At 41.0% G+C, this 72089-nt stretch overlaps 3 protein-coding genes across 8 annotated transcripts in view; all 3 read right to left on the bottom strand.

Annotated features, from left to right (window-relative positions):
• dip2bb (disco-interacting protein 2 homolog Bb) overlaps positions 1 to 6815 on the bottom strand; it is a 154952-nt gene extending 148137 nt beyond the window's left edge. For all 4 annotated transcript variants that reach the window (XM_061923553.1, XM_061923551.1, XM_061923552.1 and 1 more), the window contains exon 1: positions 6541 to 6815. In XM_061923553.1, coding sequence (XP_061779537.1) covers positions 6541 to 6625 — 85 coding nt within the window. In that variant the 5' untranslated portion in view covers positions 6626 to 6815. The remainder of the gene's footprint in view (positions 1 to 6540) is intronic.
• Positions 6816 to 23290: 16475 nt separating this feature from the next.
• atf7b (activating transcription factor 7b) lies at positions 23291 to 47043 on the bottom strand. 3 transcript variants are annotated; one of them, XM_061923555.1, is made up of 12 exons: positions 46953 to 47043; positions 43111 to 43172; positions 42870 to 42966; positions 42663 to 42790; positions 42394 to 42540; positions 42139 to 42290; positions 35453 to 35549; positions 35216 to 35335; positions 34982 to 35131; positions 31547 to 31735; positions 23821 to 23926; positions 23291 to 23684 (listed from the first exon to the last, which is right to left on the bottom strand). In XM_061923555.1, the coding sequence occupies exons 2-12, from the start codon at positions 43156 to 43158 to the stop codon at positions 23461 to 23463; spliced, it is 1458 nt and encodes a 485-aa protein (XP_061779539.1). In that variant the 5' UTR covers positions 43159 to 43172; positions 46953 to 47043; the 3' UTR covers positions 23291 to 23460. The 3 variants fall into 3 exon arrangements, with proteins under 3 accessions (XP_061779539.1, XP_061779538.1, XP_061779540.1); XM_061923554.1 differs by having other exon boundaries at positions 46920 to 47022; XM_061923556.1 differs by having other exon boundaries at positions 23548 to 23711; positions 46920 to 47022.
• Positions 47044 to 48838: 1795 nt separating this feature from the next.
• Positions 48839 to 72089, bottom strand: part of larp4ab (La ribonucleoprotein 4Ab) — a 29407-nt gene continuing 6156 nt past the window's right edge. Inside the window, exons 2-15 of the mRNA XM_061923557.2 lie at positions 65505 to 65643; positions 65173 to 65407; positions 64937 to 65073; positions 64628 to 64731; positions 64411 to 64521; positions 60963 to 61016; positions 60250 to 60465; positions 60067 to 60161; positions 57976 to 58191; positions 55744 to 55798; positions 55475 to 55639; positions 55277 to 55395; positions 53351 to 53510; positions 48839 to 51728 (exon numbers count right to left, since the gene is read on the bottom strand). Of these exons, the coding sequence (XP_061779541.1) occupies positions 51366 to 51728; positions 53351 to 53510; positions 55277 to 55395; positions 55475 to 55639; positions 55744 to 55798; positions 57976 to 58191; positions 60067 to 60161; positions 60250 to 60465; positions 60963 to 61016; positions 64411 to 64521; positions 64628 to 64731; positions 64937 to 65073; positions 65173 to 65407; positions 65505 to 65643 (2169 nt within the window). The 3' untranslated portion in view covers positions 48839 to 51365. The remainder of the gene's footprint in view (positions 51729 to 53350; positions 53511 to 55276; positions 55396 to 55474; positions 55640 to 55743; positions 55799 to 57975; positions 58192 to 60066; positions 60162 to 60249; positions 60466 to 60962; positions 61017 to 64410; positions 64522 to 64627; positions 64732 to 64936; positions 65074 to 65172; positions 65408 to 65504; positions 65644 to 72089) is intronic.

The following is a 72089-nucleotide window of genomic DNA, read 5'->3' on the forward strand; positions in this document are numbered from 1 at the left end:
GGTACGCCACAAAATATTTTCAGCTCTGTGGAAGTGTGTTCGCCTATCTTCACGTATTGCTTCCTGTTGGTTAAGTAGCTTCTTACCCAGTTCAAGACCAACCCTTAGATTCCATACCTTTCTAATTTGTTTATTAAGATGCTGTGATTAATTGTGTCAAATGCTTAAGTTAGATCCATAAACACTGGTGCGAAAAATGAAAAAACGCCACAAGTTGTGGAAATTCCAAACGGCTCATTTGACGGATCTACTGTATGAAGCGAGGCAAGATTGTTTTATAAATATCTCCGCAATGCCTCCACAGCTTGCTTTCAAATTTTCATAACTTATGCAGATCCCAAACACACAACAGCAGGTACTAGAGATGTCCGATAATATCGGACTGCCGATATTATAGACCGATAAATGTGATATCGGAAATTATCGATATCGGTTTCAAAAAGTAAAATGTATGACTTTTTAAAACGCCGCTGTACGGAGTGGTACACGGACGTAGGGAGAAGTACAGAGCACCGATAAACCTTCAAGGCACTGCCTTTGCGTGCCGTCCCAATCACATAATATCTACGGCTTTTCACACACACAAGTGAATGCAATGCATACTTGGTCAACAGCCATACAGGTCACACTGAGGGTGGCCGTATAAACAACTTTAACACTGTTACAAATATGCGCCACACTGTGAACCCACACCAAACAAGAATGACAAAACACATTTCGGGAGAACATTCGCACCGTAACACAACAGAACAAATACCCAGAACCCCTTGCAGCACTAACTCTTCCGGGACGCTACAATATACACCCCCTGCTACCCCCCCACCTCACTTTCAAATGCTCTCTCAAGGAGAGCATGTCCCAAAAACCAAACTGCTGTTTTGAGGCATGTTAAAAAAAAATAATGCACTTTGTGACTTCACGGTGGCAGAGGGGTTAGTGCATCTGCCTCACAATATGAAGGTCCTGAGTAGTCTTGGGTTCAATCCCGGGCTCGGGATCTTTCTGTGTGGAGTTTGCATGTCCTCCCCGTGACTGCGTGGGTTCCCTCCGGGTACTCCGGCTTCCTCCCACTTCCAAAGACATGCACCTGGGGATAAGTTGATTGGCAACACTAAATTGGCCCTAGTGTGTGGATGTGAGTGTGAATGTTGTCTGTCTATCTGTGTTGGCCCTGCGATGAGGTGGCGACTTGTCCAGGGTGTACCCCGCCTTCCGCCCGATTGTAGCTGAGATAGGCTCCAGCGCCCCCCGCGACCCCAAAGGGAATAAGCGGTAGAAAATGGATGGGATGGATGGATGACTTCAATAATAAATATGGCAGTGCCATGTTGGCATTTTTTTTTCCATAACTTGAGTTCGTTATTTTGGAAAACCTTGTTACATTGTTTAATGCATCCAGCGGGGCATCACAACAAAATTAGGCATGATAATGTGTTAAATAATTCCACGACTGTATAGCTCGGTATCGGTTGATATCGGAAATGGTAATTAAGAGTCGGACAATATCGGAATATCGGCAAAAAAGCCATTATCCGACATCTCTAGCAGGTACCAATAGGTAAGCAAAGTTGGTTTTGCATAATAGGGTCATTTTATATCAACGTCTCTGCAGTCCAGACAAGCGAATGCTGTCAGGATAAAGTGCTTCACTGCTCTACTTTCACATTTTACTAAACGAGTATGTATCTGGATGCTGTTTATTATGTGCCTATTACCGTATTTTCCGCACCATTAGCCGCACCTAAAAACCACAAATTTACTCAAAAGCTGACAGTGCGGCTTTTAACCCGGTGCGCTTTATATATGGATAAATATTAAGATTCATTTTCATAAAGTTTCGATCTCGCAAACTACGGTAAACAGCCGCCATCTTTTTTCCCGGTAGAACAGGAAGCGCTTCTTCTTCTACGCAAGCAACCGCCAAGGTAAGCACCCGCCCCCATAGAACAGGAAGCGCTTCTTCTTGTACTGTAAGCAACCACCCGCCCCCGGAAGAAGAAGAAGCGCGCGGATTTTCGTTTCATTTCCTTTGTGTGTTTACATCTGTAAAGACCACAAAATGGCTCCTACTAAGCGACACGCGTATAACGCAGAATTTAAACTTAAGGCAATAAGTCATGCCGAAGAACACGGAAATAGAGCAGCAGCAAGAGAATATAACATAAATGAATCAATGGTGCGTAGGTGGAGGAAGCAAGAAGATGACCTGCGCCAGGTAAAGAAGACAAAACAGAGTTTCCGAGGGAACAAAGCAAGATGGCAACTGTTGGAGGACAAACTGGAACAGTGGGTTGTTGAGCAGAGAGCAGCAAGCAGAAGTGTCAGCACCATCACTATTCCAATGAAGGCAACAACGCTAGCAAGCGAACTTCACCTGGATGATTTTAAAGGTGGTGCTTCTTGGTGTTTCCGGTTCATGAAAAGACGCAATCGCTCCATCCGCACACGGACCACTATTTCACAGCAACTGCTGGACAACAGCGACACTGACTCCGATGACTTCGACGAGACGGAACCGGCCATTTTGGATCCCACATTTGCCCAACTTTTCAATTCGGACACCGAAGACGAAGAATTCGAAGGATTTACGAATGAAGAATAACTTCAGAAGGTGAGCGCTATGTTTATTTTGTGTGTTGTGACATTAACGTTCGAGCAACATTATGTTGCTATTGCTCTACACCATTTTGAATTTTACTATGTTTGTGATTGCACATTTGCGTACATTTTGGGACAGAGTTGTTAGAACGCTGGTTTTTAATATATTATTAAAGTTTGACTGACCTATCTGACTGTTTTTTTTGACATTCCCTTTAGCGCAGCGTAGGCGCGGCTTATAGTCCGGGGCGGCTTATAGGTGGACAAAGTTTTGAAATATGCCGTTCATTGAAGGTGCGGCTAATAACCCGGGGCGGCTTATATAAGCCGCGCCTACGCTGCGCTAAAGGGAATGTCAAAAAAACAGTCAGATAGTTCAGTCAAACTTTAATAATATATTGAAAACCAGCGTTCTAACAACTCTGTCCCAAAATGTACGCAAATGTGCAATCACAAACATAGTAAAATTCAAAATAGTGCAGAGCAATAGCAACATAATGTTGCTCGAACGTTAATGTCACAACACACAAAATAAACATAGCGCTCACTTTCTGAAGTTATTCTTCATTCGTAAATCCTTCGAATTCTTCGTCTTCGGTGTCCGAATTGAAAAGTTGCGCAAGCGTGGGATCCAAAATGGCCGGTTCCGTCTCGTCGAAGTCATCGGAGTCAGTGTCGCTGTTGTTGTCCAGTAGTTCTGTGAATCCTGCCTTCCGGAAAGCTCGGACCACAGTTGTGACCGAAATATCTGCCCAGGCATTTACGATCCACTGGCAAATGTTGGCGTATGTCGTCCGGCGCTGTCTGCCCGTTTTAGTGAAGGTGTGTTCGCCTTCGGTCATCCATTGTTCCCACGCCGTTCGCAGTCGTGATTTGAATGCCCTGTTGACACCAATATCCAGCGGTTGGAGTTCTTTGGTTAATCCACCCGGAATGACGGCGAGTGTTGTATTTGTGTGCTTCACTTGTTTTTTGTCACCATCTGTGATGTGGGCGCGCATAGAGTCGTATATCAACATGGACGGAGCTGCGTGAAAAAAGCCACCCGGCCTCTTCGCGTAAACTTCCCTTAACCACTCGCTCATCTTTTCTTCACCCATCCATCCCTTCGAGTTAGCTTTTATGATGACGCCGGCTGGAAAGGTCTCTTTTGGCAAGGTCTTCCTTTTGAATATCACCATGGGAGGAAGTTTCTGGCCATTAGCATGGCAAGCTAGAACCACAGTGAAGGACGACTTCTCATTCCCTGTGGTGCGAATATTCACCGTACGTGCTCCCGTTATATCAACAGTGCGGTTCACAGGAATATCAAAAGTCAGTGGAACCTCGTCCATGTTGATAATGTGCTCTGGCCGGATCTTTTTTTCAGCTATCTTGTTTTTACAATATGCACGGAAAGTAGCCAGCTTTTCTTGAAAGTCGTTAGGCAGTTGCTGTGAAATAGTAGTCCGTGTGCGGATGGAGAGATTGCGTCTTTTCATGAACCGGAAACACCAAGAAGCACCACCTTTAAAATCATCCAGGTGAAGTTCGCTTGCTAGCGTTGTTGCCTTCATTGGAATAGTGATGGTGCTGACACTTCTGCTTGCTGCTCTCTGCTCAACAACCCACTGTTCCAGTTTGTCCTCCAACAGTTGCCATCGTGCTTTGTTCCCTCGGAAACTCTGTTTTGTCTTCTTTACCTGGCGCAGGTCATCTTCTTGCTTCCTCCACCTACGCACCATTGATTCATTTATGTTACCGTATTTTCCGCACTATAAGGCGCACCTAAAAACCACAAATTTTCTCAAAAGCTGACAGTGCGCCTTATAACCCGGTGCGCTTTATTACGATTCATTTTCATAAATTTTCGATCTCGCTACTTCGGTAAACAGCCGCCATCTTTTTTCCCGGTAGAACAGGAAGCGCTTCTTCTTCTACGCAAGCAACCGCCAAGGAAAGCACCCGCCCCCATAGAACAGGAAGCGCTTCTTCTTCTACTGTAAGCAACCACCCGCCCCCGGAAGAAGAAGAAAAAACGCGCGGATATCACCGTACGTTTCATTTCCTGTTTACATCTGTAAAGACCACAAAATGGCTCCTACTAAGCGACAAGGATCCGGTTCATAAAAAGACGCAATCTCTCCATCCGCACACGGATTACTACCGTATTTCACAGCAACTGATATTCCTGTGAACCACACTGTGGAACGGGAGCACGTACGGTGAATATTCGCACCACAGGGAATGAGAAGTCATCCTTCACTGTGGTTCTAGCTTGCCATGCTAACTTCCACCCATGGTGATATTCAAAAGGAAGACCTTGCCAAAAGAGACCTTTCCAGCCGGCGTCATCATAAAAGCTAACTCGAAGGGATGGATGGATGAAGAAAAGATGAGCGAGTGGTTAAGGGAAGTTTACACGAAGAGGCCGGGTGGCTTTTTTCACACAGCTCCGAAGGCGAACACACCTTCACTAAGACGGGCAGACAGCGCCGGACGACATACGCCAACATTTGCCAGTGGATCGTAAATGCCTGGGCAGATATTTCGGTCACAACTGTGGTCCGAGCTTTCCGGAAGGCAGGATTCACAGAACTACTGGACAACAACAGCGACACTGACTCCGATGACTTCGACGAGACGGAACCGGCCATTTTGGATCCCACGCTTGCGCAACTTTTCGATTCGGACACCGAAGACGAAGAATTCGAAGGATTTACGAATGAAGAATAACTTCAGAAGGTGAGCGCTATGTTTATTTTGTGTGTTGTGACATTAACGTTCGAGCAACATTATGTTGCTATTGCTCTACACCATTTTGAATTTTACTATGTTTGTGATTGCACATTTGCGTACATTTTGGGACAGAGTTGTTAGAACGCTGGTTTTCAATATATTATTAAAGTTTGACTGAACTATCTGACTGTTTTTTTGACATTCCCTTTAGCGCAGCGTAGGCGCGGCTTATAGTCCGGGGCGGCTTATTGGTGGACAAAGTTATGAAATATGTAATTCATTGAAGGTGCGGCTAATAATCCGGTGCGCCTTATAGTGCGGAAAATACGGTATATTCTCTTGCTGCTGCTCTATTTCCGTGTTCTTCGGCATGACTTATTGCCTTAAGTTTAAATTCTGCGTTATACGCGTGTCGCTTAGTAGGAGCCCTTTTGTAGTCTGGTCTTTACAGATGTAAACACACAAAGGAAATGAAACGAAATATCCGCGCGCTTCTTTTTCTTCCGGGGGCGGGTGGTTGCTTACAGTAGAAGAAGAAGCGCTTCCTGTTCTATGGGGGCGGGTGCTTACCTTGGCGGTTGCTTGCGTAGAAGAAGAAGCGCTTCCTGTTCTACCGGGAAAAAAGATGGCGGCTGTTTACCGAAGTTGCGAGATCGAAACTTTATGAAAATGAATCGTAATATTAATCCATATATAAAGCGCACCGGGTTATAAGGCGCACTGTCAGCTTTTGAGAAAATTTGTGGTTTTTAGGTGCGCCTTATAGTGCGGAAAATACGGGTAAGTGAGAGTGAGCCACAATTCTTCCTGCTGCATATGAGCAAGTAGGCCCCACTGTGAGGGCTCTCCATGCCAAACATGACATTACTCATCCAGCCTCAGGCACCTGAGAGCTGCACAGCACCAATCAGACTGCTGCACTGTGATTCACTCACTTGCATAACAGCCACCACCATATTCCATTTTCTTTCTTTTTTTTTTTTGTACTGTAGCACTCCCACAACAAGTAAGCCTCCTGTCTCTCAGGCAATGGAGGTGCATGCAGCAGCAGCATCATGAGTGAAGATGCAGGACTTGACCCATTTTCCTCTGACAGCTCAAACTAAGAACACATTCATCGAAAAAGGCTTTAAAATTAGGTCAGTGGGTCCAAAAAAAACAAAAACAACACGACACCTGCACCGTTTTGGCGTCCGTCCAGCACCTTAAAAGAAAAAGTCGTACCTTCGGACAGCTCCAAGTCCAACTCCGCCAGCTGGTCCCTGACCTCTTTAGGCAGAGCCGACAAATCGACGCCTCGGTCGGCCATGGCGGGGAGCGCGGGCAGCCTGCTGCTGGGTGTTCGCGATATCTCTGCCGACGCAGGCGACGGTCCCGCATGAAGGTGGCGAGAAGGAGTCAAGAGGCGGCGGCTGCGGCGTTTACTCCATCCCGGAGTCTCCCAGCAGCAGCAGCAGCAGACGCCGCCATGACTGACTGACTGACTGACTGACTCCACTGGGAGCACAACCGCCAAGCGGGCGTCACGTGACCAGTAGAAAGTAGCGGCGCAGCGTTGACGCGCCCTCTGGTGGTGACTTTGTGTGTCGGCAGGAAGAACAACCCCGCGAGTTTACACCGAAGCTGGGCGATATTGCAAATTCCATCCATCCAGTGCCGGCCCAAGCCTCCATGGGGCCCTAAGCAAAATTTGATTTTGGGGCCCTCTATTTCTGCCAATAATATTGATTGATCATTCACACACCTACTATAAACTCATTGCGGCTCTGGCAGTGTTGTTTACATGATCCTATTGTCAGCCTGGCATGTCTTTACAAATGACATGTCATTTATAAAGATATGGGGGTGGCCCACACCACTGGATCGGTTCGCAGCTGAGTGTGAAGCGACTGGGATGAGAATCAGCACCTCCAAGTCCGAGTCCATGGTTCTCGCCCGGAAAAGGGTGGAGTGCCATCTCCGGGTTGGGGAGGAGGTCTTGCCCCAAGTGGAGGAGTTCAAGTACCTCGGAGTCTTGTTCACGAGTGAGGGAAGAGTGGATGGTGAGATCGACAGGCGGATCGGTGCGGCGTCTTCAGTAATGCGGACGCTGTATCGATCCGTTGTGGTGAAGAAGGAGCTGAGCCGGAAGGCAAAGCTCTCAATTTACCGGTCGATCTACGTTCCCATCCTCACCTATGGTCATGAGCTTTGGGTTATGACCGAAAGGACAAGATCACGGGTACAAGCGGCCGAAATGAGTTTCCTCCGCCGGGTGGCGGGGCTCTCCCTTAGAGATAGGGTGAGAAGCTCTGTCATCCGGGGGGAGCTCAAAGTAAAGCCGCTGCTCCTCCGCATCGAGAGGAGCCAGATGAGGTGGTTCGGGCATCTGGTCAGGATGCCACCCGAGCGCCTCCCTAAGGAGGTGTTTAGGGCATGTCCGACCGGTAGGAGGCCACGAGGAAGACCCAGGACACGTTGGGAAGACTATGTCTCCCGGCTGGCCTGGGAACGCCTCGGGATCCCCCGGGAGGAGCTGGACGAAGTGGCTGGGGAGAGGGAAGTCTGGGCTTCCCTGCTTAGGCTGCTGCCCCCGCGACCCGACCTCGGATAAGCGGAAGAAGATGGATGGATGGATGGATGGATGTGGGTGGCCCAGTTAAGAACATAAATAATACCAATGAATGAACGAATGATGTCCAGAGTGCCACATATGGTTCCTAATCTTAAAATGTAGAAAACATTCAGCTACAAGAGTGGCCTGGGGTTGAACAGTCCAAGTGATAAAGCTTTGTATTTACAGTAAAAGTGTCATCTTGTCTCATCAGTCTTGTACATATTAGTCTTTAATTACTAGTTTATATTTTTAGTTAATTGTTCATATTTAATGTTTACTTTGTACAAAGAGAGCGCAGTCTACTGAAGTTAAATTCCATGTGTGTTAAACATAACTGGACAATAAAGCTGATTCTGATTCACTTTATTATTTTTGGTAACAAAAACCTGAAACAGCAATGTGCAAAAATGTTGACCTAAAATTGTGTTTTTGTACAATAATATATCTTTGATCATTTAGAAATCATCAGTCAGACTCGTACATGCAAAAAATAAAAAATAATAATTTTTTGTTAATTGCTTTTGGGGCCCCCTGGTGGCCGCGGGGCCCTAAGCAAGCGCATAGTACGCATATGCCTTGGGCCGGCTCTGCATCCATCCCATCCATTTTCTACCGCTTATTCCCTTTGGGGTCGCGGGGGGGCGCTGGAGCCTATCTCAGCTACAATCGGGCGGAAGGCGGGGTACACCCTGGACAAGTCGCCCCCTCATCGCAGGGCCAACACAGATAGACAGACAACATTCACACTCACATCCACACACGAGGGCCAATTTAGTGTTGCCAATCAACTTGATATTGCAAATTGTGGTATCAAATCGAAACCAAGTTTAAAAAGACAGCCCTCGCAAAAATGACTAATGATCTACTGCTAACGATGGATTCTGATGCGTCATCTATGTTGCTGCTTCTTGATCTTAGCGCTGCTTTCGATACCGTCGATCATAATATTTTATTAGAGCGTATCAAAACACGTATTGGTATGTCAGACTTAGCTTTGTCGTGGTTTAACTCTTATCTTACTGACAGGATGCAATGCGTCTCCCATAATAATGTGACCTCGGACTATGTTAAGGTAACGTGCGGAGTTCCTCAGGGTTCGGTTCTTGGCCCTGCACTCTTTAGCATTTACATGCTGCCGCTAGGCGACATCATACGCAAATACGGTGTTAGCTTTCATTGCTATGCTGATGACACCCAACTCTACATGCCCCTAAAGCTGACCAACACGCCGGATTGTAGTCAGCTGGAGGCGTGTCTTAATGAAATTAAACAATGGATGTCCGCTAACTTCTTGCAACTCAACGCCAAGAAAACGGAAATGCTGATTATCGGTCCTGCTAAACACCGACATTTATTTAATAATACCACCTTAACATTTGACAACCAAACAATTACACAAGGCGAATCAGTAAAGAATCTGGGTATTATCTTCCACCCAACTCTCTCGTTTGAATCACACATTAAGAGTGTTACTAAAACGGCCTTCTTTCATCTCCGTAATATCGCTAAAATTCGTTCTATTTTATCCACTAGCGACGCTGAGATCATTATTCATGCGTTCGTTACGTCTCGTCTCGATTACTGTAACATATTATTTTCGGGTCTCCCTATGTCTAGCATTAAAAGACTACAATTGGTACAAAATGCGGCTGCTAGACTTTTGACAAGAACAAGAAAGTTTGATCATATTACGCCTATACTGGCTCACCTGCACTGGCTTCCTGTGCACTTAAGATGTGACTTTAAGGTTTACTTACGTAACGATACATATAAAATACTACACGGTCTAGCTCCGTCCTATCTTGTCGATTGCATTGTACCATATGTCCCGGCAAGAAATCTGCGTTCAAAGAACTCCGGCTTATTAGTGATTCCCAGAGCCCAAAAAAAGTCTGCGGGCTATAGAGCGTTTTCTATTGGGGCTCCAGTACTATGGAATGCCCTCCCGGTAACAATTAGAGATGCTACCTCAGTAGAAGCATTTAAGTCCCATCTTAAAACTCATTTGTATACTCTAGCCTTTAAATAGCCCCCCTGTTAGACCAGTTGATCTGCCGTTTCTTTTCTTTTCTCCTCTGCTCCCCTTTTCCTTGAAGGGGGGGGGGGGCACAGGTCCGGTGGCCATGGATGAAGTGCTGGCTGTCCAGAGTCGGGACCCGGGGTGGACCGCTCGCCTGTGCATCGGCTGGGAACATCTCTGCGCTGCTGACCCGTCTCCGCTCGGGATGGTGTCCTGCTGGCCCCACTATGGACTGGACTCTTACTATTATGTTGGATCCACTATGGACTGGACTCTCACAATATTATGTCAGACCCACTCGACATCCATTGCTTTCGGTCTCCCCTAGAGGGGGGGGGTTACCCACATATGCGGTCCTCTCCAAGGTTTCTCATAGTCATTCACATCGACGTCCCACTGGGGTGAGTTTTTCCTTGCCCGTATGTGGGCTTTGTACCGAGGATGTCGTTGTGGCTTGTGCAGCCCTTTGAGACACTTGTGATTTAGGGCTATATAAATAAAGATTGATTGATTGATTGAAAAAAAAAAAAAAAATGATTTAATCGATTGAAACTATTATACAAACATCGGGTCTGGTTCAAATATAGAGATGAGGGTCTTAAATTTGACCTGACTCTGTCTCAAAGTGTTATGTGCCAAATGTTTCCTTAACATTATTGCTCTGTTGTCTATTACCATTGTTGGTATGTTCATTCTTCCTAAATTGTTGATACACATTATTGTTAAATTATCTCATTGTCATCCCGTTGGGTTGAGTTTAGAGATGTCCGATATTATCGGCTGATAAATGCTTTAAAATGTAATATCGGAAATTATAGGTATCGATTTTTTTATTATTGGTATCGTGTTTTTTGTTTTGTTTTTGTTTTTTAAATTAAATCAACATAAACAACACAAGATACACCATACTTGCCAACCCTCCCGGATTTTCCGGGAGACTCCCGAAATTCAGCGCTTCTCCCGAAAACCTCCCGGGACAAATTTTCTCCCGAAAATCTCCCGAAATTCAGGCAGACCTGAGTGACGTGTCGACGGCCTGTTTTCACGTCCGCTTTCCCACAATACAAACAGCGTGCCTGCCCAATGACGTTATAACTGTAGAATGATCGAGGGCGAGTTCTTGGTTTCTTATGTGGGTTTATTGTTAGGCAGTTTCATTAACGTCCTCCCAGCGCGGCAACAACACACAACAGCAGTCACGTTTTCGTCTACCGTAAAGCAGTTCGTCTGCCGTAATCAGCAATGTTGTGACACTCTTAAACAGGGCAATACTGCCATCTACTCTACATGCATATGTGACATTAACATCTAGGGCTTTTAGAGAGTGCAGTGCACAACTGCGCACACAACAAGGAGACGAAGCAGAATGCATCATCAGAGAGGGTGTTCAGCATGGTTAGAAAAATAGTGACAGAGAATAGAACAAGGATGGACAATTCAACCCTTAACTCAACAATGAGTAGATGAGTGTTATGTGTGTGTATATGTGTAAATAAATGAACACTGAAATTCAAGTATTTCTCTTATTTATATATATATATATATATATATATATATATATATATATATATATATATATATATATATATATATATATATATGTCTTAATAAGGTTATCCAAAAAATAGTGCTCGATACCGTAGTAGAGCGCAATATATGTATGTGTGGGGAAAAAAAATCACAAGACTATTTCATCTCTACAGGCCTGTTTCATGAGGGGGGTACCCTCAATCGTCAGGAGATTTTAATGGGAGCATTCGCATACCATGGTTTATATAGGGCACAGAGTGGGTGGGTACAGGCTGGCCTAGGGGCGTGGTGATTGGTTCATGTGTTACCTAGAAGGTGTTTCCGTCTATGGCGGCATGTTGTTACAATTTCGCTGCGCTTGTTGAGGGATGACAGGTCTGGACGGTAAATAATAAACAGTTTCTCTTTCAAGCATAGGTTGCATCTTTTATTACCACTATTGTAAGGTGTGCTGGATGCAAGAATTTGCCATGTTATTGAATATTCAACATTATTGTCTTTGAGGTCCCAAATGTGTTTGCTGAGTTCTGTGGTATTTCGCAGGTTTTTGTTCCTGAAAGAAGCCTTGTGGTTGTTCCATCTGGTTTTGAATTCACCCTCGGTTAATCCTACATATGTGTCGGATGTGTTAATGTCCTTGCGTATTACCTTAGATTGGTAGACAACTGATGTTTGTAAGCATCCCCCGTTGAGGGGGCAATCAGGTTTCTTTCGACAGTTACATGCTTTGTTGGTTTTGGAGTCGTTCTGACTGGGGGTCGACGGCTCATTTGCAATTGTTTTGTTGTGGTTTGAGATGATTTGTCGTATATTGTTCATGCAGCTGTAGCTCAATTTGATGTTGTTCTTGTTGAATACTTTTCTTAGGGTGTCTTTGGGAAAGACAACAACTATTTCATCTGTAGAGATGAAATAGTCTTGTGATTTTTTTTCCCCACACATACATATATATATATATATATATATATATATATATGTATATATATATAGCTAGAATTCACTGAAAGTCAAGTATTTCTTATATATATATATATATATATATATATATATATATATATATATATATATATATATATATATGAAATACTTGACTTGGTGAATTCTAGCTGTAAATATACTCCTCCCCCTCTTAACCCCCCCACCTCCCGAAATCGGAGGTCTCAAGGTTGGCAAGTATAAGATACACTTATAATTAGTGCATCAACCCAAACAACCTCCCTCCCCCATTTACACTCATTCACACAAAAGGGTTGTTTCTTTCTGTTATGAATATTCTGGTTCCTACATTATATATCAATATATATCAATACAGTCTGCAGGGATACAGTCCGTAAGCACACATGATTGTGCGTACTGCTGGTCCACTAATAGTACTAACCTTTAACAGTTAATTTTACTCATTTTCATTAATTACTAGTTTCTATGTAACTGTTTTTATATTGTTTTACTTTCTTTTTTATTCAAGAAAATGTTTTTAATTTTGTTATCTTATTTTATTTTATTAATTTTTTAAAAAGGACCTTATCTTCACCATACCTGGTTGTCCAAATTAGGCATAATAATGTGTTAATTCCACGACTGTATATATCGGTATCGGTTGATATCGGTATCGGTAATTAAATAGTTGGACAATATCGGAATATCGGCTTCCTCCCACCTCCGAAGACATGCACCTGGGGATAGGTTGATTGGCAACACTAAATTGGCCCTAGTGTGTGAATGTGAGTGTGAATGTTGTCTATCTGTGTTGGCCCTGCGATGAGGTGGCGACTTGTCCAGGATGTACCCCGCTTTCCACCCGATTGTAGCTGAGATAGGCTCCAGCGCCCCCCGCGACCCCGAAGGGAATAAACGGTAGAAAATGGATGGATGGATGGATGGATGCCTGAAATAAATGAAAAATGAATGAAAAATGAATTGAAGAATAATTACAAACAAAGAAGCATTTTCAATGTAGTGTCGTTGACAAATTTCAGAAAAACAGATTACTTATAAACATTAAAGAAACTTTATGTATACAGGAACAAATATTTGATTGCCTTTGGAATTTTGCCTTTAAATTTGTTAATTATGATTCTCAGAAACAAATAGTAGGCATATAAAGCCCCATCCATCCATTTTCTACCACTTGTACCTCTCAAAACAAAAAAATCAATCACATACACTATATTGCCAAAAGTATTTGGCCTCCTGCCTTGACTCACATTTGAACTTGAAGTGCAATCCCATCCCTAACCCATAGGGTTCAATATGATGTGGGTCCACCTTTTGCAGCCTTTAAAGCTTCAACTCTTCTGGGAAGGCTGTCCACAAGGTTGCGGAGTGTGTTTATAGGAATTTTCGACCATTCTTCTAAAAGCGCATTGGTGAGGTCACACACTGATGTTGGTCGAGAAGAACTGGCTCTCAGTCTCCGTTCTAATTTATCCCCTGCACAGGTCAAGACTCTGTGCAGGCCAGTCAAGTCTATCCACACCAGACTCTGTCATGGACCTTGCTTTTGCACAATCATGTTGGAAGAGGACTGGGCCTGCTCCAAACTGTTCCCACAAGGTTGGGAGCATGGAATTGTCCTCAATGTTTTGGTATCCTGGAGCATTCAAAGTTTCTTTCACTGGAACTAAGGGGCCAAGCCCAACTCCTGAAAAACAACCCCACACCATAATTCCTCCTCCACCAAATTTCACACTCGGTACAATGTAGGGTTTTCCTGGCAACCTCCAAACCCAGACTCGTCCATCAGATTGCCAGATGGAAAAGTGTGATTCATCACTCCAGAGAAGGCATCTCTAGTGCTCTAGAGTCCAGCGGCGACGTGCTTTACACCACTGCATCCGACGCTTTGCATTGGACTTGGTGATGTACAGCTTAGATGCAGCTGTTCGGCCATGGAAACCCATTCCATGAAGCTCTCTGCGTACTGTATGTGGGCTAATTGGAAGGTCACATGAAGTTTGGAGTTCTGTAGCAACTGACTGTGCAGAAAGTCTTTGCACTATGCGCTTCAGCATCCGCTGACCCCTCTCTGTCAGTTTACATGGCCTACCACTTTGTGGCTGAGTTGCTGTTGTTCCCAAACTCTTCCATTTTCTTATAATAAAGCAAACAGTTGACTTTGGAATATTTAGGAGCGAGGAAATTTTGGCAATATAGTGTATAAATACAACAACATAAGGCAATGCAACAAAAACTTTGTGGATACAGGACTCAAACATTATAAATACATTTAATTTAATCAAATTTGAATAATTGGATATTGATACTGATTTGGTGGATTTGAAGATTCCTTTTTTATTTATAAATGAAATTGTAAATGGGTATTTGGTGGGTAGATTTTGAAATGTATTGTATTGTATTTTGTATATTATATGATGATGTATATTTTAACTGTGGGTGCCTGTCCATAAGCTGTGTGCTTCCAGAGCGGACTCTGATATTAACAAAAGAAACAATGAAATACAAAACTTTCTGTAAATAAATAAATCAATTAAAAAATAAAAAGGAACATGAAAAAAAACCCATAAAATAAAAAAAATCCATCAAACAGGGCATCGCGAAATTAAATCAAACCTATTTAATAAATACTGATAATAGCAGATAAATAGAAAGCCAGTATTATACTTTTTACCTTGAATTTCTTTAAAGGTCATTTTATTTCTTTTGTGATTTTTTCTTTAGATTTGTTGATTATGATTATTGTCAAAATAACAGCAGGCAAACAAAACATAACAAAAAAACAATATGAGAAATTGCAACAAAACGTTATGTAAACAGGACCAGAAAAAGAAAAAACAGTTAAAAGAAAACTAAAAAGATCAATAAATAAAATAGAAAATTCATGAAACAAAAATCAAAGCTATTTATTACATCCATCCATCCATTTTCTACCGCTTATTCCATTCGGGGTTACATACTGATACCAAACAAATACAGGGCCAGTATTGTTCTTTTTACTCGCATATTTTTTTAAAGATCATTTTATTGCCTTTGGGATTTTGCCTTAAAATTGTTGATTATGATTAGTGTCAGAATAAAATAGTAGACAGACAAAACAAAAAATCTATAATATATAAATACAACAATTAACGGTATAAGGCGATGTAACAAAAACTGTATATATACACACAGGACCAGAAAAGGATACAATATTGAATAAAAAGCTCAATTCCAAAAAATCAGTAAGATAAAAAATGCATTGATATGAGGTATGCAACAAAAACTTATTCATACAGGTGAACCAAGCAGGGTTTGACTAAATCAAATCAAATCAAAGCTATTTAATAAATACTGCTACCATTTTTTTTTTAAACATCCTTTGATTGCTTTTGTGATTTTTCCTTTAAATTTAATTGTTTGACAGATTAACACAGCAGGCAAACAAAAAAAATAAATCAACAATATAAATAAATACAATTTCAACATAATATTTCGTTATTACATACAATTACCGTCATTCCTTGCCACATCCTGTTTTAAATATTGCAGCTTTACCACATTGCGGATATGGTTTATACATATTATACAATATATTTCCCTACACTAAGCATTTTGTAAGCAAAAAAAAAAAAAAAAAAAAAAAAGTAAAGTACCACTGATAGTCACACACACGCTAGGTGTGGTGAAATTACTCCCTGCATTTGACCCATCCCCTTGTTCCACCCCCTGGGAGGTGAGGGGAGCAGTGAGCAGCAGCGGTGGCCGTGCTCGGGAATCATTTTGGTGATTTAACCCCCAATTCCAACCCCTGTGGCTGATTAAACTAAATATATCAAAACTATAGTATTTGAGGAGACCAAACCAGAGCATTTTGTTCAGTATAGTAGCCACTGATTGGCATTATTATCTATGCTGGATTAACAGTGTGAAGGTGTTATTTCATAATGTTGACAAACATAGAACGTTTTTATGCTCCAGCTATGAAATTATATTAAATAAATATTATACTAAATTAATATAAATATATCAAATATTAAGTATAGATTAATTAATACTGATCCTTACTTCGCAGAAATTAATTTATTGTAGTTATGTCTGGAACCAATTAACAGCGATAAACGAGGGATTTGTGCACACAGGACCAGAAAAGGATAAAATAGAGGATTTAAAAGATGAAAAATAAAATAAAAATACTTAAACAGGACTTGACTAAATGAAATCAATTAAATACTGATAGCTAGTGCTGGGTAAATGACGGCTCAGTGAGTGTGTGGTCCACTCACTGGCTGTATTGACACTGCACTGATACTTTGTTAGTGTTTCATAAAGGTTGTCCGCCATCTGCTGGATTAAAATAGTCACTACATTTGATCGGCGAATACAATTATTATTTTTTGTTATTTTCAAACAAATTGTTGCACAGAAAGGAAAATGAAACACATAACTTTGGTAAATGAGCCACAAAGTAAACAGGAAAAAGGTACAGGTGCTTGAGTAATTAGGTAATTTTACTGTTTCTTAGTTCAATTTAGGTCGTTAATGGAGACAAAAAAAACGCATGTCAAAACACGTTCCCCAACTCCCCCGACTTTTTTCAGTACGAACTATCACTATTGCCACTTCATGATAAACAGTTTGGCGTTTTGCGGTCAAATGACACAGCTGTTGTATCAGCCACGTTTTTTTCTTCTTAAAGTGACACACGGATCAAGGTATCGAGAGACACGATATCACTCAGAGGGCATCGATGCTTCTGTATTGTTTAACCCTGGGGTCCCAAAACTTTTTGACTCGGGGGCCGCTTTGGGTTAAAACAAATTTGGCCCGGGGCCAGGCTGTGTGTGTGTGTGTGTGTGTGTGTGTGTGTGTGTGTGTGTGTGTGTGTGTGTGTGTGTATATATATATATATATATATATATATATATATACACATACATACATACATACATACAGGTAAAAGCCAGTAAATTAGAATATTTTGAAAAACTTGATTTATTTCAGTAATTGCATTCAAAAGGTGTAACTTGTACATTATATTTATTCATTGCACACAGACTGATGCATTCAAATGTTTATTTCATTTAATTTTGATGATTTGAAGTGGCAACAAATGAAAATCCAAAATTCCGTGTGTCACAAAATTAGAATATTACTTAAGGCTAATACAAAAAAGGGATTTTTAGAAATGTTGGCCAACTGAAAAGTATGAAAATGACAAATATGAGCATGTACAATACTCAATACTTGGTTGGAGCTCCTTTTGCCTCAATTACTGCATTAATGCGGCGTGGCATGGAGTCGATGAGTTTCTGGCACTGCTCAGGTGTTATGAGAGCCCAGGTTGCTCTGATAGTGGCCTTCAACTCTTCTGCGTTTTTGGGTCTGGCATTCTGCATCTTCCTTTTCACAATACCCCACAGATTTTCTATGGGGCTAAGGTCAGGGGAGTTGGCGGGCCAATTTAGAACAGAAATACCATGGTCCGTAAACCAGGCACGGGTAGATTTTGCGCTGTGTGCAGGCGCCAAGTCCTGTTGGAACTTGAAATCTCCATCTCCATAGAGCAGGTCAGCAGCAGGAAGCATGAAGTGCTCTAAAACTTGCTGGTAGACGGCTGCGTTGACCCTGGATCTCAGGAAACAGAGTGGACCGACACCAGCAGATGACATGGCACCCCAAACCATCACCCAACCATGCAAATTTTGCATTTCCTTTGGAAATCGAGGTCCCAGAGTCTGGAGGAAGACAGGAGAGGCACAGGATCCACGTTGCCTGAAGTCTAGTGTAAAGTTTCCACCATCAGTGATGGTTTGGGGTGCCATGTCAAACGCAGAAGAGTTGAAGGCCACTATCAGAGCAACCTGGGCTCTCATAACACCTGAGCAGTGCCAGAAACTCATCGACTCCATGCCACGCCGCATTAACGCAGTAATTGAGGCAAAAGGAGCTCCAACCAAGTATTGAGTATTGTACATGCTCATATTTTTCATTTTCATACTTTTCAGTTGGCCAACATTTCTAAAAATCCCTTTTTTGTATTAGCCTTAAGTAATATTCTAATTTTGTGACACACGGAATTTTGGATTTTCATTTGTTGCCACTTCAAATCATCAAAATTAAATGAAATAAACATTTGAATGCATCAGTCTGTGTGCAATGAATAAATATAATGTACAAGTTACACCTTTTGAATGCAATTACTGAAATAAATCAAGTTTTTCAAAATATTCTAATTTACTGGCTTTTACCTGTATATATATATATATATTTTGTCTTCATAATCCGTTTTGTCATTTAACATCAATTAACATTGATGTTCATCAACTATTAACATTGTCACGTTATCAATGGGAAAATTCATTTTTAGACATTATGATTTGCCTGATCAGGCTAGGAGACACCAAGAGTAACAAGCAGTAGAAAATGGATTAGAAAGGAAAGATTAAAAAAAAATAAAAAATTTTTACTTGAGACTTCCTGTGGGCCGGATTTTGGATGCTGAGGGGCCGCATCCGGCCCGCGGGCCGTAGTTTGGGGACCCCTGGTTTAACCCATCAGTACTGATACCAAGTAAATACAAAGCCAGTATTGTAATTGATTTTTTTGTACTTTTTGACTTTTTTTAAGGTCATTTAGATGCTTTTGTGATTAAAAACACGGTGAAAACACTTTTGTTTCTCCATTAAGTTATTTTATTTTCCCAAGACAATGTATTCATTAGCCTATACACACGTATTTCTCCCATCTTGAGGCCTGAGTATCCGAGCAACTCCCTCTGAACAAATATCTTCGAGAGACATTTCTCTATGTGGTTCAACCTCTGTTAAATATACAAGACTGGTTCAAAAATATTTATGACATGATGGGCGGGAGAGGGGGTTGGGGGCACACAGACATTAAGACATTTAAAAAAACAAAAACGAAAAGGGTTGTCAAGGTGACAGTGACGAGGGGGAAACGACAGGACAGTCTTGGAAGTACAAGGCGTTAAAAAACAATCTGCAATTACAAACTGAACATTTCAAAAGAAGCACCTTGCACAAGTACTTTTGTCTACTTCATGATACAAAACCGCAAACCCAGGACAAGTGCGATGTCCGACCAACGTGCATAACCGCCGATCGCATCCATTCAAGAACACACGCATTCACATTCTGCTCGACCGCGCCGCTCTCTCAGTGACTGCGCAGAACGCAAAAAACATTGAGACTTAATATAAAAATATATTGCACAACTCTTTGCTCAAATGAAATGCATTCAATCCGCTAGTTCTCCATCCAATTGTTTTAAAAGGGCATCTAAAGCTAACCGTTAATCCATGAGTCATCAAGGTGGTGTTGTAAAGTGGCTAAAATGCCACTTGGTGTGATGAATTAAGTGGTTTACATCAACCTTGAATAATCCATTCCGTCTATAGGGTTTTATATATTATTCATGTCTAATAGAACACTCTGAAGGGGAGGATTGTTGAAGATGAAAGCGGTCTGGCAACACTCAGCGGGCTTGTAAAGCACTAAAATAAATGTTATTCAGGAACAATTACAAACCCTGTTTCCATATGAGTTGGGAAATTGTGTTAGATGTAAATATAAACGGAATGCAATGATTTGCAATTCCTTTTCAACCCATATTCAATTGAATGCACTACAAAGACAACATATTTGATGTTCAAACACATAAACTTGATTTTTTTTTTTCAAATAATAATTAACTTAGAATTTCATGGCTGCAACACGTGCCAAAGTAGTTGGGAAAGGGCATGTTCACCACTGTGTTACATGGCCTTTCCTTTTAACAACACTCAGTAAACGCTTGGGAACTGAGGAGACACATTTTTGAAGCTTCTCAGGTGGAATTCTTTCCCATTCTTGCTTGATGTAGAGCTTAAGTTGTTCAACAGTCCGGGGGTCTCCGTTGAGGTATTTTAGGCTTCATAATGCGCCACACATTTTCAATGGGAGACAGGTCTGGACTACAGGCAGGCCAGTCTAGTACCCGCACTCTTCTACTATGAAGCCACGTTGATGTAACACGTGGCTTGGCATTGTCTTGCTGAAATAAGCAGGGGCGTCCATGGTAGCGTTGCTTGGATGGCAACATATGTTGCTCCAAAACCTGTATGTACCTTTCAGCATTAATGGCGCCTTCACAGATGTGTAAGTTACCCATGTCTTGGGCACTAATACACCCCCATACCATCACAGATGCTGGCTTTTCAACTTTGCGCCTATAACAATCCGGATGGTTCTTTTCCTCTTTGGTCCGGAGGACACGACGTCCACAGTTTCCAAAAACAATTTGAAATGTGGACTTGTCAGACCACAGAACACTTTTCCACTTTGTATCAGTCCATCTTAGATGAGCTCAGGCTCAGCGAAGCCGACAGGGTTTCTGGGTGTTGTTGATAAACGGTTTTCGCCTTGCATAGGAGAGTTTTAACTTGCACTTACAGACGTAGCGAACAACTGTAGTTACTGACAGTGGGTTTCTGAAGTGTCCCTGAGCCCATGTGGTGATATCCTTTACACACTGATGTCGCTTGTTGATGCAGTACAGCCTGAGGGATCAAAGGTCACGGGCTTAGCTGCTTACGTGCAGTGATTTCTCCAGATTCTCTGAACCTTTTGATGATATTATGGACCATAGATGTTGAAATCCCTAAATTCCTTGCAATAGCTGGTTGAGAAAGGTTTTTCTTAAACTGTTCAACAATTTGCTCACGCATTTGTTGACAAAGTGGTGACCCTCGCCCCATCCTTGTTTGTGAATGACTGAGCATTTCATGGAATCCACTTTTATACCCAATCATGGCACCCACCTGTTCCCAATTTGCCTGTTCACCTGTGGGATGTTCCAAATAAGTGTTTAAAGTTAAAGTTAAAGTACCAATGATTGTCACACACACACTAGGTGTGGCGAGATTATTCTCTGCATTTGACCCATCACCCTTGATCACCCCCTGGGAGGTGAGGGGAGCAGTGGGCAGCAGCGGTGGCCGCGCCCGGGAATCATTTTGGTGATTTAACCCCCAATTCCAACCCTTGATGCTGAGTGCCAAGCAGGGAGGTAATGGGTCCCATTTTTATAGTCTTTGGTATGACTCGGCCGGGGTTTGAACTCACAACCTACCGATCTCAGGGCGGACACTCCAACCACTAGGCCACTTTGATGAGCATTCCTCAACTTTATCAGTATTTATTGCCACCTTTCCCAACTTCTTTGTCACGTGTTGCTGGCATCAAATTCTAAAGTTAATGATTATTTGCAAAAAAAAAAAATGTTTATCAGTTTGAACATCAAATATGTTGTCTTTGTAGCATATTCAACTGAATATGGGTTGAAAATCATTTGCAAATCATTGTATTCCGTTTATATTTACATTTAACACAATTTCCCAACTCATATGGAAACGGGGTTTGTAGGAAATACACTGCCAGGCCCAAATTTGACAGGTTAGAGTAAGACAATTGATATGAGGGGTACAGCAGGTCTCATAGATCGTTAAGTTAGTTTCCTAAAGTGTCAAATAACATGAGAAAGGTTGGCTAGATTCATCTTGAAAAAAAGTATTAAAATGGGTTTAAATAATGGCTAAATAAGTGTTGGCAACCCGGATTTCTCCTACCACGTCGTCTTATTCTCTGGCAGACCAAGTGCTTATCATTCCTTCGAAGAAGGGTAGTTACAATACATGCCGCCACCTATTGTATGGACTGAGTTGTAAAAACAAAGGTACATTCGCGGACACTCACTCCCATTAAAGTGTGTTTATAAGCCAGGGTGAAAAGGTAGCTTCAATGAATGTATGAGAAACACTGGAGTTCATCTAATCCAGTAAGTTAAAGAAAATGTTGGGTGATACAATCAAGTCCTAATGGAAAGGATGTACAAGTGAAAATCCAAGCAACAGTGAGCAAACATAAACATAAAGTTAAAGTACCAATGATTGTCACACACACACTAGCTGTGGTGAAATGTGTCCTCTGCATTTGACCCATCCCTTTGTTCACCCCCTGGGAGGTGAGGGGAGCAGTGGGCAGCAGCGGTGCCGCGCCCGGGAATCATTTTTGGTGACTTTAACCCCCAATTCCAAACCTTGGTGCTGAGTGCCAAGCAGGGAGGTAATGGGTCCCATTTTTATAGTCTTTGGTATGACTCACAACCTACCGATCTCAGGGCGGACACTCTAACCACTAGGCCACTGAGTAATATATATGATAATATTGTAGGCTGCTCTTATGTCTGGACACAAATGATTGATTGTGACGTGGACATGAGACGTGTGTTATGAAATTAAAGCTCGATCCAACTAAATTACGGTACTGTGAATATTTGGGCCAGCCAGTGTCCAAACTTGACAAAAAACATACTATTTAGCATTTAGTTAACAGGCTAAAAGTCAATTCTATGAAAAAAACAGCTTGCATCTCTGCTTAGTGTGTAGGAGACAAAGCATGTTATTATAAATGTTGTCTCCTTAAAATGATGCTCTCTTTGCTGTAACTTTCTTGATTCGTATTTTTGTATATACCTCGGAGCCAATTAAAAACAAGCTGCACTTTGGATATCCCTGGTGTAGATATTTAAAAAGGAGAGAGAAATGCTTTAAAAACAAAGCAGAAAGCAACGACAGCCTGCATTAAGCCAACCGCACTTCAGCGGAAGGTCACCGCATTAGTAAAACATTGTTGGGCGTGTGCTAACAGGTTGGTGGGAGAGGGTGAGTGTGGGGAAAGGGGTGCTAATTCATTACAGTTTAGTTTATGGGCCACACAGAGACAGGCACTGGATTTCGTGTGAGCTTTAAAAATTTTTCATTCATACTTCTCATTCAAACAAGAACTTTTGAACAGGAACCCATAGCTCCCAGAGTGTTTTCCCTATTTACAGGATGGACTAGCAGCAGCCCGATGTCTTTGTGTGATTATCATTGGCGTGATGGGAGGCAAGGGTCGTAGTCTGAGGGTGTGGGAGTGATGGAGGCTCCCTCCGTTATACCACCTTGCACCTGTCCGGCCTCCGAATGCCACTCGAGTCTATACTGGCTACCTGCGTCGGCACATCATCTCGGTGTTGACTGGGACTGCGTCACCATGACGACCCCTCCGGGCTGGCCCGATCCCATGCCAGCCAAGACGGACATAGCCACCGCCTCTGCGGCGCGGACGCTCATCCCGTTGATGGTGGGCCCCGGGCTGGAGGGCGACGACCCGTGTTGGATAACAGCTGCTGGGGATCCGATGGGCTCGGCGGACGTCTCTCTAGAGGCTTCCTCTCCTCCTGCAGCTGAAGGCAGAAAAAGAAACATTCACCCTTAAGAGAGGTGAGCGGGTAAGGAGAACACATTAGATGGATGAGATGATAGATGGATCCTACATAGCACACGGCATTGGATGACTGGTGGCGGGAGTGGAAGTTTTACCTAAGAAAGCTGCTTTCTTCTGCATAACAGTGACGGGGCAATCTTTGTGGGCCAGGAGGAGCTGCTTCAGCTGAGCCACCTCGTTCCTCAGCAGCGTTACTTCGTTCTGCCAAAACCACAAACCAAAAGGCAGACAATGATTACTATACAGGTAAAAGCCAGTAAATTAGAATATTTTGAAAAACTTGATTTATTTCAGTAATTGCATTCAAAAGGTGTAGCTTGTACATTATATTTATTCATTGCACACAGACTGATGCATTCAAATGTTTATTTCATTTAATTTTGATGATTTGAAGTGGCAACAAATGAAAATCCAAAATTCCGTGTGTCACAAAATTAGAATATTACTTAAGACTAATACAAAAAAGGGATTTTTAGAAATGTTGGCCAACTGAAAAGTATGAAAATGAAAAATATGAGCATGTACAATACTCAATACTTGGTTGGAGCTCCTTTTGCCTCAATTACTGCGTTAATGCGGCGTGGCATGGAGTCGATGAGTTTCTGGCACTGCTCAGGTGTTATGAGAGCCCAGGTTGCTCTGATAGTGGCCTTCAACTCTTCTGCGTTTTTGGGTCTGGCATTCTGCATCTTCCTTTTCACAATACCCCACAGATTTTCTATGGGGCTAAGGTCAGGGGAGTTGGCGGGCCAATTTAGAACAGAAATACCATGGTCCGTAAACCAGGCACGGGTAGATTTTGCGCTGTGTGCAGGCGCCAAGTCCTGTTGGAACTTGAAATCTCCATCTCCATAGAGCAGGTCAGCAGCAGGAAGCATGAAGTGCTCTAAAACTTACTGGTAGACGGCTGCGTTGACCCTGGATCTCAGGAAACAGAGTGGACCGACACCAGCAGATGACATGGCACCCCAAACCATCACCCAACCATGCAAATTTTGCATTTCCTTTGGAAATCGAGGTCCCAGAGTCTGGAGGAAGACAGGAGAGGCACAGGATCCACGTTGCCTGAAGTCTAGTGTAAAGTTTCCACCATCAGTGATGGTTTGGGGTGCCATGTCATCTGCTGGTGTCGGTCCACTCTGTTTCCTGAGATCCAGGGTCAACGCAGCCGTCTACCAGCAAGTTTTAGAGCACTTCATGCTTCCTGCTGCTGACCTGCTCTATGGAGATGGAGATTTCAAGTTCCAACAGGACTTGGCGCCTGCACACAGCGCAAAATCTACCCGTGCCTGGTTTACGGACCATGGTATTTCTGTTCTAAATTGGCCCGCCAACTCCCCTGACCTTAGCCCCATAGAAAATCTGTGGGGTATTGTGAAAAGGAAGATGCAGAATGCCAGACCCAAAAACGCAGAAGAGTTGAAGGCCACTATCAGAGCAACCTGGGCTCTCATAACACCTGAGCAGTGCCAGAAACTCATCGACTCCATGCCACGCCGCATTAACGCAGTAATTGAGGCAAAAGGAGCTCCAACCAAGTATTGAGTATTGTACATGCTCATATTTTTCATTTTCATACTGTTCAGTTGGCCAACATTTCTAAAAATCCCTTTTTTGTATTAGCCTTAAGTAATATTCTAATTTTGTGACACACGGAATTTTGGATTTTCATTTGTTGCCACTTCAAATCATCAAAATTAAATGAAATAAACATTTGAATGCATCAGTCTGTGTGCAATGAATAAATATAATGTACAAGTTACACCTTTTGAATGCAATTACTGAAATAAATCAAGTTTTTCAAAATATTCTAATTTACTGGCTTTTACCTGTATAATCTGAAACATGCTGTGTTTTTTCAATCATCACAGTGGGCTCAAATGAAAGCATTTTATCGATTGCTTGGATTCACATGACATCATGTCTTGTTCATTCAATATGCGTGGTGGTCAAGCCAGCGTCTGTTCTCAATGTGTACTGCACCATTTTACCTTTTTCGAAGAAAAGTGCCCTATAATCCCGTTGTTTTAGGCTGTGGGAAACGTTAAAATTGCTAAATGGATAAAAGTAGAGATGTCCGATAATGGCTTTTTTGCCGATATCCCGATATTGTCCAACTCTTAATTACCGATTCCGATATCAACCGATACTGATGTATACAGTCGTGGAATTAACACATTATTATACCTAGTTTCCTTGTGATGCCCCGCTGGATGCATTAAACAATGTAACTTTACCATGAATTGATTAACGTGGACTCCGACTTAAACAAGTTGAAAAACTTATTCGGGTGTTACCATTTAGTGGTCAATTGTACGGAATATGTACTGTACTGTGCAATCTACTAAAACAAGTTTCAATCAACCAATCAAAAACAAGGTTTTCCAAAATAAGAGAACAACTTCAACTCCAGTTATGGAAAAAAAGTGCCAACATGGCACTGCCATATTTATTATTGAAGTCACAAAGTGCATTATTTTTTTTAACATGCCTCAAAACAGCAGCTTGGAATTTGGGACATGCTCTCTCTGAGATAATCCTAATACCCACTACAACTATGGGAAGTACTATACATTGACTTTCACAAAGTGCATTATTTTTTTAAACATGCCTCAAAACAACAGCTACAAAAACAATGAAGGCACACAGCTTCAGTCCAGAGTATACTAGAGCATACTTGCCAACCTTGAGACCTCCGAATTTGGGAGGGTTGAGGTGTGACCTGTATGGCTGTTGACCAAGTATGCTTTGCATTCAGTTATGTGTGTGTAAAAGCCGCATATATTATGTTACTGGGCTGGCACGCTGTTTGTATGGAGGAAAAGCGGACGTGAGGACAGGTTGTAGAGGACGCTAAAGGCAGTGCCTTTAAGGCACGCCCCCAATATTGTTGTCCAGGTTGAAATCGGGAGAAATTCGGGAGAATGGTTGCCCCGGGAGATTTTCGGGAGGGGCACTGAAATTCGGGAGTCTCCCGGGAAAATTGGGAGGTTGAAACTGATACCGATAATTTCCAATATTTTAAATTTTAAAGCATTTATCGGCCGATATGATCGGACATCTCTAGATAAAAGTTTCTTCAAAGTTCCTCAAGAGGCAATCAAGAAGGGCGGAAGAGTGCAAGATTTTACCAAATGACAAACGAGAAAAGCAGCACACACTCCAGTCCAAGAGAGCCAAGTCGAAAAACGCACAACTTTGCAGTGATCTCTTCGTTAAAGGTTGGTTTGATATACTTTTAATGTTTAGTGTCTCTCATTTAAGTATTATCTTGATATTGTTTGTATTTATGAAACACATTTTTGCTGTGAGTGTTTCGTAAAGCACAAACTCGGCGAAACAAAAAACAAATAAATAAAGCAATTGTGAGCAAAACCTGAAATAGTTAAGCTTTTACCAAAGGCAATGATCATAAATGAAGCTTTAAGCACATACACAATGTTGACATCTATAGTTTATATATTTAAAAAGATGGGGAAAACATGCGTACTCGTAAACGCCGCGTGTAACAACAACACACATGGCAGTAGACGCAAAGTTAAATCATGAAATGCAACCTTACCCGAGCAAAAACAATGCATATTTATCCGGGAGAGTCTTGATACCAATTTCCTTGACCCAGCCACACACAAATAAGTTGTAGACCTCCATGCTTTTCCAAGATTCCATCTGTTTTGTCGTGTAGAATGATGTCTGGAGCACCAGATAGTTCCGATATGTCTGGGAAGGCGACCGACGGATAATCCTTGATATCAGTCGACAAACCTATTTTTTCCAAGTATAGGGATCTACTCCATTGGACAGTAACATTTTTTGCTCGTATCTGCTTTTTGCAGAAAGATTTAGGCCCCTTGCATACTCAGATAGTACGCGCGCTGCTTGCTGTACAACCAAGCCATCTTGGCTTGGTTGACCACCACTGGTTTTCACTTCCGGGAAGAATTCATGTCACGGAATACAAGCAACAGGGGTACAAGATAAATATCGGACAGATAACTACCGGGTCGATATGAGGAGTTATGACATCATGCCGATAAAGTTGGTAACATTAAAAAAAAAACGCTACCATAACCAAGAAAAATAAAGTCCTCCATTGAGGCAAAATTATCCGTACTGTGCTGTAGGTGGGTGAGGATGAACAAATCAAGCACTCCTTTTGTCCTACCTCTGATGTGATTAGGGATGATGTTTGATAAGAAATTATCGAGTTTGAGCCTATTATCGAATCCTCTTATCGAACCGATTCCTTATCGGTTCTCTTATCGAGTCCAGATAGGTTGTTGTATATGGTTTAACAAATCACTTCACATTCTCTACTGCTCGCTACTATAGTATATAGTATATATACTATATACTATACTATAGTATATCTGAGTTATTGTACAGAAATGTGGGGAAATAACTACAAATGTGTGCTACATTCGTTAACCGTGTTACAAAAAAGATCAATTAGACTGATACATAATGTTGGATATAGAGAACATATAAAACACTTTATTTATTGACTCAAAACTATTAAAGTTCGATGATTTGGTAAAATTGCAAACAGCTAAAATGATGTGGAATTAAATGATGGAATGGATGAAGTAAAGAAGTTAAACATTGTACTGATATGATCCACTTTAAGTGGTTGTTCAAATGAATAGTGCTTACAAAGTACAAAGAAGAAGAATTATGAGAAATACTTTCAACCTTATTGAAAATAAGATATTCTTCATCTCAGTATGTTAATAATGACTGAATTAATTACATATTACAAAACTGTTGTATATACTAATTCACAGATATTTTATTATAAAAAGGTCAGTAAATGATGTATATATTTGTAAACGCTATGAAGTGGGTAAGGAGTAGGATTAAATAAGCTTTACTTCTTCCTACTTCTGTAAAGTGAAATGATATGAAACTGTGATGTATTATGATGTGGTCGGATCATGTTTTGTTTAGTTATGTTCTGTTAGTTTTGGACTTCCTTAGTTGTTTTGTGCACTTCGGGGGTTTGTTTTAGTCACTATGGTTACTTATGATTTTCACCTGCCTTGTACGTGCACCTGTTGCTCATCAGAGACTCTATTTAAGCCTGCTTTTTCCGGTCACTCATCGTGGCTTCATTGTTTGCATTTGCATTCTGGTTTTCGAGCTCATGATTCCTGTGCTAAAGTTACCTTAGCTTCCAGTTTTCCTGTGCTAAGTACATTTTTGCTTTAGCTTCTCGTGCAAACGGCACGCTTTCCTTTTGTTTCGTTCCTGTCTGTTGTAATGTGTATGATTTATGAGAAATAAATCATCTCCTACCTGCACGCTTTCGTCCGGAGCCGTCAGTTTTGCGTCCCGGGAACAAACCGCAGCTGCACCCCACCGTGACAAATGACTGAGCTGCGTGACGTCATTTCTTGTGATGTCTCACAGGGCATTTCTTGTCGGGACGGGATTCGTTCCCAGGGATTCGAATAAAGAACCAACTTTTTTTCTTTACTATAGTGGTCTCGATAACGGGTACCGGTTCTCAAAAAGGGATTCGAGTCCGAGGACTCGGTTCTTTTCTTATCGAACAACTGGGAAAACCGGGTTCGAGCATCATCCCTAGATGTGATGTCATAAACTTCACCTGAACTCATTCTAAACAAACATGGGGTGAATCGTGTAGCACTTCTTTACTGTTTCGTCCTATTTGTACAAAATGTTCTGCAAACATTCCTTCCGCGAGGAGGGATGAAAACAAACTTCAATACAGCAAACCTTATCAGCCACCTGAAACACCAACATCTCTACGACGGGGCTTGTTTATATTGCCACAGAGTTTAGAAGGCCAGCGAGTGAGGACTTGAGGGCTAAAGCGATCAGTGATTTCATCATGGAGATGACGGCGCTCGACGACCAGCCCTCAACCATCGTCCAAAATACTGGCTTTTGTCAGGACAAATCTACATACCGTATTTTTCGGAGTATAAGTCGCACCGGAGTATAAGTCGCACCGGAGTATAAGTCGCACCTGCCGAAAATGCATAATAAAGAAGGAAAAAAACATATATAAGTCGCACTGGAGTATAAGTCGCATTTTTTGGGGAAATTTATTTGATAAAAGCCAACACCAAGAATAGACATTTGAAAGGCAATTTAAAATAAATAAATAGTGAACAGGCTGAATAAGTGTACGTTATATGACACATAAATAACCAACAGAGAACGTGCCTGGTATGTTAACGTAACATATTATGGTAAGAGTCATTCAAATAACTATAACATATAGAACATGCTATACGTTTACCAAACAATCTGTCACTCCTAATCGCTAAATCCCATGAAATCTTATACGTCTAGTCTCTTACGTGAATGAGCTAAATAATATTATTTGATATTTTACGGTAATGTGTTAATAATTTAACACATAAGTCGCTCCTGAGTATAAGTCGCACCCCCGGCCCGACTATGAAAAAAACTGCAACTTATAGTCCGAAAAATACGGTATACACTTTCTTTGAATTCCTTACCTCCAAGTGTGCACAAACTAAACTTAAAGGGGAACTGCACTTTTTTGGGGGAATTTTGCTAATCGTTCACAATCATTATGAGAGACAAGACTAAAGTTGTTTTTTTTCGCTTTCTACCATATAAAAATCGGCTTGTTCTAGGTGGCTAGCAATGCAGCTAATGAGAGTAATCAATTCTATGTCGAAAACCCTTTAAAATGCATTCAAAAACAGTCAACAATACCTAATTTACTTTCCGTAACCTGTATAACCAAGGTGTAGCAACATTGTTATTGTAAGAGCAAACACAGAGGAACTCTATCCATCATAGTAACGCATCGACGTGCTTTGGTATTAGCCGTAAAAGCTAACTACTGCAAGAGATAAGCTAGCTTCTACAACGACTCTAAACGTGTTTGGGTTTGTAGTGCACAACACTGCAATACAACACCAATTTGTAGTGACTGAAAAACATGAACAATCATATTACAGTGTCTGTAAAGTATTAGCCCACATTTCATATTTTGTTTGTTTGGTGTGCTGCATGTATCATGAGCGATATTAAAGTGACTCACTCGATGGGATAGTTGTTCGTCTGGTCCAGCTGGCCGGGGATGTTTCCTGTTGATTTTGTGTGACCAATCCATTTATGTCGAAATAGCTTGGCTCCGAGTTCCACATTTACAGCGACAAAATTTATTTCATCCCTTTCTCCCGGCTTCCGTCTGCACCAACGTCTCACTCCTCTTTCGTGCTCGCTTCTATAAGCAGCAGCATATATAGCTTCAAAAGTTTAAGGTTGTGAACTCATTTTTCCAAAAATAGTCGCCTTGGTTGTCTATTACCAAGTCTGCCATGATTAGAAAACACACTCTTGTTTGATTCCGGAAGTAGGAACACATTTGTTGCCAGAGGTCAGACATGCGCTGCTATGGAAACAGAAATCAATGCGCGGAATAAATCATTAAAATGATCAAAATACGGTAAATATTGAACAAATTACATATTGTTATGAATGTGTCTGTTCTTACATTATATATAGACTTGCACTGTGTATATAAAATGTTGCTAGAGGGTTTTGAAATAGTTTTAGAGGGTTTTGAAGTCTACAACGGTGACTTCCATTACCCGCATCTTTCAAGCATTTTTAATTATCTTTAAAACCGTTAAAAAAAAAAAAAAAGACGTGTGTTCTCTCTCATAATGAGTGTGAACGATAGGTAAAATTCCAAAAGAAGTGCAGTTCCCCTATAAATCTAAATGTAAATAAAATAGATACAAATGAGTTATCGGTATCGGCCTTGAGAAACCAGAAGTTATCTGTACATCTCTAAAATCCACCCTAGCTCACCGTTAGCGAGATGTTCATGCTGACGAGATCATCCGCCTTCTTTTCCAAAGAGTTCACCCACAGCTTTCGCTTCTGCCTGCAACGTGAGGCAGCTGCTCGATTCCTCTCCAGAAAACGCTGCCTCCTCTCGTCGGGGTCCATCTCGGAGGCTCGCCGCCGCCGGCCCCCGGTTGGCTGTGCAGGGGACACCTGAGGATGAGGAACGCCTTCTGAATTGTCGTTTTTACTAAGCAGTATAGTCTAATAGAAAGGTTGTAACTGTACATGTTTTCCTTCTTTAATTTTTCTGTGTGGAACATTCAGAGACGTATTGCATTCGCACACGGTACACGCTGAGTAAGTGATAGGAAGTGTTTCTCACATACACAATAAAAAAAAAATTGAGGAACATTTATGTCGACACTCCTTGGACTGGCTGACTCACGTTGAAATAAGCAGTTGTTGCTGAAACTTTGTTTCTTCAGTTTTCATTAGCGATGTCCCAATGCCTGGGAATGTGATTGGGTTGGGCTGATATTTTGCCTCTTTAACTGATTGGTGATCGGCTGATGAACTGACATGTCCGCCCAATATTTACCACAGCTGTGTCCTATTGTTTACACGGCTAAAGATTGTACTCACCTGAAAGATTCCTTTAAAAAAAAGGGATGCACGCTCAGAGAGACACAACCACATTTCCATATTCCCTGTTACACACATGCAGGAGGTGCGTGCGTCAATTCCAGGAGACTGTGTGTCTTGCCAGAACACCGGCTCGAATTTGAGAGCAAGCTGCAACGAGCGTGACGTCTAGAAGCTGTTTCTAAAATACTAATCCTCACCACCATGGCAGAAAATAAACTGAGTTCATTCCAAGAGCATTATCACTAGAAGACGAGAGGAAAATAAATGGCTAAGCATGCTACACACACAGGCACATGCAGAGAGACACACACACACACACACACACACACACACACACACACACACACACACACACACACACACACACACACACACACACACACGTACGCAAGGAACAGGACAACACGAGAGGCTAACCACTAAAGCGTCAAGTGAGCTACGGGTGATCGATCTAGACATCGATACAGCGGACACCTAGTATGGTATCAGTATATACAGTAAATGATACTAAAGTGATTAGATTGATATTTTTCTTCTTCCTGTTCTTACTATTATCGTACTAAATCGTTTTTAGTTGTTTTTTTTATTGTTTACAAACTCAGGGAGTAACTCTCTGGATACATTACTGCTTTGAGAACAAACCCCAAACGATTTAAACGGGAGACAATAGTATTTTTGCTTTTGTTTACTTGCTGTGCTCTAGACACTTTTGTTAAAAACATTGTGTAGCATTCACTACCACAGATTACATGTTTAATCACCTATATAAGCAGTACTAGCAAATACTACATTTAATAAGACAAACTTTATAAAAATGTGCTTTTGTGTTTACTTACTTCCGTGCTGCAAAATATTTTCAGTTCTATAATCTATTGCCAAAGTGTTGGGTCAAGGCTTGAAATCAGGTAAGATCTGAGGCAAAAAAAATCTGCTTAGAGGCTAAAAATGATGATCAGGACATTTGTAGTTTTTGTATAATGTTTTATACACGTGAATAGAGATGTCCGATAATGGCTTTTTTGCCGATATCCGATATTGTCCAACTCTTAATTACCGATTCCAATATCAACCGATACCGATATATACAGTCGTGGAATTAACACATTATTATGCCTACATTTTGTTGTGATGCCCCACTGGATGCATTAAACAATGTAACAAGGTTTTCCAAAATAAATGAACTCAAGTTATGGAAAAAAATGCCAACATGGCACTGCCATGTTTATAATTGAAGTCCCAAAGTGCATTATTTTTTTTAACATGCCTCAAAACAGCAGCTTGGAATTTGGGACATGCTCTCCCTGAGAGAGCATGAGGAGGTTGAGGTGGCGGGTGGTAGAGGGTAGCGGGGGGTGTATATTGTAGCGTCCCGGAAGAGTTAGTGCTGCAAGGGGTTCTGGGTATTTGTCCTGTTGTGTTTATGTTGTGTTACGGTGCGGATGTTCTCCCGAAATGTGTTTGTCATTCTTGTTTGGTGTGGGTTCACAGTGTGGCGCATATTTGTAACAGTGTTAAAGTTGTTTATACGGCCACCCTCAGTGTGACCTGTATGGCTGTTGACTAAGTTGCATTCACTTGTGTGTGTGAAAAGCCGTAAATATTATGTGACCGGGCCGGCAAGCAAAGGCAATGCCTTTAAGGCACGCACCCCAATATTGTTGTCTGGGTGGAAATCCGGAGAAATTCGGGAGAATGGTTGCCCCGGGAGATTTTCGGGAGGGGCACTGAAATTTGGGAGTCTCCCGGGAAAATCGGGAGAGTTGGCAAGTATGACTGGGAGACGCAATTGCTCTGTACTTTTCCCTAGGTCCGTGTACCACTCCGTCAAAAAAAAAGTCATACATTTTACTTTTTGAAACCGATACTGATAATTTAGTAATTAAGTTAGTCATTGCCTAATTACTCAGTGGCCTAGTGGTTAGAGTGTCCGCCCTGAGATCGGTAGGTTGTGAGTTCAATCCCCGGCCGAGTCATACCAAAGACTATAAAAAAATGGGACCCATTACCTCCCTAATTGGCACTCAGCATCAAGGGTTGGAATTGGGGGTTAAATCACCAAAATGATTCCCGGGCGCGGCCACCGCTGCTGCCCACTGCTCCCCTCACCTCCCAGGGGGTGATCAAGGGTGATGGGTCAAATGCAGAGAATAATCTCGCCACACCTAGTGTGTGTGTGACAATCATTGGTACTTTAACTTTTAACTTTAACTTTAACTTTATAAGAGCACTGTGGACCAAGACTTGATGAATTGGTCGACATTGACACAAAGCCCAGTCTTTGGCTAGCGAGAGTCACAGTTAGCGACAGTGCCGAAGCTTGAAAAGCCTCTTCAAGATACCTCAGTAGAGTTAGAAATGTAATGTTAATATCAGAGGGGCACTAATGAATCTACCTGTACATGTACTGTAAATACATAATAATAATAACTGGGATTTATATAGCGCTTTTCTAAGTACCCAAAGTCGCTTTACATGTAGAACCCATCAAACATTCACACCTGGTGGTGGTAAGCTACTTTCATAGCCACAGCTGCCCTGGGGTAGACTGACGGAAGCGTGGCTGCAATTTGCGCCAACGGCCCCTCCGACCACCACCTATCATTCATCATTCAATTCACCGGTGTGAGTGGCACCGGGGGCAAAGGGTGAAGTGTCCCGCCCAAGGACACAACGGCAGCGATTTTTGGATGGTAAGAGGCGGGGAGCGAACCTGCAACCCTCAGGTTTCTGGCACGGTTGCTCTACCCACTACGCCATGATCTGTATTCAATTACCGTCTGCGGCCCACAGCGATATGATATTATTTAGTACCTGTGGTTGGGCAGGTGATGGTGCATCTGAATTTTGAGTGGGCTGCTGGCCGTGTTCCTGCCTCTGGGGAACGGCTGGGAAGGATCCCGCCCCCCCGCTACCGCCTTCGTGCGCTCCTATGCCTTGATTACTCAGGGCTGCTTTCAAACGCTGCAGACATACAGACATGCGACAGGCTGGGTCCAACAAATCACACGAACTGGTGAAGGAGGCTTACATGATGACTCATCTTACCATCTTGGTCTCAGATTGCAGATGATACCCTGACGGTGAAGATGAACCGCTGCTGGCCCCGCCCACTTGGGGACCTGGGATCCCAGGGATGTTGGGCACAGTTTTGCCAGGTCTTGCAAGCTTTACATAGCAACAAGAAATGGGAGCGATATCCATATTACATGAGACACAGCATTAAAATAACATTTCACAGTTTGTTTGTCTCTTGCTTGAGGACACTTTAAAATGAAGACTTACAGATATGACTGAAGTCAGCTGAACAGGACTGGGCAGAAGTGGGACTGTCTGCCCGTTAGCAAGGTGCCTTACTAGCGGATATGAATTTGTTGGTGAGCTGTGGACAATAAAATACATTGTTTACTCCACCCTGAAGACATTTATACATCAAGATTTAAAGAAATTAATGAATTGCATTTTTTTAACATGAGGCAAATACCTACACAATACCTTGCAATAATTTGACCAGGACATCCTCAAGTTTGGGAAAAATGATATGCATTTTTTTGTTTTTGTTTGTTTTACTATTTTTTTCAACAACACCAAAGAGTGAATTGTGTTAATATAGCTAACACAAAATTAGTTGTATTTAGAATAAAATGACTTCTTCTATAGTTCATTAAAAGTCGCATGCGCTGAAATAAATAAATGGAAATATTAATGCTGCCCTTCAACAAATAAGAAAATGTCATTTACTAAAAATTAGGGCTGTCAAACGATTACAAATATTTAATCGATTAATCGCGTTTTGTTCAGTTAACTAAAAATTAATCTTGATGATCGCAGATAGATATCATTTTTCATCATTAATAAGTGTTCCCTAGACAGATAATTTTTGAGGGGGGGTCGCTGCAATCTGTGATTTTTTTCTAACTGAATAAATGCTTCAGATATTCTGTACATTACATGATGTACAAGTTAATAGTCTTCATATTGCTGCATGACAATGTTTTAACCTTCTCTATTAATTAATCAAATGTAATATTGAGCCTGCTAATCATTCTGTAATTGAGGATTTGACCAGAACATGTTATAAAAGAATTTACACAATGTTTCAGCCAGCATATCCCCACCTGCCCTCATATTCCTCAACTGATGTACTAGCATTTCTATAGGTGCAAATATCATAGAATAACATTACAAAACATCTCTGACAAAGCATGATCGTAATGTCAGACATTTTTATTTTGTTAATGTCAGTGTTTCCCTTGAAATTGCCAAAATACCTGTGGCGGTGGGAGCGTAGTTCGGGGTGTGGTTGATATGTCATTGCGTTATTTGCCAAGATGCATATATTCTTTAAAAAAGGCAAAAAAAAATGTGAATATACATTTAAAACAAATCTGTTATGAAGTATACAGTTGCAAGAAAAAGTATGTATATCATTTTGGATTACTTGGATGTGTTTTGATGCCTGAACTAATAATAATAATAAATTGTATTTATAAGGCGCCTTTCTGGGCACTCAAGGACACCGTACAAAATCAAACCAATAAAATCAAATTGGATAAAAACAACAATAATAACAACAATACGCACAAAAAAGTATAGGTTTTCATCTTTTCATTGAACACAATATGTAAACATTCACAGTGCAGTGGAAAAAGTATGTGAACCCTTAGGCTAATGACTTCACCAAGAGCTGATTGGAGCCAAGAATCAGACAACATGGAGTCTTATAAATGTGACAAGATCATATGCGTTGGTTAAAGCTGCCCTTCCCTATAAAAAACACACACCTGTGATACGTGTGCTGTTCTCAAGAAGCATTGCCTGCAGCTCAACAGAGGATGGGTAATCCAACAGGACAACGACCCCAAGCATAGAAGTAAATCAACAACAGAATGGGTTCAACAGAAGAAAATACGCCTTCTGGAGTGGCCCAGTCAGTCCTGACCTCAACCCGATTGAAATGCTGTGACATGACCTCAAGAAAGCGATTAACACCAGATATCCCAAGAATATTGCTGCACTGAAACAGGAAAGGTCCAAAATTCCTCCTGACTGCAGGAAACGTTTGGTTGAGGTTATTGCTGCCAAAGGAGGGTTCAACCAGTTATTAAATCCAAGGGTTCACATACTTTTTCCACCCTGTACTGTGAATGTTTACATGTTGTGTTCAATAAAAAGACTATCGACATACTGCTGACTGCCTTTCATTTCTGTTGAGCTTTTATGTCATCTTACTTACTAAAGCAGTCACAGTAACAATCTAAATGTTATGTTATCACTGAACCTTAATCGTAATCTGAACACGGATGTGAAGCACCACCAAACTCTTTGATGCGCGCAGCAGGTGTTTGCTGCAGGGATGTCGCCTCGCTTGTGGCTCATCAGTAGCAAATTAACTGCAGCTAAGTTCCCCCACTACGGCATGGCCCGAGTGTCAAAAAGGAAGTGTTTGCGTTAATCGCCTGATAACAACTTAGTGCCGATATTGAAATTTAGAGTTAATGCGTTATCATCATGTTAACTTTGACAGCCCTACTAAAAATAGAAGAATAATTCAAACTTGTCCGCATCGTTGCTCTATCCTAAAAAAATAAATGGGGTACCACTTTCCTCCTGTAGCTTTTTTAAATTGGCCTTTGGTATATTCTAAAATTAAAATGATCAATGATGTGTATTATTAGATATTACACTACACTTACAGTACATATGATATACCACATTGTCTGTATGCATGTTCGAAAAAAATGGATACCATAACACTTACTGGCTTTGTCACCTCTAACACAAAGCTATGATACGTATGTTTTGTTTAGACCTACAGTACCGGTACTTCAAATTACTTTTAGCACTCCTTTAGGACACTCTTCATATCAGGGTTTTTAAAAATGTATTTAGATCCCAGCGGTGCACTATAGGAAGTTCATTTTAATAAAATACACCATACAGGTAATCTCAAGTTGTGCACAGGGTATATCTGCCTTTTTGCCTTCTTGGCCGACATCTGTGATTGTGCAGCCTCCCCCGCGACCACGCCTACTACGTTTCAATTGGTAAAAGGTCAGTTTCAGCTCCCCATCCACACACGCTGCCAGTGCGTAGAGCTGCATAGACACACCCTTAATTGGTAAAGTGCTAATGGTTATCAGCAAAAAAGAATTGGATGTTGGATATAATTGGATGAGTATTGGACAATGTGGCTTTGAAATGTGCTTTTAAAAAAAAAAAAGAAAAAAAAAAGCTGAAAGTAGAAGAGCAGTGACCGTGAGCTAGGTCTTTCGCACCACACAAAATTGCAATTATTCCCATTGATATAAGAAATAAGAAAGTTTTGACAACCATGGTATATTATTTCATATTTATTTCAAAAATGTTTTGAGTCTGACTATTAACTCATGTGATTAAGCACAAAAAAATATTGCATTGATCGTGCATACACAGAGATTAATCACGCAATTCAATTTGTGCGCACATGCTCCTTTATTTAGATTTAGATTTAGATTTATTGGTCCCTTTGGGGAAATTCATTGTTATATTGACCGCGGATGGTTACGTGAAAGGCTGCGTGGGATGCAATGTGCAAAGATGAGTGAGAAGACTGGTAGATATTTTTTGCTTTAAAATAAACCCCAACGGAACTATAGATAAAACTAAGGTAATTTGCAAATATTTTAGCAATGAATTCTCTTACCGCAGCACAACTACTTTAAAATAACATCATGGTTTCCCCTACATGTAATTGATCGCAGCGCACCGCCACGGCAAAATAAAAGCCGCCAGACTTAAAAAATGTGTTTTTTTTTTACATGAAAACAAATTTAAGTTATATACTGTATGAATGGGTGTATATAGCATATTATTTGTGCATAACTGACGAGTGATGCACCGAAAATTTGTCACAGACATCAAGCGACAGAAGTAAAGTATCTCCAAACACGAGTACAGTCTCCAATAATACCAGAAAGAAATTACAAGATTTGTTGCTGTTTTAATAAAGAAAAAGTCACTGAAAGAATAGGAAAAGTCCCTGGAAACTTGAAAAATTCTCAACAGAGTGCAGCGTGTGTGTTACATTGTACAATAAGCACAAACAATGGAAAATTGGAGCAAAACGATATCGGACAAAATATATATTAAAAAAATACTAATTACTAATAACAGACTTGTTTTTAAACATACAGTAGGTATAACATTTCATTAAAGGTGTTTATACAAAAACTAAGAAATGTTATGTTTTGAATTGTGTTCCTTTAATGCAGCCAAAATGAGTCTAGTTTGTTCAGACTATTTACTAAGCGTGTACTAGGGCTGCCGATGTAGACAACATACAATATAAATTATATGAATTTGATCAATAAAACTGTCATATCGAGGTAATGCACACTCCAGCTATGTCTTGCAAACTTGACAGCGACAAGCGAACGAACGCGACCATAACGCAATGTAGCGTCCTCGCTATCAGCTAAAGTCCCTCCACAGTCCAAACCTCATTCTAAGTCAGTAATCCTTACTGCCATGGCGACAAACAAACTATGTTTTTTACAAATATCATCTCAGGAGGACGAGGAATAGCTAAACATGCTACGTAGGAGAATATGCTAACCACAAAGCTGGAACTCTCAAATGTACAACAAGGTGGTTGGGTTGATACAGCTAGAGACAAAAATGATACAGAGTAGTAGAATATCAGGTCAATACCACAGTGGCTCGATATTGTTAACTATCAAAAAAATATTATGTCATTTTCGTTATTGTTTACAAACACGAGATTTTTTTTTTTTTTTAAATATATATAAATTATATTCTTACACCGCCATCCTGTGTTTGATTATAATTATGATCAAAAATTAAATTATTCAATGATCTTGAAAACCTGAAGTGTTAGCATTGGTATGACTGCCCCTGTAAATACTTGGTATTAGATCAAAACCAAAATTTGTAGTGTATATTACATACATATTAACAGTAAATTAACATGAAAAACAATAAATAATACATCCAGAAAATATTGAATATGTTACTGCAGCTAAATTAGGAACCTTGTAATCAATTTTAGAATGGTTCTATTATCATTTATATGCCAAATAATATATTGTGATATATATCATTATAGCAGGAGGCTGGACTATATATTGCAATATAGATTTTAGGCCATATACCGTATTTTCCGCACTATAAGGCGCACCTAAAAACCACAAATTTTCTCAAAAGCTGACAGTGCGCCTTATAACCCGGTGCGCTTTATTACGATTCATTTTCATAAAGTTTCAATCTCGCAACTTCGGTAAACAGCCGCCATCTTTTTTCCCGGTAGAACAGGAAGCGCTTCTTCTTCTACGCAAGCAACCGCCAAGGAAAGCACCCGCCCCCATAGAACAGGAAGCGCTTCTTCTTCTACTGTAAGCAACCACCCGCCCCCGGAAGAAGAAGAAAAAACGCGCGGATATCACCGTACGTTTCATTTCCTGTTTACATCTGTAAAGACCACAAAATGGCTCCTACTAAGCGACAAGGATCCGGTTCATAAAAAGACGCAATCTCTCCATCCGCACACGGATTACTACCGTATTTCACAGCAACTGATATTCCTGTGAACCGCACTGTGGAACGGGAGCACGTACGGTGAATATTCGCACCACAGGGAATGAGAAGTCATCCTTCACTGTGGTTCTAGCTTGCCATGCTAACTTCCACCCATGGTGATATTCAAAAGGAAGACCTTGCCAAAAGAGACCTTTCCAGCCGGCGTCATCATAAAAGCTAACTCGAAGGGATGGATGGATGAAGAAAAGATGAGCGAGTGGTTAAGGGAAGTTTACGCGAAGAGGCCGGGTGGCTTTTTTCACACAGCTCCGAAGGCGAACACACCTTCACTAAGACGGGCAGACAGCGCCGGACGACATACGCCAACATTTGCCAGTGGATCGTAAATGCCTGGGCAGATATTTCGGTCACAACTGTGGTCCGAGCTTTCCGGAAGGCAGGATTCACAGAACTACTGGACAACAACAGCGACACTGACTCCGATGACTTCGACGAGACGGAACCGGCCATTTTGGATCCCACGCTTGCGCAACTTTTCAATTCGGACACCGAAGACGAAGAATTCGAAGGATTTACGAATGAAGAATAACTTCAGAAGGTGAGCGCTATGTTTATTTTGTGTGTTGTGACATTAACGTTCGAGCAACATTATGTTGCTATTGCTCTACACCATTTTGAATTTTACTATGTTTGTGATTGCACATTTGCGTACATTTTGGGACAGAGTTGTTAGAACGCTGGTTTTCAATATATTATTAAAGTTTGACTGACCTATCTGACTGTTTTTTTGACATTCCCTTTAGCGCAGCGTAGGCGCGGCTTATAATCCGGGGCGGCTTATTGGTGGACAAAGTTATGAAATATGTAATTCATTGAAGGTGCGGCTAATAATCCGGTGCGCCTTATAGTGCGGAAAATACGGTAGATAGATAGATAGTACTTTATTGATTCCTTCAGGAGAGTTCCCTCAGAAAAATTTAAATCCCAGCAGGATTGTACAAAATTGAGAGCGAATTTAAAAAGTAAAAAGTAAATAATGGGGGTATAAATGGAAATAAAATATAAAAATAGAAATAAAAATAAACATTAACAATAAAAATATAACAGTAAAAATAAGAATATAACAAGAGAAACTAGGCAGTAGTGACCATGTTATGAAAATGTATTGCACTGTTTTTTTGTTGCAGTTTATTTAAGTATTTTTATTGTTTTGCATCATCCTAGGACCCCCCTCCCCTCCAGAGAGGAGTTGTACAGTCTGATGGCGTGTGGGACAAAGTGTTTACCTACACAATTTATACATTTCAACATAATTTTTACTTGCAAGTGTTGGATCACTATTATGTGAATTGTCCTTTACATTCTCCCCAAACGCCGTATAGATCCAAGCAATGCCACCACAAGCCTTCAACACAAAAGACACAGCAGCCTACCTGAGCTGGCGGTTGGAGGGCGGAGCCTGCGTGATGACAGACGTGGGAGATGGCAGCGTAGGGTGTAGCAAATCATTGCTATGGTGTAGAGGCAGAGAACCTGGACGCACAATGGTTGGAGTCGGGGCAGAACTTGGCTTTGTGAGAATCTCCTGTTGATTAATTAAGGAGCGTGAATTGGTTTGAGCAGAGGTATTTGCTTTTCCTTAAGTTTAAGTCCATAGCGGAGTTTGTGGTCGAGTGATGAGTTTTCACCCTGGAGTCTTTGCTGTCGTCTGACATGCAGGAGGAAGAATCTGGACTATCAGGAGGAGAAGAATCTACTTCTAAAGGATCCTCATCTTCATCTTTTGCCGCTCTTTGGGTTTGTGGAGCTGCACCTTGTGATTGTAACGCTGCAGCCTTAAGGAGGGAGGAAGTAGATGTCCATTAGACGTGTTAGAAAAATACTGAGAAATATTGTTAGCGGACAATTTGGGCGGAAAAAGCAACCATAACACTCCTAAGGAGCTTTTTATTCTCACCAGGTTTTTTGCCCTTTGCTCCTCATCCTGTGCTTTACAAAAGTCCTGTTCAAAGGAGTTGGCCAGCTCATTGAATAGTCCAACTTCCTCACAGTTCTTCAGGAAACGAGTGGGTGTGGGAGTCTGGTCTAAGAGTTCAAAACAAATAATCAAAGTAATCAAGTCAATCTATTTACGGCAAATACAGGCCACGCGTAACACAAGTACCTGCTATGATAACAGAGTCTGTCCTCGCAGGACCAAATTTCAATGTCATTTCATGCTTGTGTTTATGCACAGCAAGATGATCTTCGTTGGTGAATCCCTGCAACAAACGAGAGCAGTGCTAAACAATTTGTACACATGTCAACAGAGCTTCCGTGAGCTCGGTAGATACGTCAATAAATATCGGACTGGAATGTGATAGGACAGTGAAAAAAAGCATAGTAAATATTTATGCAGAAACTACCTGCCCGCATCCAGGGGCAGTACAGACAAATGGGCGGTCATCCCCCATCTCACACTGAAGTTCTGCAAAAAAAAAAATACATCAAGCTTTTAAGGCAGTGGTTCTTAACCTGGGTTCGATCGAACCCTAAGGGGTTCGGCGGAGGTCAAGACACACCCGACTCATCGTGTAAATAAAAACTTCTCCCTATCGGCGTATTACGGATACGGCAACAGCAGAAGTCACACTGATTTGCAGGTGTGTAATTTGTTGTGAGTTCATGTGTTGGTTTTGTTGTTTGAACAAGGTGATGTTCATGCACAGTTCATTTTGTGCACCAGTGATAAAACATGGTAACACTTTAGTATGGGGAACATATTCACCATTAATTAGTTGCTTATAAACATGCAAATTAGTTACATATTGGCTCTTAACTAGTCATTATTAAGTACTTATTAATGCCTTATTCGGCATGCCTTATTATAACCCTAACCCTCTAACCCTGGCCCTAACGCTCTAAGCCTCTAACCCAGGGGTAGGGAACCTATGGCTCTAGAGCCAGATGTGGCTCTTTTGATGACTGCAACCGGTCTTTAGATAAATATTAGCTGACATTGCTTAACACGATATGTAATGAATAATTCCGCTGGTAATCACAGAGTTAAAAATAATGTTCAGAATATAAAACATTCTCATGCATTTTACCCCATCCATCCGTTTTCTACCCCACCTGTTCGAGAAGTCGCATTAATGGTAAGAAGTATTTTACTTATTATTGAACATGACAAATGGTAGAAAATGGATTGGATGGATGGTTAGCTTCAGAATAACAATGTTATTCTGAGACTTGTTATACTCTAAAAATGTTGGTCTTACTTAAAAATGCAGGCATTTAGTTGTATTCAGTGTTAAAAAATATTATATGGCTCTCACGGAAATACATTTTGAAATAATTGGCTTTCATGGCTCTCTCGGCCAAAAAGGTTCCCGACCCCTGCTCTAACCCTAACCAAATAACTCTAAATTAAGTCTTTGTTACTTAGAATATGTTCGTTCCCCTAGTGTCCAAAAAACTCTAAATTAAGTCTTTGTTACTTAGAATATGTTCCCCATACTAAAGTGTTACCAAAAACATATAACTTTGTCTTGAATTTGAAAAAAAAACCATTTTATTTTTCACTAAAGAAGGGTTCGGTGATTGTGCATATGAAACTGGTGGGGTTCGGTACCTCCAACAAGGTTAAGAACCACGGTTTTAAGGTGATGGTGTAGAAATGGGATGCATGCTGGAGTTTAGTGGCGTGAATATTATGAATGGAACACATTTGGTATGTATTAGCCCCATTGACATTCAATGGTAAATGGTCGCTTATACTAGGTAGCACGGTGTAACAGGGGTTAGTACATGTGCCTCACAATACGAAGGTCCCGAGTAGTCCCGAGTTCAATCCCAGGCTCGGGATCTTTCTGTTTGCATGTTCTCCCGTGGGCTTTATCCCACCGCCAAAAACATGCACCTGGGGATAGGTTGATTGGCAACACTAAAATTGGCCCTAGTGTGTGAATGTGAGTGTGAATGTTGGCCCTGTGATAAGTTGGCGACTTGTCCAGGGTGTACACCGCCTTTCGCCCGAATGCAGCTGAGATAGGACCAGCACCCCCCGCGACCCCAAAAAAAGGGACAAGCGGTAGAAATGGATGGATGGTCGCTTACACTGCCTGATATATCATCGCCTATACAGGTAAAAGCCAGTAAATTAGAATATTTTGAAAAACTTGATTTATTTCAGTAATTGCATTCAAAAGGTGTAACTTGTACATTATATTTATTCATTGCACACAGACTGATGCATTCAAATGTTTATTTCATTTAATTTTGATGATTTGAAGTGGCAACAAATGAAAATCCAAAATTCCGTGTGTCACAAAATTAGAATATTGTGTAAGGCTAATACAAAAAAGGGATTTTTAGAAATGTTGGCCAACTGAAAAGTATGAAAATGAAAAATATGAGCATGTACAATACTCAATACTTGGTTGGAGCTCCTTTTGCCTCAATTACTGCGTTAATGCGGCGTGGCATGGAGTCGATGAGTTTCTGGCACTGCTCAGGTGTTATGAGAGCCCAGGTTGCTCTGATAGTGGCCTTCAACTCTTCTGCGTTTTTGGGTCTGGCATTCTGCATCTTCCTTTTCACAATACCCCACAGATTTTCTATGGGGCTAAGGTCAGGGGAGTTGGCGGGCCAATTTAGAACAGAAATACCATGGTCCGTAAACCAGGCACGGGTAGATTTTGCGCTGTGTGCAGGCGCCAAGTCCTGTTGGAACTTGAAATCTCCATCTCCATAGAGCAGGTCAGCAGCAGGAAGCATGAAGTGCTCTAAAACTTGCTGGTAGACGGCTGCGTTGACCCTGGATCTCAGGAAACAGAGTGGACCGACACCAGCAGATGACATGGCACCCCAAACCATCACTGATGGTGGAAACTTTACACTAGACTTCAGGCAACGTGGATCCTGTGCCTCTCCTGTCTTCCTCCAGACTCTGGGACCTCGATTTCCAAAGGAAATGCAAAATTTGCATGGTTGGGTGATGGTTTGGGGTGCCATGTCATCTGCTGGTGTCGGTCCACTCTGTTTCCTGAGATCCAGGGTCAACGCAGCCGTCTACCAGCAAGTTTAGAGCACTTCATGCTTCCTGCTGCTGACCTGCTCTATGGAGATGGAGATTTCGAGTTCCAACAGGACTTGGCGCCTGCACACAGCACAAAATCTACCCGTGCCTGGTTTACGGACCATGGTATTTCTGTTCTAAATTGGCCCGCCAACTCCCCTGACCTTAGCCCCATAGAAAATCTGTGGGGTATTGTGAAAAGGAAGATGCAGAATGCCAGACCCAAAAACGCAGAAGAGTTGAAGGCCACTATCAGAGCAACCTGGGCTCACATAACACCTGAGCAGTGCCAGAAACTCATCGACTCCATGCCACGCCGCATTAACGCTGTAATTGAGGCAAAAGGAGCTCCAACCAAGTATTGAGTATTGTACATGCTCATATTTTTCATTTTCATACTTTTCAGTTGGCCAACATTTCTAAAAATCCCTTTTTTGTATTAGCCTTAAGTAATATTCTAATTTTGTGACACACGGAATTTTGGTTTTTCATTTGTTGCCACTTCAAATCATCAAAATTAAATGAAATAAACATTTGAATGCATCAGTCTGTGTGCAATGAATAAATATAATGTACAAGTTACACCTTTTGAATGCAATTACTGAAATAAATCAAGTTTTTCAAAATATTCTAATTTACTGGCTTTTACCTGTATATCAAAATTACGGACACATTTACCATGCTATAGCATTTAAAGTGTATTAAGCATTTTAATGTTAATACCATGAGGAACAGTATATGAGAGGAGGCTTTAAAAATGGTGGGTGGTTTCACTCCAAGAGCGAAATCTTTGGCTAGGTTTGTGACAGGCCCGCAGCTAGCATGACGTTCTCGCTAGCCACAACAATCCATATTGTTTCCACAGTGACAGCAATGTCGTCACTACGAGCGTGAAAAGCAGCATCACAGGACACCAGGAACGTGTAACCGGCGACCAAATACGATAATCGAGGCGGCAAATATTTCAAATATTCCCTCATGCTGACCCGCTCCTGTCAAAACGTGAGCTAAGCAGATGCTAACAGCTAGCGGAGGCTCGCTAGCTTTCGGCTTCTGTCACGCTATAGCAGGCTAATAATGCTATGGCAAAAATGATCGTCAATAAAACGGTGAAATAAACATTAGGGAGAGTGGTATTTAAAAAAAATATATTACAATTCAGAGGACAGGAAAAAGGACCGGGCTCACCGGACGATCGAGCCGCCTCGTCGCGCCCCCTCCCAGCTCTGGACACTTGTGCTGCGGCGGTGGAGGTGCTGTCGTCTCCTCCTTGTTGACACTTGACATTCCCATGGGCCAAGTCTCGCGAGAGTTGCTCGCCCCATATTGTGTTACGTAAGAGGCATGAAGATGTGAGTATTCCCTTCCATTGATAAAGCATTGTTTTCAGGATTTTTTTTGTTTTATATGATCATGGTTTATTTCGAACATTGTGAGGCATTTTGTATATTTTCACAAAGCACATTCATCAATAAAAAAGTCAAACATCACTGTATGATATCCATTTATGTGAAACCAAATTGTGTGAACATACTGTTTGAAAATACATCGGGATTCAAAATAAAAAATACAATGCAATAACTGTGCTTTACATTCACAAGCACAATTTGTCTCATATGCGTTAATGCAGCATATACAGGTAAAAGCCAGTAAATTAGAATATTTTGAAAAACTTGATTTATTTCAGTAATTGCATTCAAAAGGTGTAACTTGTACATTATATTTATTCATTGCACACAGACTGATGCATTCAAATGTTTATTTCATTTAATTTTGATGATTTGAAGTGGCAACAAATGAAAATCCAAAATTCCGTGTGTCACAAAATTAGAATATTACTTAAGGCTAATACAAAAAAGGGATTTTTAGAAATGTTGGCCAACTGAAAAGTATGAAAATGAAAAATATGAGCATGTACAATACTCAATACTTGGTTGGAGCTCCTTTTGCCTCAATTACTGCGTTAATGCGGCGTGGCATGGAGTCGATGAGTTTCTGGCACTGCTCAGGTGTTATGAGAGCCCAGGTTGCTCTGATAGTGGCCTTCAACTCTTCTGCGTTTTTGGGTCTGGCATTCTGCATCTTCCTTTTCACAATACCCCACAGATTTTCTATGGGGCTAAGGTCAGGGGAGTTGGCGGGCCAATTTAGAACAGAAATACCATGGTCCGTAAACCAGGCACGGGTAGATTTTGCGCTGTGTGCAGGCGCCAAGTCCTGTTGGAACTTGAAATCTCCATCTCCATAGAGCAGGTCAGCAGCAGGAAGCATGAAGTGCTCTAAAACTTGCTGGTAGACGGCTGCGTTGACCCTGGATCTCAGGAAACAGAGTGGACCGACACCAGCAGATGACATGGCACCCCAAACCATCACCCAACCATGCAAATTTTGCATTTCCTTTGGAAATCGAGGTCCCAGAGTCTGGAGGAAGACAGGAGAGGCACAGGATCCACATTGCCTGAAGTCTAGTGTAAAGTTTCCACCGTCAGTGATGGTTTGGGGTGCCATGTCATCTGCTGGTGTCGGTCCACTCTGTTTCCTGAGATCCAGGGTCAACGCAGCCGTCTACCAGCAAGTTTTAGAGCACTTCATGCTTCCTGCTGCTGACCTGCTCTATGGAGATGGAGATTTCAAGTTCCAACAGGACTTGGCGCCTGCACACAGCGCAAAATCTACCCGTGCCTGGTTTACGGACCATGGTATTTCTGTTCTAAATTGGCCCGCCAACTCCCCTGACCTTAGCCCCATTGAAAATCTGTGGGGTATTGTGAACAGGAAGATGCAGAATGCCAGACCCAAAAACGCAGAAGAGTTGAAGGCCACTATCAGAGCAACCTGGGCTCTCATAACACCTGAGCAGTGCCAGAAACTCATCGACTCCATGCCACGCCGCATTAACGCAGTAATTGAGGCAAAAGGAGCTCCAACCAAGTATTGAGTATTGTACATGCTCATATTTTTCATTTTCATACTTTTCAGTTGGCCAACATTTCTAAAAATCCCTTTTTTGTATTAGCCTTAAGTAATATTCTAATTTTGTGACACACGGAATTTTGGATTTTCATTTGTTGCCACTTCAAATCATCAAAATTGAATGAAATAAACATTTGAATGCATCAGTCTGTGTGCAATGAATAAATATAATGTACAAGTTACACCTTTTGAATGCAATTACTGAAATAAATCAAGTTTTTCAAAATATTCTAATTTACTGGCTTTTACCTGTATATTTTTTCACTGCCAGCAAACAAGGCGTGTCCAGTGTGGTAAAGAAGTACTTTTCAATGAACCACCAATAGTAAGGCACTTGAGTTTGCTTCAGATTTTCAAATTATTGTTGGAAGTCGTGACTGGACTGGATGTAACATAAATCCATTGACATATACAAATGACAAACCTCAAAAAAAGACCACTTATGACCAACCTCGAAATTAAGACAATTAGTCATATCTAAATATTTATCTGCCAACATCTATATGTATATTTACACATATTTAAGACATAATCAGAGTTTGTTACAACACACACAAATGTCTACTATGGAAATAATTACAGTAACGCACAAATAACTACCACATAACATTTACAAAACCAGACAAAGTGGTATAAAGCCGGTATTTCAGCAGTCCACTTTTAAATGTAGATCTAGATCAGTGGTTCTTAACCTTGTTGGAGGTACCGAACCCCACCAGTTTCATATACGCATACACCGAACCCTTCTTTAGTGAAAAATAAAATGGTTTAAATTTATTTTTTTATTTTTTTACTGGTGCACAAAATGAACCGTGCATGAACATCACCTTGTTAAAAGAACACAACCAACACATAGCATGAACTCACAACAAATTACACACCTGCAAATCAGTGTGACTTCTCCTGTTGCCGTACCCATAATACGTTGATAAAAAAGTTTTTATTTACACGATGAGTCGGGTGTGTCTAGACCTCCGCGGTGGAGGCTCCACCGAACTCCTGAGGCTGACTCATCGAACCCATAGGGTTCGATCGAACCCAGGTTAAGAACCACTGATCTAGATTATAGTTGCCTTACGAACATGTATATTATTTAAAATCTGATTTCACGTTATCAGTCATGATTTCATTCCTAGGCCATATGCTCAATGAAACATGACGTTTGAAATTGCTGAATTCAGAGACACTTGGCTCAAAAAGGTGTTTCATGTGTTAAAACCAGCTGAAGGTGAATTCGACCCATCAGTTTACTTAAGACAACTCAACAGGACGCTAAGTGCGATTAAGGTGTATCCATGTACCGAACGTGATATAAGGGATGAAAGCGACCTTTTCCTGAGTACTGCTGACCATGTATAAGTTGTCATGTCAATCACCAACAAGCGTATAATTCATTAAAGATACATTCACGACACAAAAAGCTGTGATTGAACAGCAAGCCAGCATTGCAGAATATCCCAGTGAAACAACAGCACCTTAGAGGTGGGCGATTAGTACATAAGCATTATGCAGGTTGCATTTCTTACCAGTACAATGATACCTCGGTATTCGTACGCCTCATTTTACCTCAAATTCGTTGACTAAAATGTTCACCAAAAGTTTGCCCGTGTTTTCATCTCCTGTCCGTGATCGCACAGCCAAATATTGCACGTAACAAGTAAGCCTGCATCTCATTTTGCAGATTCGCGTGCCAAAACAAATCATCCCACGCATTGGTCTTGCCCTCTTATTCATATACACCGTGAGTGCAACTGTGTTAGTCTGTACATGTCTTCATAACACAGTAATTACACGTCTGTTTCTTTTAATTGAAAAGGGCTGCAAAACAAAGCCACCATGGGGCCGAAGAAACGTTGTGAGTGCCAGCACTTTAACACTATTGAATTCAGGACAAGGTCTTAGTCATCAAGTTTTTAAAAAACGTAAAAGTTCAGCGAGATGATTTATCCATTTCATTCATAATTTCTATGCATTGTCATGTAATTCATGTACAGCATGAGTGCAACTGTGCCTGTACATGTTTATCACACAGTAATTACACATCTGTGCTTTTTTTATTTTTAATTGGAGTAGGGCTGCGAAACAAAGCCAAAATGGGGCTGACGAAAGTCGTGTCAGCATTTCAAGAAACCCTATTTAATTCAGGAAAATATTTTAGCCAGCAATATTTGAAATAGGTAAAAGTTATGCTAGATGTTATTTATCCATTTCATTCAATATTTGTATGCATTTTGTATCACTTTATGCATTTAAACTAATAATTGAGTGCTTTGGTTTCATCCTTATTCACCATTTCTTAATTAATTAAAAGAGCTGGTGTTAATTATGTTGCTTACAGAAACCGGACATCACATGTACAGTATAAGAGTGAAGTTATTTTTGGGACAGAAAATGTATCATGCTAAACAGAGTAAGACATTTTTTTTAAGTATTCGAGCATGGTTGCGACTGTTGAGGATTAAACCAGAAGCTCAACTAAAATTGTTCATTTGCACGAGTTTGGAAAGTCTAGTCTGTCCTATACCTGAAATCCTCCTGTATACACACTAGTTTTGTATACTGTATATGCTTATATTACTTATTTACACATATCTCGTGTCATCATGAAGTGGGGATTGGTCCGTGTGGTTATTTTGGCGATATCGGGGGAATGTTTTGTTCCTTGCCACTCCTGGCTCCGCGCTGTGGGAAAAAGTTTTTGTTTGTGTATTCCCCTCGGGGATGCTCACGATTCTTCAGCCCGCCACCTCCGCTTCTGGACCAGCGGTTCAAGCCACCAAATGAGCGCAAAGCTTGACGAGGAGGGCCATTGTTTTCCGATTTATCTGCAGCGTGTCCGTTGGTGCAAGGATCCTCCCCTCTGTTGACTTTGAGCTCCTGAAGGGGCTGGAAGGCTGTAGAGGAGGCGGCGGCTGGAGACGGAGTCTGTAACGGTGGTGCATCCTTAGTCAGCCGCTGGCACACTTCTGCATAGCTGAGCTTTCTTGGCTCCTGTTTAGAGTTAAGAAAGGAAACTATTTTTAGACAATGAATATAACAATCATAATGGATCAATTTATACTCCTGACAACCAGCATCCTCTACAGTAAACATTTGTGTTTTGCACAGCAGGGCTATTTTTACAAAAAAATAGACCAACAACAAATGCCAACTTCACGAGAAAATAGCGCCTTTCCGGACACCAAAAGCACTGACACCTATTATTCATTGCAGTCACACATAAGTGGGGGAAAGCTATATCTGGCTGACAATTCGCATCAAAGATTTCACCAGTATTAGCTGAAACACGCAGTAAAATTCATGGGCGATCAGAACAGATGGGGCAGAAGTTGGCAGCTCTATCCAACAAACACACCTGTAACTCTCTGTCACCTGTCAATACATCACCATCTTCTTACTTTCTAATCTCTGAAGTAGGGCTGGGCGATATATCGATATATCGCGGGTTCGTCTCTGTGCGATATAGAAAACGACGATATCGTGATATTCGAGTTTACATTCTCACACAGTTGCTGTAGCTGCGGGCATTACCGTACACTGCATGCGTTCCTCTCTCTTTCTTGTCTCTCTTTCTCATAGAGACTTAAAACAAACGCACCTTCTTACATATGTCACGTGTGCAACGTCACACGCTCCCGCGGAGCAGACAGGTAGCGACATGGTAACGTTAGCTGTGATGCTAACGGTGCGGTGCGAGTGGTAATACGAGAGAGAGAAGGTGCGAATCTGGTAACAAATGAAAGAATAATTAATTCCCAAGAAAAACAGCACGGGGTCCATCGTCTGGCGGCGGTTTGGCTTCAAGCGGGAAGATGTTGAACAATTATGCGGCAAAAGCGTTGCTACAAAAAGTAGTACCACTGCTAATTTGTAGCATTTGTGAAAAGTCACCCGCTAGAGAATGAGGAGTGCTTGAAACTCTGCATGTCAACATCTCCGTGCGGTGTCACACCAACAAAATGCCGAAGCAACTATTTCCAGATAAACACCGTATGAAAAAAATAGTCACCACATAGCGAAGGACATATACTATTTGATTTCCTATTATGCAGCTCATTTTTATTTGACACTTATTGAAATATCTTGTGTGACATCATGCACAAAAGTGCACTTTATTTGTTTTAAACTATGGTAGTGGCGTTCTGTACAAAAAGTGCACTTTAATTTAGTGTTTTGATATGTCATCTTAGTGACATCATGCACAAAAGTGCACTCATAGCTTGTTTTAAAATGTCTGACGATCTTGCACTTTCTCTTTTGAAATGACATGAATGTTTGTGCCACAGTTAATAACTGTTTAATAAATTCAGTTTTGGTAAATTGACTTAGTTGTGATTTCCCTCTCCGCATGAAAGTTTAAAATAAGCATATAATAATGAAGTATGAACAAGAATGTTTTAATGTAGACACATAGAATCATCATAGTGCTGTGATTATATGCATCAAGTGTTAATTCAAGGCTAAGGCAAAATATCGAGATATATATCGTGTCATTGCCTAAAAATATCGAGATAATAAAAGGCCATATCGCCCAGCCCTGCTCTGAAGCCTCTTTAATTTTGTAATTTCTTGAGGGATGAGTCATCAAGCTCCTATTAGAAGTAATACCTTACCTGTTCTAAAGTGGGAAATGGGGGATTAGCTACGTTGGAGGCGCCATGGCTACAGGTGGAGGGAGAACCTTCTGTAGGAGATTCAGGCTTGACAGCTGATGACGTGTCCTTCAGAACAGGAGCGTCGGCCTCGTCCATCTCCTTTACTGGCAAACACACGCTGAAATTCAAGTAAATGCATATTTTTGGTTAGTTTATGTTATGCAGTGATAAAAGAAAACAGAAAATAAAATATGTTAAAGATAACTTAAAATGTATAGTAAGATTAAAAATATAAGAATACTGAATTTAATAAAAAATAAACTATTGGAGAATTATATAAGAGATTAAAGATGAAAGTATAAATCATTTCTGTAGTAAAAACTAATCTGACTGTAATGTAAATCATAAATGGCAAATTAACTTAATAATCAATGAATGAAATATATTGCTTGATATCGCTAGAATTTGGGAACATAATTAAAAATCTATTAGTGTCCCAACCAAATATATGTATTGCTAGTAAGTATTTCAAATTAGTAGGGATGCTCCAACCAATCGGTTACTGATCAGTATCCAACATTTTCTGTGAAAAAGTATGTGATCCACCAATGACGATTACAAGAGCCGATGCCCTCTGACTGATAATTTATTTTGGCTGACAGAGGCGGCTAGATGCTAACGGTGTATGTTCATAAACAATGCAAAGCTGCTCCCCTAAATTAACAATCATCTCCTCAACTGTGGCAAATAAACTGCATTTTGTTACACCTATCATCACTGGAGGACAAGGCTAAACATGTTCTTACGCATCAAGTAAGAGAAAGCGGAAGCAGACCAGGCATGTTAATCGCTAAGCTAACTTAAAACAACAAAGTGCTTAGTAAACTTAAAAGTCTAGATGGAACCACATTACAGCAGAAAGTAAGCAGCTGTAAAAGGAAATTAACAAGTTAATTGGAATCTAGAAAAAGATAATCTAACTGTTATGCTGCTGTGAAAGTGGCCAGGTGTACATGTAAGGGGAGGGCAAATCGACCTCAGAGTTTAGTAAAAATGTAGATGGTCATTTATGCTTTTATTTACTTATTAAGTACTATTGACTGTTTCTGTATTTCTTTAGCTTTATGTTATAAAAGATAAAAGGTAATCATTTAAAGATGCCGTTTCCAACTTCCTTGCAGTCACATTTTTCAAAGCAAAAAATAAGACCACCACCGGCAAGCTTATGTTACCATTAGTGGTTTAACAGAACACATTTGTTTGACAAGTGTCTATATTTATACCATTTACAAAAGTTAATGCAATACATTTTTTACCAGCCGGAATAAAATGATTGGTGTTTACGGCGGTCAATCACCCGGTCTCGTCAACACGTACGTGCAGGAAGTGCGTGCACACTTACAAAAGCAGTTCAAGATACGCAACAAACAATTTGCAGTCATGTTGTTGTTATGATAGAATATACATTTAATGACAGTCAACACTAGCTATCCAAATTGTTATTACCGGTAGCTAATGCGCACGCATGTGTTTCGTACGTTTGTATGTACTTACGTCATTACCTACAAGAAGCCATGAGAGGGCGGGATATAATGTGTGAAATACATTGGAAAGTTGGTGCCCTCTAGGGATCTGTTAAGTGTAGCAAACAGCCCTTTTAAATGTTGTGTTGATAATGTTACACTGTCAACCTGATTAAATATGTACTTGGTATTGGTTGATATTACTCATGGATGATTGGTATTGGAAGTCTAAAACCCTGCTCGAACAACCCAACAAAAACGTGACTGCAAAAGAGTTGGTTAAAGATGACCTTCCATCTGAATGAGTCTTTTATTTGCTTTGATGTAACTTTTGTCCACTTCCTTGATGTTTTTTTACAGGTATTTCAAAACCAAATGAAGAACTGGATGCTAAATAAACAGAGCAACTAGAAAAAGGTACCTTGTAACAGGCTGTGCTGGTGTTTGTGTCACTACTTCACTTGGCTTCACATCTTGTCTTGGTGCTGGAAGTTCTGAGACGTTTGGGGGTTTTACTTCATTTACCTTGATGGTTACAATCTTGATAAGAGTAGATCAAAGATTATATTACATATGTGCCATAAATCGCCAGGTGTTTTGATGAGAGAGCATTCGTTACCTTGTTGGTCACTTTTAGACCACGTACAACGTCAGAAAGACGCATCTCGGGCGTTATCTCCTCCGCTACACTGACCACACATCCTGGCAATGGAGGGAAATTAGAAGCTTCCAGGTCGAACTTTGGTGGAGGCGGCAGCTCGACTTCCATCACAGGGACGGACCACTACAATATTCATTTCAGCAAAAGGTCACATTTTTGGCACACGCACACAAAAGGAATAGTGTCTCAAATTTAATTCTAATGTGAATAGAGGTAAAAATGCTGACCGTGTTCTGTTCATCATCTCTTTTCCTCCTCATTCCTCTGTAGTTGTTACTTCTCCTAGGATAAAAACAGCATACTGTTATGATTACCGTATTTTCCGCACTATAAGGCGCACCGGATTATTAGCCGCACCTTCTATGAATTACATATTTCATAATTTTGTCCACCAATAAGCCGCCCCGGACTAAAAGCCGCGCCTACGCTGCGCTAAAGTGAATGTCAAAAAAACGCTGCGCTAAAGTGAATGTCAAAAAAACAGTCAGATAGTTCAGTCAAACTTTAATAATATATTGAAAACCAGCGTTCTAACAACTCTGTCCCAAAATGTACGCAAATGTGCAATCACAAACATAGTAAAATTCAAAATGGTGTAGAACAATAGCAACATAATGTTGCTCGAACGTTAATGTCACAACACACAAAATAAACATAGCGCTCACCTTCTGAAGTTATTCTTCATTCGTAAATCCTTCGAATTCTTCGTCTTCGGTGTCCGAATTGAAAAGTTGGGCGAATACGGGATCCAAAATGGCCGGTTCCGTCTCGTCGAAGTCACCGGAGTCAGTGTCGCTGTTGTTGTGCAGCAGTTCTGTGAATCCTGCCTTCCGGAAAGGTCGGACCACAGTTGTGACCGAAACTATCTGCCCAGGCATTTACGATCCACTGGCAGATGTTGGCGTATGTCGACCGGCGCTATCTGCCCGTCTTAGTGAAGGTGTGTTCGCCTTCGGAGCTGTGTGAAAAAAGCCACCCGGCTTCTTCGCGTAAACTTCCCTTAACCACTCGCTCATCTTTTCTTCATCCATCCATCCCTTCGAGTTAGCTTTTATGATGACGCCGGCTGGAAAGGTCTCTTTTGGATGGGTGGAAGTTAGCATGGCAAGCTAGAACCACAGTGAAGGATGACTTCTCATTCCCTGTGGAGCGAATATTCACCGTACGTGCTCCCGTTCCACAGTGCGGTTCAGTTGCTGTGAAATACGGTAGTAATCCGTGTGCGGATGGAGAGATTGCGTCTTTTTATGAACCGGATCGTTTTGTAGGAGCCATTTTGTGGTCTTTACAGATGTAAACAGGAAATGAAACGTACGGTGATATCCGCGCGTTTTTTCTTCTTCTTCCGGGGGCGGGTGAAGCGCTTCCTGTTCTATGGGGGCGGGTGAAGCGCTTCCTGTTCTATGGGGGCGAGTGCTTTCATTGGCGGTTGCTTGCGTAGAAGAAGAAGCGCTTCCTGTTCTACCGGGAAAAAAGATGGCGGCTGTTTACCGAAGTTGCGAGACCGAAACTTTATGAAAATTAATCGTAATAAAGCGCACCGGGTTATTAGGCGCACTGTCAGCTTTTGAGAAAAATTGTGGTTTTTAGGTGCGCCTTATAGTGCGGAAAATACGGTATATACACAGTGAATCCCCAACATATTTACAACTCAGCATTTGCAGCCCTCCATTTATCAAAAAAAAAAAAAAAGGTTTTTCTGGCCATAGTTTTTTTTTTTTAAATCTTTGTAGATTTGAAGCTATCTGCTCGCCCTCTCTCACAAACATTATATTAGGACTGCCTGAGTGGCTTGTAGTTACAACTTTAAACATCATATGACATTATTACTCTGCATAGTCAAAACCCAAAAGGTACTCTTCAATTTACAAAAGATATTCCACAACTACTTTGACAATAGACTGGATGACAGTTAGTGCTAGGGCAATAAAGATATCAATATTTGTCACGATAGACTTTTACAAAATGTGTTCGATAAAACACTCAAAATAAATAAATATATATATATATATATATTTTATATATATATATATGTATATATATATATTTTAAGAGCATGATGTAGACAAAGGCTCTGAATCCATCTGCATAAATCTACATATTTTTAAAAGTTAATTATTGCATATTTTTCTAATGTGTGTCACCTTGAGACAAGAATATGTTGACAGTAATAACATGTCTTCCTTCACTTGTTATTTTTGCAGTTTTATGCATTTTTATATACCGGTATAAAAAATAAAAATTGCAAATTGAATCGCAATCACAATTTGAGAAAAAGATCGCAGCAATTATGTTTGTGCATCCCTAGCGTCAAATTGTACACTGTGCAGTAACAATAAAGTATTGCCTGTTCTATATTTCAAAATTACAGACCAAGAAACACCACTTGCAGCTATTCTTAACAAATACAACCCCAAAACCAACCCAAGAGTGAATTGTAAAAAAACAGAACCACAAACCTTGTCCGCCCGTCTCCGCTAAGCTCTCCTGTGGGGATGGTGGCCTTTAGAGAATTATTTTTAGAGCTCATGGAGAGCAGGCTCACTGTTGTGGTTCCTGATGTCTGGAGGGGCTGTGAGTGGACAGGACCCAAATGACCATCCATCAGAGCAGGGGGAGCCAAAGGTGGGGAATTGAGTGCATTTGTAGGCCTAAAGGACCCCTTTACGTGATTTCTGAGGGAACAGAGATGATCAGTTTTTGTATAATCATCATTTAGACATACTGTATGCTAACTAACAGAAGAGGGTTAAAAGAAAGACTAAGGGCCAGATCTACTAAGTTTGCGTGTACTAAAACAAATGCAAACTTGATAAGATGCAAAACTGATCTACTAAACTTGTGCACAGAGGATTGCATCTCTTAAGTGAGCAGAATAAGGAGAGCAATCCATTTAGCTTATCTTTATGAATATGCAGAATATATGCTAATCATCAGAAAACCATAATACTGGGAGGAGAGAGTACAAATCTAATTATTTAGCACACAGTGAAATTTTAAGACTAATATTTTTGTTTTGCGTCTTTATTTAGTACGTCCAGAAAGGACATGCAAACTAGAGTTACACACACGGTAAGAAAAGGTTTTCACACTGTAAAACAGACGATGGACAGAAAATCCTCTGTCAGACTTGTGTCAACATATTTGGACCGTCAAAAATAAAAAGAATATTAAGGCATATTTATTCAGCAATATCAATTTACAATTTTGTAGCTGCTGTGTGAATTAAGGGCTGATTAAAACAATATACATTGATTCGCTTGTGTGTGCTGGCCTTTTTTTTTTTAATGCAGTTCTTTCATTTAGGAAACACATATCTCCCATTTAAAAAAAATACAAAACATTTTTTTTTTCTGTATGCATTTTCTTGCGTTTGAGTCATTCCGGATGCATTAATGCGCCGCGGTGCTGTAATGATCCACCACCTCTCGGCACAGCGCACAGTCAGTGAGCTAAAAATAGTTTGTTGTCTTGATTGCAATTCTATACTGTAGGGTGGTGCATATCATTGATGTGTGACGCTAGTTCAACAACATTGCACACCGTTGGGAGCGCTTAACATGAATGTGGTGTGTCGCTGGAATAAAAAAAGACAATATAACATACATCCATAAACGTGGACGCATGTGAAAAAGTGCAATATATTTATCTGTGCAGTAATCTATTTATTTATATATATTTATATATATTTATTTATTTTATATATATTATTTACCGGTATATATATTTATTTATCTATATATGCACCTTATTGCCTTTTTATCCTGCACTACCATGAGCTTATGTAACGAAATTTCGTTCTTATCTGTGCTGTAAAGTTCAAATTTGAATGACAATAAAAAGGAAGTCTAAGTCTAAGTTTCCATGGCCACAACCAGTAGTACATGCAAAGCCTCATTTAAATAGGCAGTCTGCACAAGTTATCAATTGTACACGCAGTTGTAGTAGATCACATGCAACACGCCCACAAATAGTACACACAATTTTTTTTTTGCACATATTTAGCACCTGGTTTATGGATCTTAGATAAAGCCCTAGGGGTTAAAGGGGCTGTTTGAAACATTTACACAGACGTCTGGTGCTAATTTTCCAATGTTATATCCCGCCCTCTTACGGCTTCTTGGACGTAATGACGTAACGATGTACGTAAGCGCATTCATTTTGGGTGTTGTTACCATATCGATTTAGACAGTTAGCATTAGCTGCTATTAAATGTAAATTCTATCATAACAACATGACTGCACATTGTCTGTTGCTTGTCTTATACTGCTTTTGTATGTGTGAACGCGCACCCTACACGTATGTGCTGACGAGAGTGAGTGACCAACGTACACACCAACCATTTTATTCGGGCAAGTAACATTTTTTATTACACAAACTTAGTAATTGTGAAAAATATAGACAGATTTAAAAACATTATGTTCTGTTAAACCACTTACAGTAACATAAGATAGCCAATAGTGTTCTTTTTGTGTTTTGTGCTTTGAAAAATGTAACCGTGAGCAAGTTGCAAACAGCACCTTTAACGGAACTCATTATAAGTAACCTACCGGTTCCTGCTCCCAGGTGGATTAGAAATTGAACTTGCTTTGTAGTTGCCCCCACCGTTGTAAGCAGTCACAAATCCATTGTTAGGGAACGGTGCCTGAAAAACAAGTTATAAACGGCCGGTGTCTAGTTATAACTTGTACATAAATAAATATAACATTTGTTGGTGGTCTGTTGTGACTTACCAGAGGGGTTTCAAAGTAAGGCGTAGTTGTATGGTTCCAGGACTGGACCAGGGCTGGATACACAGGGTACTGCTGCTGCTGAGCATTATACACCTGCTGCATGTACACAGGTGAGCTGTACGGAGCTGGTGGCTGAGCATGCTGGTTGTACAAACTGGAGTCTGCGCTGGTGAAGCCAGGCTTGCTGAAGAAGGTGTTGATGGCCTTTATGCGGGCCTAAAAAGACAAAATAGACTAGATGAGACAGGAGACTTTAAAAAAAAGTATGAGGCATCAGTTTTATTGTATTGCCATAGTAACGGTCATCTTTGCCCCCCTCAGATCTCATAATCTCACGGTCATTAGGCCAAAAAACACTGCCCCGACCAGGGGGAGGGGGTGGGGCGGGGTAATAGAAAAAGGGGAGAGGAGGGATGAAGATGAAAAAGCAAATAGGTCAGGAAGAGACAACAGCAGAAAAACAGCAAAGCAAAGTTCCTCCAGCCAGTGTCAGTGTATTTGGGACCTTCCAAGCGCGATACTGGTCATCACTGGGGCTCAAGATATTAATTATATTTTTAAATGAACAATTCTGAAAATGGTTCAAAGAAAAAACTCCTTATTCAGTGGAGCAACCAGTCTTGGGACTAATGACTGCACAGCAGTTCTGTCACACATTTGAGTACAGGCTGCTGGGTTTTCCTGGTGCAACATGAGACACTCATTGAACTTACCATTATAGGTTTTCCCTGGAACACTTTTACTTCCTCCCGCAGATATCTGTAAGCCTGATGACAAAAAGGCAGGTCAAAACAAAAACAAACAAATGGATCCAAGTATTTTTTCTGAAGTTTCCAGTTTCTGTGAAAAGTTTTTTGTTTTCCTCATGTAAAGGCTGAGATATTTTTTTGTCTGAGATGCCTTTCTCTTGTAAGATCCCACCAAAACATTCACGAGCATTAGATTATAGCTCGAGATGGACATAAATGTTTTTCCAACCGTGGAAAGGAAGAAAGAGTGTGAAGGACAGGGCTGAGAAGAAGTGGATGATATTCATTGACTTAGAGAGAAATCATCAAAAACATGACCGAGTGTGTAGACAACTTGGTGAAGCAGTTGGAGCGCAGCACTGCTAGAGTCTGCCATACTCAAGTAGAATGAGTTAATGACAGCCAAAGATGTTAAAAGTATCAAAGTATCATTTATCACTGAAAATATGGAGAACCTGCTGAAATAAATGTTTTAAAAAATGACATTTAAAAACAAAGCTTTGCATTACTGTTTCATTACTGCTTGTAGGGCAATGTTAACGCATGTAAATAAGAAAACAAATGTATCACATTATCATAAATGAATGACGATTAACCACAGTGTTTGTTTTTGACTGCCGGAAGGCGGCGCGCATTGCACAGGCAGTGATCACATCTCAAATCAAACTCCGACAAAACTTTAGACAAAATTAAGGTAATTGGATGGTATTGCCGCAACAAACTATCAGCAAATGGAGAACAAACTATGTTGGCTGAGCTTACCACAGATAAATTATAAAAATGTATTTTCTAAAAGTACAGCCACTGTATGTAGGCCACTTAACATCTGTGAAGACCCAGTGCTGCAAAATGTCGTTCACGGCCCCCAAATAGCATCGTACTGACAGATGGTTACGGAAGGTAACGATTGTTTTATGAATAAAGGTCAACACGCCACCGTATGGGTCCCTCTTTGAGGGTGAGCTGTTTCAGGAGACAATGTAGCAAACTATTTTAATTAACGCCTCTGCCATGCGGGCAAAATCAGAGCCTATATGCACACACACACACACACACACACACACACACACACACACACACACACACACACACACAAACTGTGCAAATGCCTGTTCAGTCTTTTCAGTGACTGAAGCCAATTCAGCCTTTCTGAGTGATACTGCAAGCTAGTGTGTTGCCCTTTATTCACAGAACCACGGTTACCTTACTTAACCATTTGTTCTGTCATATCAGGTCAAGACGCCACCGTATGGGTCAACAGCAGGATTTTCCCTATATGTATCTGATCGTGGTGCAGCGCCACGGGTAAATTGAAGCCGCCACACCTTCAAAATTAGGATTTTTTTTTCGTGGAAACAAATTAAAGTAATATATTGTATATTATTTAAGCATGATTGATTAGTGATGCGCAGAACATGTGGCCACTGAAAAACCGCAAGCGTCTTGAGCCTCGACGGTAAGACGAGGCGCCGCACCTTTGCTCTAGGGGCTGGCGGCTTGGGTGATGGGGGCGGCGTCTCTCACGCGGCGGGACGCACACAGCCCCGCTTTGCACACTAGCCAGACCCACCCAGCCCTTAGAGCCAGTCTTTGTCCTGAAGTTATGGATCTGACTTGCAGACTTCTTACCCGCAGCATTGTTCTAACATGTGATGCCAAATATACAGCAGTGACAACTGCAAGAGAAAAAAGTGGTCAAATATGTTGTTTTATGTTTGCATTTCATTGACTGAATGCACTAGGATGCATTTAACTTTAGTTTAAAATCAGCTACTCTGATGACCGTTGGCGCAACTTTTTACATTGATGTGGTAGCGTCATAGTGCTGCAGCCAGACTGGACTAGACAATCATTGGATAAATACTCGACTTTGTCCCGCCCACGGACGATGAGCAAATGAATAAAAGTGATTAAAAAGGGGGTTGTTGGGCTTCCGCATGATGATTGGATGACCTGTCTGGGCTGAATCCCTTTTTGATTGACAGCAAAATGAGTGAATCAGCAATTACAGAGACAGCACCGTTCACTAGCCTGCTTTCAGAATGGTAGAAGCCATTGATGGAGCAAAATTTAGCCTGCAAAACCTTGCGAAAGTCCCAGAAGAGGCTAACAGGCCGTTGCACAAATGTTCTCTATGCCACCAGAGGCAGCTATCCCTCTTGTGGAGTGGCCCACCACTCCCCTAGATGGAGGGACCCTAGCACCATCATAGGCCAGAGCTATGGCTTTGACAACCCACCGGGCCAAACACTGCTTGGACAGAGCTTGGCCCACCTTAGCTTCTCCATAGCACACATAGAACTGATTGGTTTAACAGGGCGTGGGCGGTCAATGTACACCCCCAGGGACTGGGCCGGCAACTGAGCTGCCTTTGCAGATTCATGGGGAGGACGCTGAAAAAGTTCCAGAACCAATGGCCTCAACACTAGAGAGTGAATGAACACCTTCGGCAAAAAAAAAAAAAAGTATTAGGCAGGAGAGAGATGGCAGATCATTCTCCTAATCTCAGACAAGACGGCTGCGCAGACAGGACATGCAGTTTGAAGACCAACTTCGCTGAAGCCATGACAAGGAGAAAGACTGTTTTTAGGTAAAGTAGCTCCAGCCCTGAATTGACCCAAGGCTAAAAAGGAAGCGCTGACAGAGCCCAGAGAATCAACTACAAATACCATGATGGGACAGCCAGACTGGGCGGCATGCCTGGACCACTGAGGCTCTTGACCAAGGGCCTGAGCATGCGCACTAGATCCCTCATATGGGCCGTCTCACCACTCAGGGCTGCTGAACCCACATCCTGCAGCAGGCTCTCCATATAAAGCAGCAACAAAAAATGGTGAACCCCAGCCTTGCTGCAAAAGCTGAGGCATGGCAAGCTTGGCGGAGATGGTTATCAGTTGCCCTGCAGCATCTGTTAAGGTGATTTGCATCCTTGCCATTTCTTGCCACAGCTCCTGCTAGCATAGCAAAGGTAGGCCCAACTTGGGGGGCCATGGCCACCCCATATGTTTCCGCACCTGCAATGTTGACCCTATGTTGGGTCCTCGGCAGGGCTGCGGAACAAGGATCACCCACAAGGGCTGCAGTTGAGTCACAAAAACAGGGAGGACAGAGGCCCGTCCGACCTGCTTCAGCATGAGCCCCTGTCAAACACTGAAGCAGCTGGAGGAGCTTCGCAGACTAGCTGGAAGCGTGCTGCTGTTCTCACAATCTCAGCCTTTTGGAGGCTACAACCCATTATATTAGTTTAATTTGTTTTCACATAAAAAAAAACCCCCACTTATTTTCAAGGTGTGGTGACCATGAAATTGCCGTAGCTGTGCTCCACATTCTGTTACCTTGAGGGGAAACCCTGTACTGTCAAAAAAAACAAAAACAGGAAATGTTTAACAATTGGATAAAAGTGATGACATACCTTTAGTGCATCCATATCAGACTGAAAGGTTATGTACCAGTTGCTGTTGTGTGCAAATTCAGCACTTAACACATTTGGGCAGTGTTCGCTTTTAAAAAGGGCCTTCACTTCCTGTAAAAACAAACAAAAAAACCCAACAAAGAACCTTATATTAAAACAAATATGCTACAACAAATTTTTGGGGTGTGTGCCATTTGCATTATAAGATCATATTCACCTCTACTGGTGTTGTCTCTGGCACCTCCCTTAGAATAATAATGGAGCGTCTGTGATTTGGACGCACTCTTTCTCCAGCTTCATCAACTTGAACCGATGGAGATTCTGTAACAAAGACATGTTGAAAGATGACAGAAAAGTGTGATGACGACTGTTTGATGATGCACCTGATTATTTATCCAGTATTTCCTACGGAAAAAAATAGCTTCAAAATGTAAATGCTATAGTCGGCTAGTATTCTGGTACAGATTGTGTTTAAGATTGGAGATCCTACAGCAATGTCAGAAACTACAAAGAGCTGCTCTGGTACCTCGCAGTACATCCAGGATGAGGTCTGTATTGGTGGTAAGGGCTTTGATGTCCTCCATGCATGCTATGGTCCAGATTGGTACAAACTGATCACCGTCCATCTGGGATATCAGGTACTGGTCATTAGATAGGTTCTCTCTGGAAAGAACACACAAAAAACAAGTGTTTAACAAGCAAACAAATTAATGAATGATGCTAGGGAGGAGGGGAAATGTGTTACATTAAAAAGTTAAACACCTTGAAAAGCAGAACTCCAGTTGTTTCTTTAAAGACTCTCGTAGACACTCAGGCGTAGGTTTTTCTTGTATGGCATCGATGGCTGACTCATTTTGGGGGCCAAGAGCTAAACAACTCGCGTCCAATATATCAGTACTGCTCACACTGCCCTCAGTAGGCGCATACGCATAGACAATACTGTCAGGAAAGTCCGGGTCGCATCCTTTTTCCCCAGAAGACAGAAGATCAGTGTACTCTAAGATGGAAGGGCAGGTTTTATTATTGACATGGCATTATTAATGACACCTCCCATAAGTAGCCTATACTTGCATATATTGCAACAATAGCCGTACCTTCGGTCATATCAGGGTTGGGAGGATACGACTGCAGCCAAAAGGAATTATCGGTCACCTCGGAGATGTCATTCTGGTGGGCAGGAATCTCCTGCCACACTTTGGCATTGGGGTTCAGACTGGTTTCCTTTGTGGTGACCTACACGTCATATCACATGTTTTCATAAAAGAAATGAAGATAGAACATAATATCATTGCAATAAGTTCAGAAAAGAACAGCACTGACATTTCCCCCTTAAAATATTACACCAAATATGTGCCAATCTATCTCAGTATCTCTAACTGAACCCAAGCCCATCAGTTTATGCCAGTCTTCAAGTGCTCAAGCGCCGAACAGCTGGGGTTAATTGCATCGCAGAATAAAAATGATCAATAACATATTCACAAGTGATTTAGATACCATATTAGTGGGGGTGCTGGAAAAAAGTTTTACTTCCGATTCTTATTACAATTCTGAATCAAGTCTAATTTTTCAAGAATCAATTTTTATTTTTTAAATATGTTTTTAGGCCATCTGCGCAGTTTCTTGCTTTGAGTGTATCATACGTCAGTCAAATATATTGTAAAAATAGGTGTGAATCGAGAATTGTCACCTTAAAAATCTGAATAAAATTGAATAATTCTCCAAATGGTGCAACCGTACGTGTACAATACGTATAAATATTGATAGTTTTACTTTTGTAGCTGTATGTACAAATGGTGCCGCTGAAATGTCATCTTGTTGCATTAGCTTTGAATGTCTTATGTCCACTGTGTTCTAAGGCTGCAGCTAACGATTATTTTTCTATCGATTAATCTATAGATTATTTTTTTCGATTAATCGGTTAATCTATAGATTATTTTTTCGATTAATCTATAGATTATTTTTCCTTTTACTGATTATTTTTTTTATTTAAAATGAAGATGAAAAAATAAATGTAGGCCAGTTTTTTCAAAAGGCATGGCTTTTATTTACAAAAAAAAAAGTATGGCCACTCAGTCAACATTGACAACAACATGACAAAATATTCTGTAACAATGTAAACATTTAACAAAATTAAAAGTAGCTTATTTGCTTTTAATGTGCAAATATAAAAGTAAACATCCAGTGCAAATCTTAATATTCTGCAATAGTATAAGCATTTCAAAAGTAAAAGTATTGCTTATTTTGCTTTAAAATGTGCAAAAATAAAGATAAACATCCAATTCAAAAAAGTGCAAAACGGAAATATTCTGTAACAACAGTGTAAACATTTCAACAAAAGTAAAAGTATTGCTTATTTGCTAAAATGTGCAAAAATAAAGATAAACATCCAATACAAAAAAGTGCAAAACGAAATATTCTGTAACAACAGTGTAAACATTTCAACAAAAGTAAAACTTTTGCTTATTTTGCTTAACACAACAATGATAGTATGATTAAAGTGAAAGTTAATTGTTCGTTTGTACATAGTATACGTAATTGTTAATGTTGTAAAAGGTATTTGCACAACTAATTAACGTTAGCGTTAAAGAGAAGCGCGTCTTTGTAAACACTGAACAGGCACGCCAAACGCTCCTCTCAGAGCGAAACGGTGCTTTAGTTTATGAATTTACAACGCAGATACAAATGACACATTCATGTTTTTGTGTAATGATGACAACGTATACTCACGCGGACGATTGACTAGTTGATGGTGATGGCAAGAACGCTGCCGTTGTGCTGCTATGATAGGCCATTTCCGCTCGACACAGTGTGCATACAACAACATTTTTAGCAGAGGTGGGTAGAGTAGCCAGAAATTGTACTCAAGTAAGAGTACTGTTACTTTAGAGATTTATTACTCAAGTAAAAGTAAGGAGTAGTCACCCAAATATTTACTTGAGTAAAAGTAAAAAGTATGTTGTGAAAAAACTACTCAAGTACTGAGTAACATACACACACATATCATATATATATATATATATATATATATATATATATATATATATATACACATACATTGATATATACAGTATATAATTTATATTTATTTATTTTGCCGTTTTTGTTTACATGTTAAAGGTGTTTTAATAATTATACATGCATGTTTAACATATAGATTCCTTTATTTCATGAAGACAGGAATATAAATTGGTGTATTACCTGATTCTGATGACTTGCATTGATTGTAATCAGGAAGCAGTGCTGGTAACGTCCACGTTTTCAAATGGAGGAGAAAAAAAGTTCCTCCTTTCTGTCTAATACCACATGAAAGTGGTTGTTATTTGGCATCTTATTTGTCCAGCTTCCATATTCGTTTTTATACCCTTTACAAGAAATACATTGGCGGCAAACTCCGTAGCTTGCTAGCTTGTTTGCGCTGGCTTTCGGAGACTCTTATTTTGAAAGCGCAGGCGCGATGGAGCGGGACTTTTATTGTGAAGACAGGAACTGTGCAGTCAGTCTTTACGGTTGAAATAAAAAAAGGGTCTTTTTTCCTTCACACTTTTGATTGATTGATTGGAACTTTTATTAGTAGATTGCACAGTACAGTGCATATTCCGTACAATTGACCACTAAATGGTAACACCCGAAGTTAGCTCGGAGCCAGTCAGGTCATGTGACCCCTGGCTCTGTTTGATTGGTCCAACGTCACCAGTGACTGCATCTGATTGGTGGAACGAAGTGAAACGTCACCAGTAAGGCAGGCACTTTGAAGGTCTGTCTGACAGACCAAAACAAACAAAGCGTGCATTAACAGATCGATAAAAATTAGTAGCGAGTAGCGAGCTGAATGTAGATAAAAGTAGCGGAGTAAAAGTAGCGTTTCTTCTTAGGCCGTTTATTGAATACTCCCACACTTTTGACGACTTTTGGCGTGCTTTTTTCCCCTCGCTCGCACCGCTCGCAGTAGTAAGGCACCCTTATAGTAGAAGTATAAGGTGAGAAATCTTGCTGCATGCTTTGTATGGGCAAAAAGTAGTAGACATAAAAATTTAAGGCGTATTCCTATTTTCACGAACTTGCGTATTTTGTTCTTGTATCCTGGAAGCTTCTTGTTTTCTGTATTTACTTCTTTTTTCTTTTTTTTTACTCCCCAGTACTGCCGGCAGCCGCAGTGGTATAGATTCCAGTCTGCTTGCCTCAGAAAAACTGCATAAATATCGCCTGTTAAAAGTCATGCCTTTAAAATAAAAGCACAACAGGAAATCACAGCACTGTGATTGGCACAGGGGCGGCTTGTGATGGGCGTTATAAGACAGGACTAGGACTGTTATGATAAATGGTACAACGAAAAATCGCGGTTCAACTCTCAACAGTTTTACCATTTTAAAAATGGTATTACCGTTTTAAATATTATCCTAAAACCGTGATTGATGACATTCTGGAGAGGCATAGTATCGCTAGCTCTTTAGCTAGCCAGCCTAATTGCTAACACTAATACGAGATTCATTAACGTCTTTCCCCATTAAAAGACATTCCCCAATTCAAACTTGTACGAACACATTGCTGTCTGAGAAAATAAACAAGTTAGTTGTGCACATTGAACCTACAGACTGTGCAGAGTGATCGCTCTATACTCGAAGATAAAATAACAGGAAGTTAACTCACGTCATATGCGCCCAAAACCCTTTTTTAATTTGTAATAAAACATTAAACAAACACTAAAACATTGATTAAAAAGGAAGATTAACATATTTTAACACTCAAATTAATATTTCTACTGTCAATTAAAGTATATTGTGTGTCAAATCTATTTTTTTATTTATTTAATAAAACCCGGTTCAAAGATGTGTGTGTGTGTGTGTGTGTGTGTGTGTGTGTGTGTGTGTGTGTGTGTGTGTGTGTGTGTATATATATATATTAGAGATGCGCGGATAGGCAATTATTTCATCCGCAACCGCATCAGAAAGTCGTCAACCATCCGCCATCCACCCGATGTAACATTTGATCAGAACCGCACTCGCCCGCACCCGCCCGTTGTTATATATCTAATATAGACGATGCAAGGCATTAGTGAGGTTATAAAGCTTTTGCCTGTTAAAGAAAGGAGACTGATCCAATGCAGCACAGACATTCGCGTGCCACGCTGTCACGACCCAGACGCACACCAGTGCGCAATCATATGGGAGCCGCGCTGAGCGCACCTCCAAGCGCGTCTCGCTGCCGGCGACGGCCTGGTATGGGCCTGACGCTCCAGCGCCATCCATTTTCAGGGCTAGTTGATTCGGCAGGTGGGTTGTTACACACTCCTTAGCGGGTTCCGACTTCCATGGCCACCGTCCTGCTGTCTATATCAACCAGGGTGAGCCCCACCCCTTTCGTGAGCGCACTGCGCGCGGAGTGACCCCTGTTACGCACCCCCGGCAACAGGGGTGGCGGGCAGGTAAGCTGCGCGGGCGGAGCACGCGGAGTGACCCCTGTTACGAGTCCCCGGCCACGGGGGTGGCGGGCAGGTAAGTTGCTTACCTGCTGCGCGTGACGCCGGCCGCGGCGAAGGCGGACGAGGCGGGGTGTCGGTGCGGTGGGCGCGGTGGTGACCCTGCACGTGCGTCGGGCCCTTCTCGCGGATCGCCTCAGCTACGGCTCCCGGTGGGGCCCTCTCGGGGGAAGGGGCCTCGGTCCCGGACCCCGGCGAGGCGTCCCTTCTCCGCTCCGTAAAAGTGTCCATCTCTTTTTTTTTTTTTTCTTCTGTGGCATATGCAGCAGGTGCCTGCTCGTTTTTCGTATGTGGGTAACAACATTTAACTATGTATATATATTTCCGAATTGGTTTAACTGCCACCCGCCTGAATCTATTTAAAATCTAATTTTTTTTTATTTCAACCGCCCGACCCGACCCGCGGATAAAATCTAATTTTTTTTTATTTCATCCGCCCGATCCGCGGATAATCCGCGGTTGTGCCCGCAAACCGCGCATCTCTAATATATATATATATATACACACACACACACACACACACACACACACACACACACATATACAGTATATATATATATATATATATATATATATATATATATATATACACACACACACACACACACACACACACACACCACACACACACACACACACACACACACACACACCACACACACACACACACACACACACACACGCACACACTTACACTTTTTGACATCCTACAATACTGTGAAACTAAACATGGTTTTGATCACCATGAGATGAAATTTGCACATCGTTCCATCGCTATGACAGGCTATTTATCTCGCAATGGGGAAATTTGTGTAGTTGCAGATTCAGAATGTCGACAAAAAAAATAAAAACATGAAAAAGGGAAACATTTAAGAACACAAAGGACATAAAATATATTAAAAGAGCACTGGACTGATGCACCCTTCTGCCTTTGCTAGGCAGGGTTGTACGCTTAACTTTTTCACTAGTAGTACCGGTGCAATTAATTGAATAAAATTAGTAGCACAAAAACAATTTATGTAGCACAGAATAAAGCTAGTAGCAATATGAAATGTCTCAAATATCACAATTGCATTATTACTGAACGTGCGCCTGAACACTCATATACACAATGCCATCATAAGGCCTACTGTAACACTCAAACAGACATCATACCTAAACTGTGCTAGCACTGTCGCTAACATGACTACAGGGTTGAGCGATATGGATCAAAACTCATATCCTGTATAGTTTGGCCCATAAACTAACCTGGAAAATCAGTTGACGTAACTAAATATCTCAACCATGCCTTGATTTTAAATTTCAGGACTGATGAGGATCACAAATACAAAAAAAACAGGTACCAACAAGTAAGACAGGTAGGTTTTGAATAATAGTATCCCAATTTAAGTGTTTTGAGATAAGAAAAAAGAAAAAGCCTTCGAAATAATATAAGTCAAATATAATCGCCAATCTTCTTTGAAAAAACATTTAGCTATGCTCAATTCTTCTGCTGACAAAAACACAAAATAACAGAGTGAATGAAATAAAGTGCCCTAGTTTAAGCAACAGGAAAATAATTGACCTTCAACAATGGTGTTTATAGGTAAACATTACTATAGGACGCACACACACAAAGATGTTAGCCAGGAACACCAACCTGCCAACAGATTCATGATGCTGTGTGGCAGGCTGTGTTCTGAAAAATACTTTAAAAGTAGTTAATTATGGTTACTTGTTACTTCACCAAAAACGTAATTCAATTACCAACAGAATTACTCTTTAATAAATGTAATTAATTACTAGGAAAAGTAGTTATTGCACTGATTTCAAATATCTGGCATAAGATAAATTTGTGTATGCATCTGTGTGTGTGCCTTTTAAAAGGCGGTGCCTGTTGCCTAGTGACGTGTGACGTCAGCGAGTCCACACTCAGTAGCTTGAGCTGTTTTTGTTGGCTAAGCAGGCTGGAAGCGGCAGTTTGTTGGCTATGGCGGCATCTCTTGAATCTTTCACTGATTTGTGTTACCTCTGCTTAATAAATAGACTGAATGGGCTTCAATGGCTGTATGTTCTTGTCCACATACGTGGTATTGTTTGAATGGCAAGTCTGTCACTTGAATGTGCTTCAATGGCTGTATGTTCTTGTCCACATACATGTTATTGTTTGAATGGCAAGTCTGTCACTTCAATCATTGCTTTGTTGTTCAATATTCCCTCCTTG

The sequence above is a fragment of the Nerophis lumbriciformis genome, linkage group LG28 (genome assembly GCF_033978685.3).
Source record: "Nerophis lumbriciformis linkage group LG28, RoL_Nlum_v2.1, whole genome shotgun sequence".
Classification (NCBI taxonomy): Eukaryota; Metazoa; Chordata; class Actinopteri; order Syngnathiformes; family Syngnathidae; genus Nerophis; species Nerophis lumbriciformis.

What these genes read in the sequence shown, in the direction of transcription:
- atf7b (XM_061923555.1), bottom strand. Translation starts at nt 43,158, where the DNA reads ATGGGGGATGACCGCCCATTTGTCTGTACTGCCCCTGGATGCGGGCAG. An exon ending in TGCAATCTGAGACCAAGATG is followed by an intron (nt 35,132 to 35,215) that starts GTAAGATGAGTC and finishes GTATGTCTGCAG; the next exon opens with CGTTTGAAAGCAGCCCTGAG. An exon ending in CATCACCTGCCCAACCACAG is followed by an intron (nt 31,736 to 34,981) that starts GTACTAAATAAT and finishes CCTCATCCTCAG; the next exon opens with GTGTCCCCTGCACAGCCAAC.